General features: G+C 37.3%; 1 long non-coding RNA gene across 2 annotated transcripts; it reads right to left on the bottom strand.

Moving 5' to 3' along the window:
* Positions 1–36,021: 36,021 nt before the first annotated feature.
* On the bottom strand, positions 36,022–60,661 carry LOC121034401 (uncharacterized). Of its 2 annotated transcripts, none has more exons than XR_005792410.1 (4): positions 60,436–60,661; positions 57,158–57,248; positions 54,219–54,296; positions 36,022–36,244 (listed from the first exon to the last, which is right to left on the bottom strand). It is a non-coding gene; the product is annotated as an uncharacterized LOC121034401 (long non-coding RNA). The 2 variants fall into 2 exon arrangements; XR_005792411.1 differs by having other exon boundaries at positions 57,158–57,245.
* Positions 60,662–72,089: the final 11,428 nt, after the last annotated feature.

The following is a 72,089-nucleotide window of genomic DNA, read 5'->3' as shown; positions in this document are numbered from 1 at the left end:
TCCTATGACCAATTTGAAAAGCCTTTTAGCCCCATGTCTCAGCTTCCTCCAGCTAGCTGGCATTCTAATCTATCCTCTATAAGGATGCTAAGGTAATATCTCTAAAATATAAATCTGACCACGTTAGCTCCCTTTTTAAAAATCCTTTCATGGCTTCCAATGCGAATATGATTAAGTCTTAAATTCTTAATATATCATGCAGGGCTCTTTGTGACCCCACTCTGTACACCTCACACTTACTCCCATTATATACATGGCCCTATCCACAGTTTGCTGAGTGGGGACATACTTTCTCAAGACTTCCTACCTTTTTTTTTTTTAATTTTTTTTTCAACGTTTTTATTTATTTTTGGGACAGAGAGAGACAGAGCATGAACGGGGGAGGGGCAGAGAGAGAGACAGACACAGAATCGGAAACAGGCTCCAGGCTCTGAGCCATCAGCCCAGAGCCTGACGGCGGGGCTCGAACTCACCGACCATGAGATCGTGACCTGGCTGAAGTCGGATGCTTAATCGACTGCGCCACCCAGGCACCCCAAGACTTCCTACCTTCTTAAAGCTATTTCTAGCTTTAAGTGTTAGAGTGTTAGGACCTTCCTTATACATGTAGTGAAATATTTTAACTTCAAGATTTTCAAGTCTTATCTCTCCTAGTAAAGCTTCCTTGATAGCTCATGAAGGAGTTTTGTACTCTTCTTTGAATACTTTATATTTATTGTAGAGTATTATAATAGTTGTTTGTGGCTCATGTGATAACAGCAAACGTGATAACAATAGCAATGTGATAGTAACAGCTCATGTGATAATAACAGCAATGTCAGTGATACTCAGATTTTTTTGAGATGGATGCCTGGCACCACTTTAAATGACTTTAAATGCATTAATGCAATTATCACATAAATCTTGAGATAACATTTATCATTTTTCCCATCTCACAGTTGGTGTCCTATTATTATGTTGAGTTAAAGGCCAAGCCCATGAGAAGTTATATTAAATTCCAAATATATTTTTCTAGTGAAATTGACTTATGGATATCTCCAATGAAGTGAAGGAATATATGTTTTATATAAATAAATCTAAGCACCTATAGAAATATTTTAAATATAATTTACAGCTGCAGGAGACAAAAAATATATACACGTAGGTATTAGTTGTTGCACATCAACACAGTAAAAAATGTATCACAAGATATACGGCAAGTCCAAAAAGTCATAGAATTATTGATCAGATAGTCACTGAAACAGAAACTATGTTACTCCATCGGCCTTCAAGGACAGGAAATAGGAGTCTGTGCCATGAAGCATTTCTACAAATACGCTATGAAGTATGGTGTTCCTCTAAGTAGCAAGATGCTTCAATCCAGAATTATCATCTTAAATCACCACAGGGTCTTTCCTTCCCTCTTTTTTCCATCTTTTAAGGCATTAAAATTTCAGAAATGAGAAACTGCTTCAATAGACACAATAGGAAAGGGGTGTTCCTCCTTACAGCAAAGTGCAAATAATGTTAAGGAAAATAGTGTTGGTGTCATCAAAGACCAGCCAGTGAGAATTAAAGCCATTGCTAGCCCTGGAATTTTTTTTTTTTTTTTTTTTTTAGTAAGATGATATGAGTTTTGTTTCATTAGCAAAAACCGTATCAGAGAAGAAAACATCAGTTGTATAAATTGCAACTTGTAAAATTTCAAGTCACTGGAGGGTGGGGGTACATGTTTGGAGTGAAAGATCTGGCAACATTGCTATGCAAGCACTGCAAAAAGATGTGGAAGTCAGCCATGGTTTCAAAAAAATACATGTATACACATAAAGATTGATAAGCATGATCTCGCTCTTTCCCTTTCACACACGCATGCACGCGTGCACACACTTATAAACATACTTAATGTACAAAGGCAGCATATGAGAGTGGAGAGGGCATAGGCAATACAGACATATGGATACACATCTGGCTCCACCATTTGCTACATTATGTGCTAAGTTACTTTCCGTGTTTCGATTTTTTTTTTCATTTTTAACATGAAACTTTTCCTTATAGAATTATTGTGAAAATTAGAGATGCTTAGGAGTTTCTTCCTTATACTTAATGCATTTTAGACCACCATTGGTGTCATTATCTTTAATAAGGAATATTCAATATTAATGTGTATGGGCAGAAAGAGCCGAAAACAAGTTCCCTAAAAGAAAGGTAATGGAAAACCCCAAGCCCACACGACAGAGTAAAAGAACCAACGTGCAAAAAGGGGACAGGAGTGGAGTGAGAATGTTTAATGGTGGTCGATAGCACTTGGCAAAGGTGTGAAGTAGGAAAGCTGGCCTTATATCCCATCCAAGCACTTTTGAGACACGCCTGCTTCTTCCTTACCTGCTTAGAGCCCTTTGGCCTTTTTCTCTAGCCCTTATCACACTTGATTCACACAGAGATGTAAATAACCGATAAAGGGATCTTACTTCTCTGTGCTCTTTGCATTTTATTGTGGATCAGAGCCTTGGGTTCTTGTACTCACCGTCTCAAGATCCTCTGTGTTGGCAGTATAAAAACAGGGAAGTGTCAGGCAGCAAAGGGTGATTATTGTAACATTAAAAACACTGCTGTGCTCATTCTAACCTGCAAAACTGTCACATACAACTCCAGGAACACAAAACTTTACCAGGTATTCCTAAGCAGATAATGCCCTAAGTATCAAGACCCACTAGAGACATAACATACAGTGATTTTGAATTTTAGACACTGCCCTACGACATTTCTTGAAAAAATAATAAAATACCCCTTAAATAGCCTGGGCAAAGAACAGATAAAGTTACCTGCAAAGATTATGTAGAAAAAAGAAAAAACAAAAACAAGGTAATCAAGGTAAGTAAAAGATGAAAGGAATGATAAAGAATAAAAGAAAAGAAAAGAAGTACAGTGAGGTTAAATGTTATACTGCAAATAAGTTAATAATCATGTATAATAAAAAATGCCTTTCATAATGCCTTAGAAAGGTACATTTTAGAGAGAAACTTGCCAGGTCTCAGTAAGTCTAACAACATCAGTTTTGTTTTGTTTTGTTTTTTTCCTCCAGCATTGGGACAAATCAAAGCTTACTTGAGTTAGCTTGAACGTGGGGCAATATAGTATAAAAAACATAGGTCTTTAAAACAATAGAAGCAAATTCAGTGTGGGGAGATGGTCCCAAGAAGAATCAGGGTAGTAGTACTCCTTGAGTGGAAAGGCATGTGTAATCAGCCATGCTATCTAAACTCCTTAAACTCATATTCATTCTCTCTCTCTTCCCATTGTGTACTTGTAGTTCAATTTACCTAAGTTTAAAACTTCCATGATGGAAACTATTACATCTAAGATAAAAACTGAAAAAAGGACAATCAGAAGGTCTACAATTTACACATCCTCCAAGAAATCCCAGAACCCTGTACCTGCCTTAATAGGACTTATTTTAGCCTAACTTTCATTATTATTAAAATTTTTACTCATTTGCATATATAATAGATTGTAGAGCCTAGGAACTAAGGCATTGAGCATGAGCACTTATTTGGGGAGTCCTAAGTGTTGAATCTCTGCTAATTCATTTAACAACACTCTAGACAAGTATTTTCCATATAAGGAAGCTCTGAGGACGAGTGATTTCCTCCAGGTTAGAGCTTGCAAATATCAGAGCAAGAATCAGAATCCATAGCTATTTGACTCCCAGGTGTACACTCTTCCCATTCCCTGAGTCAGTAAGGCAACGAGCCCCCCAAGCTATGCTCATAGCAGATACACATAATTGAGCAGATCGTTCTTTCCCCTTATCACAGATGTGGCTCAAGAAATCTCCAAGCCTCCTTTAATGGTGCATCTATAAAGCCGGAAAAACATGAATCCTGTGGGTCATGCTTACCACCATGCTGGAATGGTGTTCATTTTGGTGCCTTGCCATGCCTAGGGATGCTACAAATATTTGTTGAAAGAATGCAGTACTAATACCGAAAGAGAGAAAAACAAGTTTGGGAATAAAAATGGAATAGAAAACTAACAATGCATACAAATAGAAAGGAAGTCTTTTGTTCATTTCATGCACATTGGGATTTGCATGAAATGAACAAGCTGAATAGACCGGCAAGCTGAATCTTAGCACTGGGTTGGCCTCCTCACAACAGAAACACGATGAATATTGCAAACTAAGGCTCACCACGTTTACTTGGAAGATGGCTCTTCTTAGATCACCTCACTTTCATGCTAAAAAATGGAAAGGTCGGAGTATTTCTGGAAACATTTTCCTCTAGGGACACAACATTTCTTAAAATGACAGCCCAGGAAGACTGCATAGCATCCCAAAGATTTGGCAGCACCTTAAGTCCCCTTTCAGCAATAGGTTATTATAATCTGCTTCCAAAGATCTCTGTAAATTTGCTTATTGAGTCAGGATAAATATCTCTGAAAAGTATGAAGTTCTTTGATTTTTTCTTTCCATTTGGACCTGATGCTAGATATGCTGGAGGCTTGGGGGGAAATGGAGATAAAGGATTGAAATAGGTTGGACAGTTTTTTGTACATAACTAAAATGAAATAGCAATAATCATCAGTGCAACCAGTAATTATCTACCTTGTAGCTGGTATCATATATATTACTATCACTGGTTTCAGGATCAATATAAAAATAAATGTGTCTTTCCGAAAATGGAGTCTATAGTAAAATTTCTTTTTCCTTTCATAAAAGGATCTCTGAAATAATTCCAGGAAAAAAAAAATGCATATTTCAGTCTTTTGCCTTAGATAGGTCTCAATAGATTATAGATAGCCATTAGCTGTTATAATGATCAGGAAAGCTTAATACATGATCTAAAGGACTTTCTTTACTCCAGGTCACAGGCAAGTATGGAAGAGACACAAAATGCATGCATGATATATGAAATTGTATCATTTTTGAAGCTCTAGTAAATATACTGCTGACTGCAATGAAATATTCTTCTCGGTGCTTACCATTCCAAGGTATGGAACAGAGAAACGGGAAACAGTAACTTGTGGTTTGCTGGCCCCTCCCCACTGTTGGTACCCCTCTTCTTCCCTACCCCACTCGCTCTGTGCAATTAGCCACAATAGCACCTGTATCATCATTGTGCTTACTCGCTAATATCTCTTTCTTTCTCTACTGTAAATACCACAAAGGCAAGACTTTGCCTTAGTCATCATTTTATTCCCAGTCACTGGTCCATAGTTTATTCTCAAAAAATGTCAGTGGAATGTTGTTTGTGCAATGGCTGCTATACTACTGAGGTCCCTAATGCCACCTGTCAATGGAAAGTAGTGAATAAAAAGTCTGAGATATTCTCTGTCCCTGGGTGTGAATATAGAACCAAGGTCCCTAAGTTCTACCCTATTCCAACCTACCATAATGTCCCCAAAACTCCTTCCTGCTTTAGATTCTCATGAGAGGAAGGTCATAACCACAGTAAAGAGTGGGTTCTTCTGGTGTCCTGGGTGGAGAAGAAAAGGGTGGATGCATGATCAATCTTAGGGCTGCCCTGGGAGTTGTTCCTTCTCCAAGACTCACTATCAGAAATCAATTCTGCTACATTCCAGTGTCATCTATGACACTCCAATGTCACCTATGTTCATGCATTGAACAGCGCTTTCTATTCTCTTTCCTTCTATATGCCCATCCCACATACAGAGAGCACAAGATCCAAAAATCTCATAGATTACTGACAATCCCAGCATGGTAGAGTATTTTAACAAAGGAAACAAAATCTGACTCTTAACCTATTTACTGAAAATAATACTCTTTCATTAAATTTCCTTAAAACCCAAAGCATACTATTTCCAGAAACCTTTTCCCACTCATGAATATTCTATATTCATTATATCACAAATATTATATTTATATTTCAGCAAACAGGGGAATATTTCTTTTTAGGGTGGAAGAGAAATAGTTTTATCTTTACGGCTTTATTGTTTTCCTACCAGATGATTAGAAAACCTAAGTATGAGCTTTATAGATGTCGGAGGCAATCCTGTTCTGTCATTTTTTTTATGCACATGCTGACTCAATGTCATAGAATAACTGTGTTGCTTTCTGCCTTCCCTGACAGTCCAAAGAAAGAGTAATGCATACAAATCATTTTACTGTTTAAAAGTTTTGAATAAAACATGCTAACCTTGTCATACTAAGTGACAGACAGAAATGTCACCATTGTTTGCCAGGGACAAATAATCCATATACTTCATGTATAATTCATCTGATCTTTAAGAATGTTTAACAATATTGAATTTAGATAAATTCCAATGTTATGATGCATCAAACTTCCTTTATCAATTTACACATGTGCCTCATCAATTTAAGTCTTCATTTGTATTACTCTGTTTTTGTATTAACTCTGACAGACTAGAGAATATACTTATTTCCAGGAAAAATTTATAGGTGCATTGTCCGTATTTCAGCTGCCTCTCCATGTCCCTCTTTCCATAAGGTCTTAACTTGGAAACCTCAAATAACTCAAGGGTTGTAAATCTGCCATAGAACTCCCCGTTGCAAGTACAGGTACCTACAGGTCTTTTGACATAGAGCCTTTGGTCTCCAAACGGAGATTGAAGAACTCAAAGAGATAAGATTTCAATCCTTTCTAAAATAAGATTGCAATGGCTTCTAAAGCCTTTCTGTCAGTCAAAGCTAACCAAGGGCAGGTCTGAAAATAAGATGGACAAGAGTATTCTTAACAGGCTTCAAAGTAAGCTGGAATTCCCCGTGCTGTGAATCAGGAGAAATGATGTGGCGCTCTACTACGAAGTAGGATCTCCTTGGCAGCTGTCTCTGCAGATGATCCTTTGGTTCCCCTAAGTCCGAAAGGGCTTTGCTTATCCTCACCATGTGAAACCAATGCCTTGAAACCCATTCGGTTGATAGAGTCCTCAATATGGTTAGAAAACAAAGTACTACAGCATCATTTAAGAAAAGATTCACAGAACTGAGGGACAAAGTGAGCAACCAAATGTAAACAAGATTAGTTTCTGGAAGCATCTACTGAAAACCTATTTCCTGTCTTAGGAAGAGTAATTTCTGTACAACTTAATTTTGCCCAGTATCCTACCACTGTCCCCTTTTCCCACTGTTTCACAATGTTTCCTCCCCTGTGAGGATTAAAAACTTCTTTCTGCCCTTGGATATCATTTTACTTCAATTAAGAATGTTTGCTAAAATAAAAAATTTCATGAATCAGAGGTTAAGAGGCTTTTTTTTTTTTTTTTTTTTGAGGTTAGGGGGACTGAGTGACTCAGTCAGTCGAGCTCCAACTTTGGCTCAGGTCATGATCTCATGGTTTGTGGGTTTGAGCCCCATGTCGGGCTCTGTGCTGACAGCTCAGAGCCTGGAGCCTGCTTCGAATCCTGTGTCTCCCTCTCTCTCTGCCCCTCCCCCACTCACACTCTGTCTCTCTTCAAAAATAAGTAAACATAAAAACTAAGAATAAACTGAGGGTTGATGGGGAGTGGAGGGGAGGGTGGGTGATGGGCATTGAGGAGGGCCCCTGTTCAGAGGAGCACTGGGTGTCGTATGGAAACCAATTTGACAACAAATTTCATATTAAGATAAATACATAAACTTAAAATAAATCAAAATAAAATAAGAAAATAAAATTTTTTTTAAAAAGAGGCTTTTTGTTCCCAGAACGAGATAGGGGAAGGGAGCTAGCATACCCACATGGATTACATTTCATAAATTAATAATGCACATGTTCTGTCAGGTTCCTACCTTCTCTGCATTACACATAAGTATGCACATGGGCACATACATAGAATTATTTTTTCCTTTCTTTGTACATTGGAAAAAGCAAACCATTTTTCACTAGTTAGGCTGTCTCCTTTGTGGCCCATTCATAGAGTAGTAGAAAATTATGAGAAATTCATTTAAATCTTCAAAGGGGAAAAAAGCCAATAATATAAATAGAGTTGGTAGATAAACTCAGGGGAGATTATTTAAATTTATATGTTGGACTCAAGAAAGATCTTCCTCCTCAGAAATGCTAAATGCATTAAGAGACTCTGTAGAACCCCTCTTTCAAAAAACTATTTGGAATATATTTTTTTTAAACCACCCAAGTTGCTTCTAATTTTTTTTACATAGCATCTCTTTCCTGGGATGAATGTGTATATTTTTCATTTGATGTTCCAAAGGGTCATGATACTCACCAAAAATACTGAAGAACCACTTTTGCCAACGTGGGAGCTCTTATTTCTTTTGAAACGTTAGAATTACTTCTACCTGGAGGTAGGAAATTACATCAGCTATAATATAGCAACTCAAGTTTTATTGGTCTAGAGGAGTTAACACTGGTCTTTAAGTCAGTAATTCACACCAGACACCATTGACACATCTCCCCATTTCAGCCACAGTATACATATGTCCATAGGTTTCCATTATTTTCCAATGGTTCTAATTTCATTGTGGAACATTTACCAGATGGAAAGGGGCCATTTAATGGGCTTTTGGCAGGTAAAGTTCTCTCTGCTGAATGAAAGTCCCATGTTTGAAAAGTCCATGAAATTGGCAATAATTGACTTTTGAACACAGAGAATTTTAAACTTGGTTTTATTTTCAACAAGACAAGAGAATCCTTTGAAGAGATATTTGTTAGCCCTTTAAACTTTTTGTTTTTATTGTTAAATCTTGACCTCAAACTGGCAACAATGTGGATAGAAGAGTTCATCAGTGAGTTCCAGCACAAATTCTCATTAACAGGAACATTGCAATCATTATTTTGCTTAGACTATTAAATGAATATTTAAAGGACAGAAACTGCAATTCATTACATGATACTTTAGAAAGTCCCCATTTTCCAGAGTACTTTAGAGAAGTGGCAGGATGAGTGAACTAATTTTACATTGTATATCATATACATGCAATGAGTACTTACAAAAGTTATTTAATCCTACTTAATAGAGATATTATTTCTTCTCATTTGCCATATTTTATTTTCCTTTCTGCGGGTTTATGGGTCTTTTAAAAAATCCTGTTATTTTAAAGCTACCTCTTCCTCTACTGTCATTTTATTTGGGGGATCCCATAAAATATGTAGCATTTCTTCAGGATAGTTGGATTTAGATTGGTATATTGGCCTTATGGGATCTTCCCCCATTATTTTCTACTTAACACACTTCCACTTAGCATTATTTTTTTCTGCTTGGAACTCGCCAGCTGGTGAAAAAAAAAAGGGAGTGAAAAAAATATATTAACCCTTAAGTTGGGGACAGGTGGGAGGGCAGATATACCAGACCAATGCCAACCATCCAGCAGAAGGTTGGATGGCTTTGACTCTGGGTTTTTAGCATGTACTGTATGCAGTCAACACGGCAATGGGGAGAAAAGTGTATTACAGTTATGATTCTGATAAGTATAAACAACATTAATACTTTTTAGGACATCAAAGAGCCAGGAGGATAAAAGGTGGTAATGAATGCTTCATAGCATTCTGTTTGTCATTTTAATGGTAAAATAAAGAAAAAGCGAAACTTCTCCTTGCATTTGAAGGAATACTTCCTATTGATCAAATTCTAAGATAAATATTTACAGGAGTGGTTACATCAAGAGTATGAGTTCATCTACTGTTATTAAAATAAATTTTTTTGAAACCTCATGCACCTCAAAATTTACAGTATTCATTAGTTAAAGCCCATCATTGTTCATGCTGTCTCAACAACGTCATGAGACCAATTCACTCAGTGAATTTCATGAAATGAAGAATATTGGTCAAGAACCACGGAGCATGAAGCAGGCAACCCTGCCTGTCTTGCTCAACTCCATCTTGGAAACCCAAATGTTGAAGCTACATTCCCTATGCTCACATTCCTTTTGGTTTGGTTTAGCAAATGGTCTTCAGAATACCCTAATGAGATGAGACTACTTGAACAGAGTAGGCAAGTACTAAAATAATCATCAAAATCAGAATCAGGAAGACAAGAGAGGAGGAGGCTTATAACCAATGTAACAGTTAAGTGGGCTACAGAAGACGGCAATGTTCAACGTAAGTTTGCAGTGCAGTGTTTCACGATCCTGCAGCACGGAGGGGCAAAACTATTATTTATAGAAAATAACTACACAATGAAAAGTTGACAACTTATTTTTGATGCACAAAACACATCGATGGGTAATTCGGAGGTGAGAAGATCAGCTCATGGAAAGGACTGGATGGTAAGGAAGAAATGAAAGAAATCTGAATGACTTTAGATACAGAAATGAGCTAGACTTGGAACTTGAGGCTTGGGGAGAGTCGTAGGAATTCTTAGCCAATTATCAGGGAAGATTTCTCCTTGACAATGCCCTCTAAAGTTAGTTGGCTCCTTTTCAAGGGATTGAGTAAGAGATTTAAAACTCTAAGGTACAAACACCAGTCAAAAATTTTTTTTTCAATAAAGTCTTTTAAATTTTCTACTCAGAGGAATATTAAAGAATAATCAGATACTACTTGGACAGCTGTTCTAGTAATATGCTGTTAAGATTTGTTCACTCTCTCCTCAGTTGCAATTTATGTAAACTTTTTTTTTTAAAGTAGAACCATCTCTGTTCTAGGAACATTAATGATAGCAGATCAAATCTGTCTGTATATGAAGGAAGACTTGTCAAGCCATAAATCCTCACAGCCTTCTTTTCCAAGAATCCACAAATAGACGATTAAAAAATAGGAGGAGAAATGAGAATTTGGGTAGCTGTGACACAATCTAAAAAGAACAGAAGCTGCTTGTTCAGGAAGAAGGTTGAAGCCCCTGAGAAAGATGATGATCATTGAGAAACACCTGTGGTGGTAATGCCTGGGGAGTTGAATAATAGTAATGTCTAAAATGTAAACATACTTCATTTGCAGTGCTGGGCAACGACCTAACAAACTTCTGATACCCTCAAACTCTCAGAATCTTGACGTGCAAAAATGCCTTTGCTAATGTTACTTCGGCAAAAGCGCCTGGATAGACTTGATACAGATAAGAAACGTTACAGACAATGAGGTGCATAAGAAAGATATAAAAATTTAGAGGGAAATAAGAAATCAGGGCAAGGATGTGTAAAAAGAAATTTACACTGTCCAGGAATTCTCAAGGGGGTAGAAGCAAAGGATGGGATTTCCGTCAAATGGGCATGTCGCCACTTGCTGATGGCCGTGGCAGGATTTTGTTGATTTGGTTTCCTTGTTTGTTTGTTTATAACATTAAAGGGCATAGGATAACTAGCAGCTGAAGCTGGGGTAAAGAATGTAAAACGGGTCTCTTAGTCTGGTGATCATAGCAAGCTCACAACAACATAAGACAGATGACCAAATTGGAGATATTAAATATGACTATATTATCTGCTAGAAAGAAATGCATAAAGATGGATACCTTCTGTCACATTGTTTTGGCTAGATGTCACACAGCGTGCTTGGTTGGTTTTTGTTTGAACTTTCTGTATTTTTGCCTGAGGTGCAAAGTAGAAAAATAGCACATGGAAAGAAGAAATTGAACAAGAAAGCCAGATGTCTAAAAGGAGATGTAAGCAGAGACTAAGAATGAGGGCTACAGGAGAATATATCAGGCCACTAATAAACTTAAAGCACTGACATCCCAAGTATTGTTTTTGCAATTCTATAACAACTGTTGCATTTGCCCATGCCTTTGCTTTAAGAAAGGAGCATCCTTGAGAGGCACATTAAGGAGTCATGTGATCAATGTCCAGCGATCCTTGTATTCCTCAGAAAGCAGTTCAGTCTTTCATCCATCTATACACAAATTCTGAAGGACGCTCTAAATGGACACCCAAGTCTATTATTTAAGAAAGTAGTTGAAAGCAGGGACGCAAGGAGAGTGCATTCTAAGAGGTATCTAAACTCAGCCATTATTTAGTTCTGTGATGCTAGACCAAGTCACATAACCTGTCTGGGTCTCAGTTGGTTCAGCTCTAAATGTGGAACTTCATAGTCTCGACCTTGCAAGGTTTTTACAAGGACTAAAATAGTTAATACATATAGGATACTTAGAAACAGTGCCTGGCATATTAGAAAACACCATAAAAGTGTTAGCTATTACTATGATTTTTTAATGTTTTATTTATTTTTGAGAGAGAGAGAGAGAGAAAATGAGTGGGGAAGGGATAGAAAGAGAGGGAGACACAGAATCCAAAGCAGGCTCCAGGCTTCGAGCTGTCAGCACAGAGCCCAATGTGGGGCTCGAATTCATGAGCTGTGAAATCATGACCTGAGCCAAAGTCAGATGTTTAACAAACTGAGCCCCCCAGGCATCGCTATTAATAGTATAGTAAAATAATTGTCACACAGTAGCGACTCTAAGTAAAAAGGATCATCCCGTCTTTCCCACCACCTCTCTCACCTAATTGCGAACAAATACGGGGATCCCATGGTCTTCTCTTCCATTTACACGGTGCTTGGCACATTCCCCATCTCTGACAACCACACTAATATAGTTATGCCAGAATTCAAATGTACATGCTAGTTTGATGGAGACAGGTGGTCAATGAAATGGTGCAGAGTTATTGATGTCAGTGCTACTTAGAGACTTGGAGTTTTAAAGATCACAGATTTCAAATCTATTGCCTTTCTCATCCGGTCTTCAGGTTGTCTCTATTTAGTTTAGTCCAATGATCCCTACTAGTCTATACTTTGCCCCCATCTAACTTCCCAACTGCTATCAAGTAGTTCTCATTCCAGGCTGAACAGTAGAATCGTGAAAGTTTAAAAATACCAAACTCATGCTTATAATAGTTTTCAAATGCAGCTGATCACTAAAAATCATCAGGTAAGCTCTTCAACATTACTTGTTCCAGCCTGACCAACAGCATTCATGTACTTGGTGTGGGGCCCTAGAGCTCTCTCCCTCCCCCTCCCTGCCCCTCCCTCCCCCTCTCTCTCCTGGAAGCACCTAAAATACTTCTTGGAAGCATCTAAAATACCGCTGTTCTGTTGAGACACACTATGGTGCCGCCCATCTAACATCAAGTCATACCTAACCCAGGAGTCTGGACTTAGGGAAATAAGCAAAAAAACATTATATTCAGGGGGGAAAAAGACATTTTTTCATGTAATTTTGGAGTCTTAGATAAGAAGACATATTTAAATATAGCTACTATCTGCTTGGAAAAGGTTACCATCCCTTCTGGGGTAGTGTTGGAGTGATTCTGACTTGTCTAAACTTCTCCTGGAATATCATCAAGTGATCAGACTGTTGCCAATTCACAGAAACCCATTAAACAAGTAGAGTTCCCCTCGCTCAGACAAGAACACCTATAGACAGAAAAAAATGGAAAACACTGAGCATGAAAATTTCAAATCAATATGCCTAGAGCTATGATACATATGCAAATGTGTGGTATGAAAAAGGAAAGCAGGTATGACAATCATCGAGGGATGTAGCTATACTAAACAAGACCCTTTTTCTTTAGACTCTCCCATCTCTTACCTCCTTCAACGTTTATTTGTGTACATATCACATTCTGAAAGGAAACCAACTATCTTGCCAAACAGGTACGTGGTAGCTGGCTGGTTGCCAGAAAAATAATACGTACACACATACTATGTAAGCTTTTACCTTCAATTAGACTGGATAAGTGCCATTAGAACAGATTTCTTCTTGTGGATATTCACTTATTATTTTAGGGCAGTTAGTAGGGAAAGAGTGGTGAAAAACATCTTAATATGAACCATGAAAGACGTTAACTTCTGTCATACAGAGTCTCATAGCTATATGGCTATTTCTCTCACTTTGTCTAAAGATATTCAACTCAGAATACAATGAGTCAGATTTGCCCACCTGCATTTGTCTCGGGCATACCGGACATTCCTCACCTGGGTCTGAATGGCAGAGTATCAAAGCTCTCCTCCCTAAGGTTTCATTTGATCTACAGATCATAGTCCATGAAGCAGCCCCTCTGATTTGAACAATTCAAAGAACCAAGTAACAGAAAAAAAGATATAAATATGAGACTTCGGAAATCATAGGCTATTTAGGGCCTAGTTCCTGAACCTGTAACAGGACTTCTTTTCAATTATTTAATTTCTATGGCATCAAAAAACATAAGAAATTCCCCCTTGCAAAGAACACTCTTAAAAGAAAACCTGCGTGTACAGGAAATAAGTTTGTTCTCCCACAGCAACTGTGACTGCTGGAACGCCAAGGCTTGTCATGCTGCTCGCCTGCTGCCTACCTCCCCCACGAGACTGAGACTCCCTCAGGGCAGAGACCACATCTTGCCTGGCGCACTGACATCACCTACAAGCATTTGCTGAACCCATGAATGTAATCATCCCCCTTTCAGTTTAGAAAAAAAAAATCCTCCACTTACACAGGGGGGAAATAAATGAAGAAGGCAGTGCTTAAACACATCTGCCTGGATTCAAGTCCCAGTTCCTCCACTTACCAGCCATGTGAACTTAGGCAAGAATAATACAGACTGAATACCTCCTGTGCCTCAGTTTGTCCATTCTAAAAATATTGTAATAATACTTATCCCACAGGGCAGTTCTAAGAATGAAGTGCAAAATATGTATGTAGCACTGAGAACTAGAGCCAACACATATCACATACCAGAGTACCAGCTATCAGTATATGCTGCTTGTATATATCTTCCCCACAGTCGTCTGAGATAGACACTATCAGCCCACTTTACAGATATGAGGTCTAATTCATCTCTTAATTGGCAGGTATCTTATTTAACTTGATTATACCTTTTCCCAAAGTTTTCGCTCTTTGCTCTCCTCCAGAGTGTCTCTCTTTGGACCGTCTATGTAACTAAAAATCATTTTGTCAAGATTCTACTAGATATAAGGTATTATAGGTCTATGTGGTGCTACTTAGAACATAAAAAGATGAGCAAGACATCATGTCTTTCTTTAAGGGGGACAGAGTTAACAATGGAAGAAAATGTGGACACAACTAATAGAGTGCCAGGAAAACATTACCAGTCATATAAGTTTTTGAGGTTTTAGTAATGAAAGAACATTCTAGCTAAAGGCAGGAAAGACTTCATGCTAGAGGTAGTTTTCCACTGGCCATTTAAGACTTGTGCATGAAAATGATGGACAACAGCGGGAGTACGAAAGGAAGACCTGGCAGATGGAAAGCATAATGTGAGCAATACTAGAGATGCAAAACATAGATATACACACACCTTGCTCAGGGAGTGAGACTAGTTAAGTTTGCTGCCCTGAAGTGTATCTAAGCTTGGAGAGGTAGTACATGGCCACTTTGGGGAGAGTCCTAAAAGTTATGCTAAGAACTAAAACTGCTTTGTAAGTCATGGAAGGTTAGTTTCAGTTCCTGGAAAAATTTACGAGAAAGAGTATGGAGGTGGTCATATGACCAAAGCTATATTATAGGATATGTAGGACATGCAGGTAAGGGAACGGACATGAAATGCTAAGAGGCAGAGCCAGGGAAAATGATTCAAAGAAAAATAATGTCCTAAATCAGGGCACTAAGAAATCTAAGAAGAAAGCTAAAAGAAATATAAAATGCAGGAATTAAAGAATGACTAGAAGTAAAGAGTGAAGAACAGGATGGCCAAATAGGATGCCAAAATAGAGCATTTATATAGTGGCTGGAAATATACTGCATTATCTCATTAAATTGTTACAACACCTTGCAAGAGAATTTAATACCATTTCTCACAAAGGAAAGAAAGAGGTCTCACTTTGGATATTGACTCTTGGCACTCTATGAAATTGGAATTACTTAGCCTCTCCAAGACTCAATTTATTTTTATTTAATACATATATGACAATATCTATCTCACCATGGTATTATGAAAATTAAGCTAGATAATGTTTATAACTTGCCTTAAATGATCATATACTGTCTGCTCATTAAATTAAAGCAATATTGTGAGTAAAATTTAACTGTACAAGAAGGTTATGTAGTCGACAACCACATTTCTAGTAAGAATCAAATATAAAACTCAACCTCATATCCTTTTAATCCCAGTCTCTTGATTTCTAACATTCCATGTTTTACCTTATAGGAAAATGAGATCACCTGAGTCCTCAAATTAGTCCCGAATTAACATTCAATTAGAAGATAGTGTGTTTCGTTCTAAATCTGGGCCTGACCCTTATTTATCAAATAGAGTCTTTATAAATTACATACCATTCCCTATGTAAAAATTATAATTCACATACTGTATTAGAAAATTGGGATTCACTGCGTTATTTATCTCGCCAATGATAGTTTCATGAAGCACGGAACATTTTGGGGAACTCTTTTATGGGAAATACCCACTCATCAGAGGTTGCCTTGTTTTTCAACCCCATTAGCTATATAATATTTAGAAATATTTGGCACGTCTTTAACTTTATATCCCAAGAGGTCATCAAAATATTAAAGCTGGTATTCACTATGGATGTCAGGTTTTGGAAAGGGAACACCTGTCTTTTAATGACATCTGGAATTTTCTTTTTTGTAGACGTGCAATATTCAATTAGATTAATTTTTAATTTTCTAATTTCTTAAAGGGCAAGCCTTAAAACTGGATTTTCTCTTCACAATACTGAAAATGTAAAAATGTCAAGACCATTGATCAAATAGCCGTAATTACAGAAGGGTAAGACTTTCGCTTTAAATCTAAATCATTTCGGGTGAGTAATTGATGTTTGTAGAATAGAACACCAGCTAACCACTCGAACACCAGAAGGTAAGGGCAACCATAGTTTTAGGCAATTCTGATTAAAAAACGTAATTTTTCTGCTTCAGCTTATTTGGTCTCATTCCCATTCCAATGTTCAAATAAAAAAAAGCGGGGGGGATAGCCTGTTGGAGCCACAAAATGGATATACTCAACAACAAAAGGAACTCAAGAGTACACTGATGGTTATCAGACATCAGAATAGCCAAATAGTTCGCCCTATATTGAACACTGCCATGTTGTGCTTTCTTTCTCCATGTGAGCACTGGAAACGAGGAAGATGCACATACAAATCCAAGAGGAAAATCATTATCACCAGATAAAGCCAAACACCAAGTAAGAATAGAAGAAAGCCACTCCCCCACAAACAGGTCATCCAATTGATAAATCTGCCACCTGTGGATGACAAACAACCAAAAATAAAGGAGAAATGAACCAGGAAAATGGATTCATTAGGAATAATTACAATGCCTTTCAGAGAGGTGATATGACGGAGCTTCCATAAGAAGCACTATTCACGGGTGAATTCCATACAAATCCAGTCCCGCTTTCTAACCTGGTTCCCACTGTAATACACTAAGCACAAAGTGACTGGCCAGGGTCAAGATGGGAGTCTCCAATTCCAGAAAAGAAAGCAAACTGCCATAATCAACATCAGTCAATGGCTAACCGGGTGTTGAGGATGAAAAGCGGCAACTTCTCTTAGAAGGGAGAGAAAGCCAGGCTGAGGTGCTGCAATCACGAGTAGCAATACAGAGAGAAAAACTTACTGAAGGAGCATTCTTAGAATTCAAGCTAATATAGAAAATAGTTTTGAAAATAAAGTTCCATATTTAAATTGAAAACTTTTCCTCCAATAACCATATTTTGGTAGTTAAATACCACACCTTCCCCTCCATAAAGAAAAAAGAAAAAAAAAAAAAAGAAAGTAAAAGAATTCATTTTCATTCTGACTCCATTTGCCTGAAACCAAAGATTTCTATACAGAACATAAAGTAAAAAGCTGAGGTGACAATTGTCTGAAACAACAACAAAAAAACCCACTAGGTTTCAATGTGGGTTAAAGTAACATAAAATAAAACATTTTGTTTTACTTAAATATTATATACTCACTGCTTTCTGCTTCTCACGTATTTCAACTGCATGGTGTTCTCTTTTGCTTCAGGACCAGGGATTTTGTCAGTACCACAAATGGCCAATCTGGAGGAGACCGGGCACAGACGTTAGACCGTCCCACTGGAGCCAGAATGGACAGATGGAGAGGCTGTTAGAAAAAGCCTCGAAGCGAACTAAAGGAAGACTGGACTGATACTGAAGGAAGTTCAGGCAGGCAGGCAGGCAGGTGTTAAGCATTAAATAGGTCTAAAAGTAGAAACAGGTGGATAGCCCTACAGGTGAACAGAATTTCTCATCCTGTGACTGTTGGCCGGCAACAAGCAGAGGTTCAATCAATCAGATAGATAACATCTGGGGATCCAGGCACTCCTGGTGGAAATACAACCACAACAACCAAAGATCAGTAGCAAAACCCAGCTCAAACATCCCGGTCCAAACCCAGAAGCAAAACTGACTCAAGGCTGATTTCATGAGCTCTGGTTCCAGAAAGCCTAAAGTTTCCACCCCTAGGGCAAATATTTCCCAGAACTAAAGCTAAGGCTAACATGCAACAGCACTAAGAGTCTCCATGAGAGTACATGAAGCATCTGAACAGTATCTAAAAGATAATCCCTAAGCAGAAAATAATTTCAGGAAATTTATATGTGTGCACATATTTGACCAAATAAGAGTTAAGAAAAAAAAGAGAGAGAGAAAAGAAAAAAAAAAAAAAATACTAGTCTAGAACAGGACTTAACTAGAGGAAGAAAAGCCCATACTTTTTTAAGGCTCACCAATTGTTGACCCCCAATACCCAACAGTAAGAAAGACTAACAAGTGTCTATTGATTACACCTACCGTTCTGGAATCTGGCCTTCAACAGCCAGAGGAATCAGTATGGGACTAATGAGCTGTCTTTTATTTGAATCAAATAGCAATGGCCTGCAGTGTTATGACTTCAGCAACCCTAGGAACTCTTAACATTGAAGACTCCCCCCGCATAATTTTAAACATAATAAAGTATAGCCACATATCACCATAAATAAAATTTATAACATTTTAAGAGTTCAGTGAAATTTCATTTGACTACATAGCATTGTTACATTTTCTAGATCTATTTATTAAACATTTATCAATTTCGATTCTATAGGTTTTAAATTTTTTTCAGCTGTTCTCCTTTTCTCTAATTGCAATTACTTATGTAGGCTCTAGGCCTAATGATGTTTTGTTTGCTTTATTTTTTTTCCAAGTGGCAGAATTATGTCATCCTCCAATGAGGTATTTTAATGTTATAGGATTCTTATTATAGGAGAGGGATTTAATAGATAAAAAAGGACTCTGAGTAACTTACAAGTAAGCTTAGTCAAGGCTCAGTGAATAGTTCTGATGCTATAGGTAGCAAATTGCTATGAAAGAATTGGTTAGCATTTGGAGATGGGCATCCAACACGCAGTGAATGTCCTCTGTGAATACTATCACACAAGGTTAGAAATAAAGGCATGAATTTTTGGTCATGAAGTTTTCAATCTAGCCGTGCAGAAACCCAGAAATATATGATCCATTACTTAATTGTATCCAGTATTTCTCCTTAAGTGATTACTGTTTCTGCCGAGTTCTTATTCACCTGATGAAATAGCATGTATTCACTTCAATAAACAATGAGAGTGGTATTTAAAATGTGCACAGCATGAAGTTTTGGTTCTTCTGAGGAACACGGTGAAAAACTGTCCATAATTTCAGAGAGTCCATACAATTAAGCTGTAAAGTGCATCATAAGAGTAGGGCTTAACATCCAGTTCTATCATTTTCCTAGTGTGACCTTAGGCAAGTTACCCAACCATCTTAAACCTTCCTTTCTTCATCTGCAAAGTAGGTGCAATGGTAATGTCTACTTTGTGGGATTGTTATAAGAATCAACTAACATAATATAAATGAAGGGCTTGGCATATTAACATAGATACTAAGTACAGAGTTGTGGCTACTGGTAGTGATGTTTTTACAGATGAAGTTGACTTACCTAGTTCCAAAAAAGGGAAAATAAGAAACACAACTGAAAGGGTATTTGAAACTATTCAATGGATACAGCTCTTATAGAACTATCATGTGAGCTCACAGTTTCTCCTTCTGAGACTCCATGGCAATTCAAGAAGAAGAATGTTATTAATATCAACCCTTCAAAAGTCAAGCAATGATAATACCACTTTGTGAATTTCTTTTAAGAAAATAAATCAAAATATCTATGCACAAAACTATTCATTACAATGTTATTTAAAATATTGAGGAGTTACAGGAAGCCCAAATGTCTAAGAATAGGACATGTTTAGGCAAATTATGCCATATCTATTAGCTAGATAATATCATATTGATACTTTAAGACCTCTATCTTATAATGTAGGAATATTTCTGAAATGGTATCAAAGAAAAATCAGTATACAAAATTGTGAATACAGCTACTTAAAAATACATGTACAAATAATTTAGAAGAGTCCACATCAAAATGATACCAGATGTGTTAGAGTAGCAGTACAATAGTAATTTTCTTTTTCTTATTTTTCTCCCATTCCATAAGGTCTCCCTGGTACTGCTACACTTAAGACAACAAAAATGATATTTAAAAAGTAGCACCTGTACATCATGGCCCTTACATTAAAGTTTGGCAACCTATTACAGGGTTAAGGAATCTTTTGAATATTTGAGAGGCTAAGGAGGGTCGTAATTACCTCCAACATCACCTCATCCAGTTACTGCATATTCCTTCTTAGCACTGATGGGGGTGTAAGACCAACATATTACCCAGACTTAGCTCTGTGGGTTATACTGATTCCAGAGAGTAGAGTGAGCTGGAAACAATCAGATTAACTACACGATGGAAAGATGTATTCCGTCTCCAATAACATTCTCATGCACACTGAATCCTAATTAGCAGAAGTGTAACTGATTTGCCAGTACTCTGAAGATTAATTTTATTCCGGTCCGTGTTTCATGAAGTATTAACTGACTGATAGCACTCATGCCAAATTTGTCAAAGGAAATTATCCCCCCAAAAGAGAAAAGGAGAGATCTCTGAGCAGCCTCTTTACTAGTCTACTGAGGACTTATTCATCCTCTGAGTTAACTGGGGTAGCAAGGAGAGAATGAGGGAAGCAAGCTCTGAACGCTTTGGAGCTGAAGGTGCAGAGCTGAGCAGATTTGGAAAACAAATGCACTTGTTAATTCCCAAAGTGATTTTAAGAGCAGAATCCTGGAAGAACTGCCAAAGAAAATTAATCCTTTAAAATGATAATGCAAATTTTTAAATCACAATGGAGAGCTGGAAGTTTAAAGAGAATATTTCAATATTGCATGTGTCTTAACTTTGAGCTAACCAGGCCACCAATGGATAGATGCTTCCATCGTTTCCTACAGTTGTGAGTTCAGATCAGGAAGCGTATATATGGGGGGGGGGGGGGGGAGAAAGGGAGGAGGAGAGAGGGAGAGGAAGGAAGCAGGATAGAGAAGGAAAAAAGGAGAAAAAAGATTTGGAAAGCCCATAGTTAATATCATTCTAAAAAAACAGAAAGGAAGTATTTACCTCTGTGTATATGTGCCCTTGTGAATTGATATACAACCTTAAAATGTTTTATAAAAAGATTAATTCTAAATATCAGTAGTTTGCAATAAACGGTGCAGACAACAGAAAGCAGTAATGACTAATTCCTATGCTTGGTCAATGAAGGCAACAGGAAAATCCAAACATGAAAATTGTTCTTCAGCTATAATGTAATTAAGAATAGATTATTGCATGTTTGCTGTCCTTTGCAGATCAGATTTAAAAAACTTAAAAGTAAAAACTAAATGTTAAAAGATAGTAGGGTACTACAGACCATATAAATTCTCAGTGTTTATGAAAAAACTTACTTATTCAGTCAGTCAACACCTTACAGATATAGTTTCTATCCACCTGGAGCCCTCAGTCTGATGTGAGGGAGTTACCACATGCACATTAGAAAGATCATTATAAACTATGATAGATCAGGAGTGGAGGCACACACAGAAATATAAAATATGTTGTCAACAGGGGGAATTGTCCTCACTTGGTGCATCAGAGAAAGCTTCTCTGAGAAAGTTTAATCTGAGATACGAAGAACCAGTAGAAATTCACCAGGCAAAGAAAGACAGGAAGTGCGTTGGAATACCATAAACATAGGCTCTGTGCCTGGGTGGATCTTGGCCATAAAGGATATGAAATCAAGGTAGGTGATGTAATAAGAGTTGACTTTAGGATAATGAGAAGTTATTAAGGACAAAAAAATAAATAAATAAAACTGTGCTTCTCCTGTCCCATCTGACATAAGGAAAGAGAGGCCAGGATTATTTATCCAAAGGGCTGAGTAGCCATTTTATCTCTACCTCCCTGCCCTTTCCCCACTCCCTGACTCCATCATCAGGTCCATTATGTGGTATTGACTGACAGAAGGGATGAAGTTAGAGGTAGAGGTGTGGGGGGTTGCATTAGAGCAGAATCCCAGGTCTCAATTTTGCAATATAGGATGCCTACCAAAGGTGGACAATATAAATCATGACCAGGAAGACCACAGCAAGAGTTCCTGTGGATTTGGCCAAGCACTGATGCTATGGAGTTTGGGGACAGGCAGCGAGAACTGCCCACGGCAGCCTTGAGGATGATCTGCACGACCTCACATCCAACATATCTTTACTGGGATTGTCTCATTGGATACTGACAACCACCTGTGAGTTAAAGACTACTGCTGTCCCTATTTTACACATGAGGAAAGAGCAAGAGGCTTTAAGAGATAAGTGATCTGCTCAATATCACGTGGCTTACAAATTCAGCACTTGAGCTAGAAGAGTCTGAATCTGGCCTCCCTCATCTAAATCTACTGTACTATCTGAGACTCAATTTTCCAGGACCCAAGGTCTGTGAGCAGATTCAATTTGTTTCTAGAAATAAAAATGCCTTTACCCTCTAGTGTTGTGGAGAAGGATGTATAGCAGCTTCATTTAAAAAGCTCATCTGGATAATGAATAGGAGAGGGGCAAGAGTAGGAAAATCAGTGTAGGAAAATCAGTTATGACATCATTAAAAGTCCAGGGAGAGATTGCTAGCTTGGTTTAAGGTTAAGCCTAACGTTTCTAACAATGGACCCAGAGTGATATGGTAAGATTTTAGAGATGATTTAGGGAGTAAATTATCTCTACTGGGATAGGTTGTTATAGCAGAGTCAAAAATTAGCAAATATCAATAATGACACCCACCTTTCTTCCTTATTCCACTCCAAATCTCCTTTTGTGTCAATAAATATGCTCCAGAACTCTAAGGAGGTGCCTGGCGGAAGATACAGACTTGGAAGCCAATCACACAGTGATGAATTCCAATTCATATTTTAAAATGGTCCCTCCCAACTATAAAAGTGTATTAGAGCAATTTTATAAAAATTTCATTGCAAAAACCTCTGGTAAAAGAAACAAAATAGCAGGTCATAGAGTTCCAAATCTAATTTTAAGGTAAGAATATGGAAATTTCTTTTTTCACACTAGAGTTATCTATGTCTGTTTCAATGCCAAGATTCAAAGTGGAACTGAATGACTCATCACCAAAGTGGGCCAATTGTCTGCAAACTGATGGGAAAATATCAGTACAGTTATGCACCTAGGGATAGTCAGCTTCAAAAATAATTTTAACTGCATGAGTCTTATATCATTTTCTTAAAAGCCAAAAGACATGTCTTCTGATGTGTCTTTTAAGATAGGATACTTCCTGTGGTTGATAGGCCTAAATTATTTACCATAATGTTAATGCTCTCCTAAAATAACTTACTTCAGCAATCAATGCTCTCCTTACAATACTGAGGACAGACTGTCACCTACCTGATATAATGTCAGGAAACTAAGATTCCCTGCCATATTACTTCTATTTCAGATCATCTCCCCTTATTTCTCCTTCATTTTACCAACCAATATTTAGAAGAAGTTTGTTACCCAGTGCCTCTACCTTCTCATTTTCATGCATCAGTTTTTCTAAATAGATTTCACCTAACCCAAACTCTGCAAGAGTTTCTAAAGGATAAGTAGGGGGATTGGTGATAATAAATAAACACACAGACTGAGAGAAAGTTCAAGGAAATATATACCTGTATCATAATCATCTGCCACATTTCAAAATCAGAAATCTAGGTAAAAGAGTAGTTCAATTAAATTCGTGCTGATCAAGCGGCTGTTTGTATACGGTGGCTGATAACACCCCCAGTCCACACCCCTGGTACAAATTGTTTAGCAATACCAATTGTAAATGAGAACTAGAGGGACAAAAGACACTTAAAAACAATGTACTGTCATGGTCAATTCAGGCTGCTATAACAAATTACCATAGATAGGTGACTTATAAACAACATCAGTTTATTTCACACAGTTCTGGGGCTGAGTGTCCAAGAGCAGGGTGCTAGTATGGTCAGGTCCTGGTGCATGACCACGTCCCCTTTATAAAGAGCCGTCTTCTTGTGTTTTCCTCACAAGGTGGAAAGAGCAAGCTGGTGCTCTGGCCTCCTCTTCTAAAAGCACTAATCCCACTCATGAGGGTTCCACTCTCATGACCTAATTTCCTCCCCAAGGCCCCACCTTCAAATACCATGGCATGAAGAATTTGATTTCAACAGACAAACAGGGGAGGGAGGCACACACAAACTTTCAGTCCATAACACCCACATTATAGTACATTCTGGGTTGGCAGATACCCATCACTCGTGACTCAGTGCTCTGCCCACATACAGAACAGACATCACTAGTCAATTACTGCCCTCTTTCCCTCAGATACTCGCCACTGAGCACAGCACTGTAGACAGCCACTACTTATTTATCAGAGATGGAATGTCTGCTGAAACTCACTTGCCATCCCAGAAAATGTGGAAAAGCACCAAAGACGTTTGTTCTAAATTACACACTGCCACTTAACAGCGGGGTAGTTTTTGACAAGTTACATAACCTTCCCAAGCACACAGGTTCTTCCCACCTCACAGGGCTGTTGTGAGGAGCAAATTAAAGAATGCCCGTGAAAATGTTTTGTAAACACTTTAAAGTGTTGTATAAAATTATTTCTTGTTATCACTTTTATCTAGAGCCGCACAGGACATGGAAACAGAATGAAGTCGAATTTAAATTAACTCCAAAAAATATTTTATTCAATGTTTTGGGGACACAGTGGCTTTACTTGAAAATACATATTCTAAAATTTTGTTTCACCTGAGATGGCAAAGGTTCTGAGAGCCATCTGGGGGCTGGATGTGATGTGAACATCGCTTTCATGCTGTTCCTTTTTCCTATCTGCGTTTACGTGATTGACCATGTGTGCACTAAATAAACAAATCTTTTTGCCAAGTGTGTTCCTTGATTGGTGGATGCATGCTCAAAAGGAAATGGTACTGAGTAAATAGGAATCTTAGCTTCCACAACGAAGATATAGGAAGGAATCAAGGAGAAAAATCTCTGCTTTGAAGAGATAAAGAAAGCCTATAATCAGAGTTACCCAGGCAAAGGCATTACCTGTGGGAGGCTGCTCTACTTTGTCCTCACGTAGCACCTTTCATCCAGAAAGCTCAAATCACATACTCTTTATTAAGCCCCTTCATGTACACGGACCTCATTGATCCTCTCAGCAGGGTTATAAACGCATATTATGGACCCCACTATGTGAATATGAAAACTAAGGCACCAGGAAGTGAAGTGCCTCATCAAAATTCACACATGTAAACAAGTGGAAAAATTAAGAATATAAGGATAATTATGGGTGTGATTCACTTTCTTTAGTGTGAGCTCTGTTTTTGAGCTATTTATTTCCATTAAAAGGCAAATATTTCCAGCAGCAGCCATGCATACAACAGAGAATCTCTGTGGGTGAGGGACACTTTTTATTAAAACAATCTGTTACCTAAAACACTGCTTCCTCTTCATTTTCATCCGACTGAGAGACGCCTACCATTCTCAACCAGGGGGAAAAAGTCGACCAGACCCTTCACAAAAATCTCAAAATTACGTTTGTTTGTTTGTTTGTTTGTTTGTTTAAACGTGGAGGTAAAATAAGGACAAACATCCACAAAACCCACTCTAGCCATCTTGGCAAATAAGCAATTCACTCTTCTAGCATAATATGCTTAAAAACCCAGTGGGTGTATTAAATCAAAACACAAACAAAGCAGACGCTGCCGTTGCTATATGTCAAACCTTTCCCACCTTAGAACTCTGCTTCTGCTGTTTCCCAAAACATTTCTGACACCTTCAATCAAACTGATATAGTTATTCTTCTTTCGCAGCCAACAAGATCTATAACGTTATGCCAGCCTTTTTCTTAAGCAAGAAAAGAGACAAAAACATGTCTTCCTTCCTTAAGGAAACTGATAAAAGGGGATAAAGGGACCCCCCTTCAGAAATTCTTCTTTCTCTCTCGGTCAAAGGCTAAAGATCTCAGCGCTGCAAACTGAGTGATAATAAACTTTTGAGAAGGAAAGGGAATTCAAAATTAGGGTTACTTCATCTGTACCGTGACTGTTGGCTTGAGGAGAAATTCACATTTTCCCTCCATTTAGACCCCCGTTGTGATCAATAACCTGAATGACAAATCCCTGAGCTAATTGTCTGTTCCTTGCACTTTAAAAACAGGGTGTACTAGAGTGTCTCATAAACATTTAATAAATCACTCTTTTTCTTCCTTCTACATACATGATTTATAAAGTAAACAACAAAAAGGCACATTTATAAAACAGGCCACAAAGCCTGTGGATCCACACCAGGCAATTTTTCTTGTGATGCCATTTCCAATTCAGCAGCAATGTGTTTTGGCAGGATTTATAAAGTTTTCATAAATAATATATATGCAAAATAAAATTAAGTATCAACAACAACAACAACAACAACAACAACAATAACAAGTAACTCTGAGGTGCTACTGTCCCAGACTTCCTGGGTGGTAATTATATGTCTCTTTTTTATATAAATGAATCATGAAAACAGACACAATGTTGTGTAAAAAAGAGCTCATATTCCAGAGAAGGCTCCACCAAGCAAAAATAACACACTACAATTGCTAATCAAACACACACACACACACACACACACACACCTGAAAAAATAAAACAACACAAGTTGAAAAAAAATCAATGAATACATCATTGGAACAAAATCTACTTATGGGAAAGTACTTTTCAAATTAAGCTAATGTCTTTTGACAATAAGACAGCATGCTTGGCTTTAAGAATGATGGTGTTGTGGGAGGCAGGATGGGCTAAATGGGTAAGGGGCATTAAGGAATCTACTCCTGAAATCATTGTTGCACTATATGCTAACTAACTTGGATGTAAATTAAAAAAATAATAATTAAATAAAAATTAAAAAAAAGAAATTAATAAAAGCCAGAAAGTTTATTTTGGATTAGAAGATTTCCCTGAATGAGCAAAACACACAGTAAAACTGTAGCAAAGAGCTCTTTGTGCTCACATTTCCAATCTTAATCTTATAGACAAAGCTGGAAAAAAAAAAAGCAGAAGTGGAAGGAAGGAAAAGGTTCCCCAAACTATTTCTGGTAATCCCCATGGGAGGTTTGATTTCTCCACCTAGATTTGTCCATTCCTACTTATTTTTACTTGGTTACAACTTAGCACCTGCTTCTCCCCATACCTTAGCAGTATGGAAGTTAAAATTTTAGTTTGTCATAAATGTTAAAACACAAGGTTCTGTGTTTTAATATTAACACTTATTATATGCTGGTCTACACTTTTGTCGGGGAGACAGGCACCTGGGTCAAAGTTGGAGATCAATAAAAATATAAGTTATTACCCATCTGGAAAGGGCAGGGCCTCTTAGAAATTTTGGGATACACAAGGTAAAGCCGCCCATGGGCAGAGGAAAGTGATGTGGTGGGTAAACCAAGGTCTCCATAACCCTCTGGGATTACAAGAGTAATGTTTGCACATGGATAAATGTTAAAACATTCCCTCACTTTAGAGAAAAATTGAAAGCACAGGCAAAATGCTTGAGCTTCTTAAAAAAAAAACAAAAACCAGAATATATATCAAGTCTCATAGTCCAATTTCAGAGTACAAAGTCAATCTCTGTCTAAAATGAAAGTACTCAGGAGAGAGGGATCTCTTTGTGGATTACTCAAGGTCTTTGTTATTTTTCACTTGTCTCCACTAACCTTTTCGATACTTAATGCTTGTTATCCATACTACACATAGGATAAAGTGCAATTTTCTCAGTTACTATGAGATTTTTAATATCAATGCGGAGGTTGAAATGAAGACACAAAAATCAGACTTTAGAGTTGTACAGAAATTCATTTTATGTAAGAAATTATTTGTTAGTATATTCTTTCCTTTAAAATTGTTTACTTATCGAATTTTCAACACCTATACCCCTTCTTACACTCAGCTATGGAACTTGCTTCTTGTTCTATTGAGAAAATGGAGGAAATTAAAAAGAACCTCCACAAGCATGCACCACCACATCCACAAACATATACATACCTGTTCCTGAACCTGTTTTTCCTTACATCCCATTTTTTTATGAACTATCTGTATATAATCTCTCCATTTGTTCACTCGAGACCACTCCCTCTCTGTTAAACAAGAATATTATACCAGCAATTGTCCCTTTCCAGAATCATCACTTTCCCCTCTTCACTGGAAAATTCCAATTTGTTTTTATAAATAGATTTATTGTAAGGGATCGGCTCACATGATTATGGAGACTGGGAAGTCCCAAGACCTGTACTTGAGAGCCAATGATAGAAGTTCCCATCTAATTTTGGGTTCAAACGCAGAAGAAGAATGATGTCCAGGCTTAAACATACCAAGGTAGGAAAGAGAATGAATTCTCCCTCACACAGCCTTTTCTTTTTCTAGTCAGGTCTTCAGTGGATTGAATGAGGCCCTCCCACATTGGGGAGAAGAATCTGCTTTACTCAGTCTGCAGATTCAAATGTTAATCTCCTCTCAGAAACATCTTCACAGACATACCCAAAATAATGTTTAATCAAATATCTGGGCACCCCATGGCCCAATCAAGTTGATACATGAATTAACCATCACAATCTCCCACCTGAAAAAAATAACACAAGCTCTCCCTTGACTTCTACATTCTTTCCGACTACAAATCCCTTTCACTCTCATTTATAGCAAAATTTCTTTAAAGATTTGCCGATACCCACCATGTCTAATCTTTCTCCTCCCATTGTCCTCTGAAGCTTGTTCATTCAGCAGTCCAATATAAGATCATAATCTCTCCATCAACCCCCTTATTCTGCTTAATTTATCTCCGTAGAAATTATCACCATCTGACATAATTACCTGGGGTTTTCCGCCCCCCCAAGTTATAGAGGTGCTCATAAATATATTACAACACACCATTATTTTAAAGCACATGGTAGGTGCTCAATGTTTCAAATGAATAAACGAATGAAAATTACAATCCTCAAACAAGCACTCATTACCTGTAGTTTTACTCTTAAAATAAGCCAAATAAGAATACAATGATGCTATATAAATTCAAAAACGACAGGTATCTGATCTCCTTAATAGTGCCTGGGGCAGACAGACATTTTTGTTTTAAGTTTATTTATTTTGAGAGAGATAATGTGAGCAGGGAAAAGTCAGAGAGAGAGGGAGAGAGAGAGAGAAAGAGAATTCCAAGTAGGCTCCACACTGTCAGTGTGGAGTCCAACATGGGGCTCAAACCCACAAACCGTGAGACCATGATCTGAGCCGGAACCAAGAGACAGACACTTAACTAATTGAGCCACCCAGGCACTCTTGGAGCAGGTAGACCTTTGAAACAATTCCAACTCATCCAGAAATTCCAGGGATCATTAAGATCCATAAAAAGAAGCAAATTTTCACCTCTCTGAAGTCGAAGGATGGGAGAAAACATACCAGACCTGAGACAGAAGACCTGTGTAAGAAGCCGAGACTTGTTACTACCTAGCTATGGGGCTTCATCGAATTTATTTCATCTTTCTGAGCATTGTTTCTCTTCTACAGGAGAGTGTTAGTATCTTGACAATTGTTTTACCCATTTTCCAATTCTTTGGGAATTTTTTTACACCTCCTCTTCTTCCTCAATTCTCCAACAATCTGTCTCCATGCAGTGTCCCCATACAATGACTTGACTTCAAACATCATAGAAAGCATAGATGCAGAGGAACCTTCTCACCCTCTTGCCACCTCATTCACAACTTGCAGAGGTATCCACCTACCTGCCTCCCATCTGTCTGTTCCTGAGTCCAACTGGCACATGTGAGCTTTTAATCTCATTTCCTCTTGCTTTCTTATGGGCTTTATTTCTAGTCTTATTTTCCCTCTCTATATCACCAGTTCAGCACTTTCTTTTCAATTATCTGCATCAGCATGCTAGTCTTTTCTTACCCTTCTCATCTTAAACAACAAAGCAAAACAAAACAATAACAATGCAACAACAATAGCCACAACAGTGACAATGAGAAACCTTCCATTGTATAAATATATCGCAATTCATTTCATTATCCCATATCAATGAATATTTTAGCTATTTCCAGATTTTATTTCTTCGTTTGAATATTTTTTTTTTATTTTTAAATCCACTGTAGATGTTTTAGCCATGTCTTCTGATACACAGGCATAAGAGTTTCTCTAGATCACATATTTACTAGTGATATAAACTGGGACGTACATGGTACACATCTTCAGTTCTACTAGATAACACCAAATTGTCTTCCTATGTAATTGCACCAGTTTGCATTCCATGAACAGCATAAATTGTTCCATGTCCCAACCAAAGCTTGTTATTGCCAGATGTGTTTATGTTTGCCCATCTTCTGGGTATCAAATGGTTACCTAAGTAACCAAACGATTGTAATCGGTATTTCCATAATTATCGAGGAGATTGAGTAACTTCTAGGTGATAGATGGTTTACATTTTCTCTCTGTGAAATATGCCTGTTCAAGTCTTTGGCCCTTTTTTCCTGTGAAATTCTTTGTCTTTTACTTATTGATCGTCTTAAGAGCTCTCTAAATATTCAGGAGACTTATCATCTGTTGGTTACATGTGTTACAGATGTACACTCCCAGACTGTGGTTTGTCTCTTTCTTTTCTCTACGATAACTTTTGATGAAAAATGTTTAATGAAACGTACTGAAGTCCATTAATATTTTGCTTTATGGAATGTGTACTTGTATCCTATCCTAGACTTAATAAGGAATGGTGTTTAAAGTGTATGGTTATCAGAGTTGTCGTGCTAGCCTGGGTCCTGGCTCCACGTCTCATCAGCTGTACAACCCTGGGTACTTAGCCTTATATGCTTCAGTGGCTCCATCTGTAAAGTAGGGATAATCTTACAGGATTGTTGTGAGGATTCAATGTATTAATATCTTTAACTTATTGTAACTGCATTTAACATTTTAAGTACTTAATAAGCATTGGCTATTTTCATAAAAGAAATTCTTTCTTACTCCCAGCTCATAATATATTCTCTTATATTTTCTTCTAAAAGATTTAAAGTTTAAATTTCAGAATTAAATCTTTAACCCACATAAATTTTATATTTTTTTGTATAGCATGAGATGTGGGCCCACAAAAATACATGAACCACTTCACAGATTTGCATAACACCTTTGCTCAAGGATAAGAGCTCATTTTCTTTGCTTTGTTCCAATTTTAACACATCTAGTGGTGATCTTGTAACATTTGGTGCATCAGCCTCTTACTTACTCATTAACTTACTTATCTGGGTATCCACAACCCACCAGCAATTAGACTTCCTCCCTCTTCATTGACCACCTCTCCTCAGTTGTCTCACAGACCACAGCTCCTCTAAGTTGATCTCAAAAGGTTAAATTGCTTTAGGGGGTTTCTGGGTAGCTCAGCTGGTTAAGCATCTGATTTCTGCTCAGGTCATGATGTCGCAGTTCACAAGTTCAAATCCCATGTCAGGCTCTGTGCTGACAGCTCAGAGCTGGAGCCTGCTTCAGATTCAGATTCTGTCTCCCTCTCTCTCTCTGTCCCTCCCCCACTTGTGCTCTGTCTCTGTCTCTCAAAAAAATAAATTAGCATTAAAAAAATTTTTTAATGTTAAATTGCTTTAGAATTGAATCCTATTCCCTCTTTTCTCTCTATACTCTGGTGCCTGGAAACTGAGGCCAGATTACTTACAATCAAATTCTGACTTTTTCATCTGACTATGTATATAACTGAGCAAATATTTAACTTCTCTTTGTCTCTGTTCCCCATAAGTAAAATTGATATAAGAACATCTCTTACCTTGTCAGATTGTTGTGAGTATTAAATAAAGATGTTAATGCATACATCACTTACAACAGTATTTGGTATTTAGTAGGTGCCGAATAAATAGTAGCTATTATTTTCTACAGGATTTCAGTTGATCCTATGATTTTAAAAGTCACCTAATTGCTGATAATTTCAAAATGCTTGCATTTAGCCCTGGAATCTCCCTAAACTCAAGACTTACATAGCCAACTGCTTATTTGGCTGTTTCATTTTTTAGATGTGCAAGAGGAATTTTAACTTCACTTTAACTTAGCATGACCCAAGCATAACTATCAACTCAATCCAAGTCTTCCTGCTCAAAGAAAATGACACCACCACTCATCCATTTGTGCTAGTCAAAACCCACCACCCCTTCCCACATCCAACCCCATAAGTCCAGTTTTAATACCCTCAAAAAGGTATCCCACATTTGATCATCACTCCCTAACTCCAATCCAGTTAGCAACTTCTTCTCTCACCTGGACCACCATCACAAAGGCTCCCTCTTACCACATTCTTGACCCTATTATGGTTTTTTTTTCCACTCTGAAGTGAAATTAAGTCAACCCAATTCAATATTACTCCAATCACTACCACTTAGTTTCCTTAAAAGCATCCTGTGGCTCCCCACAGCAAACACAATAAAATTCTAAATCCTTCCCACAGAGTGGAGGGTCCTAGATGATCTGGCCCCTGGTTACTTCTTCAAGTTCCTCTTCCGCCATTCGCTCATGGTTACTGTGCTCCAACCACATGCCTTCTTTCTGGATCTTAAATATGTAAACTCATTCTCATCTCAGGGCATTTGCACTTTAAGCTTGGAATGACTTAATCCCAACCTGGCAGCCTCCTCATCATTCAGGTCCCAACTCAAAAGGTCACCTCATCAGAGATGCCTTCCTTGATGACCCCAGTGAAAATTTTCCTATCTCCAATGGATTATCATTTTATTTGGTTCATTGTACTTATTGGTAATTAAATTTTTATAATTTCTGCACTGTGTCTGTCTCCTTCTACCTGAAGCAAGTTCTTTGAGGACAGCAGCATTATGTCATTTTCATACTCCCTAGAACAGTGCCTGACACACACACAATCAGTTCTCAATACCTAATTATTAGCTGACTCCCAGATATTGTTCTAAGACCTTAATATGCAGCATTTCATTTCATTCCCCATAGGAAACATATAACTCTCATTTTATAGGTAACAAAACCCAGGCTCAAAGTGGCAAAAATGAAATTCACGGGCCACCTAGGTGGCTCTGTCAGTTAAGCATCCAACTTCGGCTCAGGTCATGATCTTGCAGTTTGTGAGTGTGAGCCCCACCTCGGGCTCTGCACTGGTGGTGCAGAGCCTGCTTGGGATTCTCTCTCTCCTTCTCTCTCTGCCCCTCCCCCACTTGCTCTCTCTCTCTCTCTCTCTCTCTCTCTCAAAATAAATAAATAAACTTCAAAATTTTTTAAATGAAATTCAAAATTATCTCTTGTTTGCCATGTTATGCCCTATTGCTTAGTACATTGCTGAATGTTAAATAAATATTTGTTTAAAGGAGAGGTGTATAAAAACATCAAAGGAAACAATTCAAAGGAAAGTTAAATTTAAAAAGAGAAGAAAGAAAGAAAAAAGCTAAAGAGTGCCTTTTTTAGTCTCCCACTCCACCAAATGAGCTTTAGAAGGCCAGAACTGGGTTTCAGAATTCACACCCCAATAAGACCTATAGGAAAAGTCTGTGTTGCTACTTCCTGTGAAGTGCCTCGGGATACAATGGTTGTGAAAAACGCTATAAAAATGTAAAGTTGTTCTTCACACTTTTACTTAGTGCTATTGTCTCTGTTCGTCAAGTTGCAGCATACACAAGACCACAAAGCCTTAATAATTCAAGTTTAGAGAAGTATAAATAAGATTTGTCAGAGAAAAAGAAAGGAGACTTTCAGAAAAGCAAAATTCAAAGATCCCATCTGTTGTGTCCTACGTATTCATACATCAGAAATCCACATGGTATCTGGTCCCTACGGCAGCAGGTGACTTATTTTTGTCCAGGACCTGCTCTCACCAGGAACACAAACAACCCAGGTAGGAGCTGCCTCTTGTGAGGTCCAGGAAAAGGAGGTCCCCCAAAGTACACAGACAGGACATTGCTGCCCTGAAGGACAGAGGTCTGGCTAGCTTACAGGAGGCTTCATTTTATTTTTATAAGTTTTAAACGCTTTTTTAATAAAGTTACAAAAATGTTTTAAAATTTCATAAATTGTAACATGGGAAATCAATTTCCTAAACCACTAGTTCTGGAGTTCTAAGCCTAGAAGGCTACTAAACCCTTTAGGAAATGGAATTGAGTTTGTTGATTCTCTCAACTGCCTTCAGTGTGATTGGTTTCCAAGATACAGGGTAATTCAGTCCTTGGGTCTGTAGCTGTTAATTGAGCCAGGAATAAGGAAAGACAGGCTCGGGTAGGGGAATCAAGAAGAGGCAAAACGGGGTATTCCCTCAGATCCCTTTACTGTTTCTGTGCACTCTCCCCAAATTTGATGGTGGTTTTATCTCCAACTTGACCACACATGTGACTTTTCTTCCCTGGGCTGCCCTCAGGCTACTGGAGCTTCATAAATGCCTGGGAGTTTATATGCCCCCCTTTCCCAAATACCAGAACAACACTCACCAAGGGTAGAAAATGAGCGGCTGAGGAAAGCACTGTTCCACGCCTCAGGCTGGGATAAACCCTGAGGCATGCCTTCCTTTCCAGTGGCCCTTATGGGATCAGGCTGAAGTCACTTTCTGTGAGTGAATTCTTGCCTTAATTTGTATCCTTGCTTTCCTTCTTCCCTGCTCTGCCTGCTTTCCTCAATCCTTTATTGGTTTTTCCATAGTATATCATTTGCATTTGAATCTTTATATTAGAGTCTGCTCCTGGGAAACCCAGCCTATGAAAATAAACTACCTCAATGGTTTCTGTTGGGAACTAAATGAAAGATTATTATACCCAGGAATGGTACTGACCACATAACAGGCCTTTGATAAATGGCAACTACTATCTGTTCTTGAAGAAGGGAGCTGAAAGTCTTTTTACCTTTGCAGCCTTTTATAGATCTAATTTGGAGCCCACCTGATGAAATACACCTGATAAATACAGTTCTTGGCCAGGCAAAGTAATGGTTTCTGTTCCTTTCTGAGCAGGCCCCCTGTTGTAGATAATATTCTCCTTCCCTCTCCTGCCTACAAAATATATATATATATATATATATATATATATATATATATATATATATAAATTTAGAAGATAAATTTAGAAGATAAATACCACTGGCTTTGGAGCCGTGTTTATCTGAATTTTTCATTTATTTCTGCCACTTACTAGCTTAGCTATTTGATCACAGGTACATTGCTTAACCTCTCTAAATCTTGTGTTCCTCATCTGTAAAAGAGAGGGAAAAAAATCCCACCAATTGTGCTTAGTTGTGAAGATTACACAATGTTTATTGAATCAGAGACAACTCAGTGTGTTAGTTAAGAGCAAGGATGCTGAAGTAAGACTGCCTGGGCTCCAAGCTCTGTTTCTTGCTTATTGTATTAGTCAAGGTTCTCCAGAGAAACCAAACCCACAGGAGCTAGCCAGATAGGTGATAGATGGATAGATAGATAGATAGATAGATAGATAGATAGATAGATAGATAACTATGAGCAGTTGGCTCACACAACTATGGAGGCTGAGAAGGTCTGGTCTGGACTGGTCTTATACACAATAGTATAAGCTCTGATCTGATTCTGAGTCTGAAAGCAGAAGACTATCGTCACAGCTTGAAGACAGGCAGAGAAAGAATTCTTTCTTACTCAGCTTTCTATTCAGGCTTTCAACAAATTAGTAAGGTCCACTCTTGGCATATAGTAAGTACTCAGTAAATGTTAGTAAAATGCCTCTCTGGCAGAGAGTAAAAATCCAGAAAATATTCCATCCTTACTCCTTGGAAGTAGAGAATGAACACGGCAACTATAAATTTGAAAACTACTCCCTTACAGACATCTTGAAGAGAATGATAACCAGAATTTTTAGTTTTTTGACTACGGAACAAGAATAGCAGGTTTCTTCTTAAAGCAGCACATGATACTTGGTTTAGAGACATAGAATTCCAGGCTGTAAGTATCAGTAGATGTTGAAATGGACTGAGAAGGTGGTGGAGTCTCCTGTTTTTGGAGGTCTTGAAGAAATAACATCATGTGTCTGGAATAGCTTGGGTCTGGTTTTTCCTAAAGGTAAGAAAAAGAGGGAAATTACAACCTCCCCCCATGTTTCCCTCTGTTAATTTCATCTCTTCAGTTTTCAGAGATTATAAGCAAAAATAATAGAATTCCCTTTCCCTAACCATGATTTTCTTTCTCTGTGGGATTAATATTTTTTGAAATAAGTCAGGAAATGTCTTTTTTTTTTTTTAACCAGAGGGTTACCCTGCCTACCACCATGAATAGAGCAAACAACACTTCAGGTTATTGTCCCAGTGCTTGCCATCACAGACACCTCCTACAGGTGCTGCATTCTCTGTAACACGGTGGTTCTTCAGGGACTTTGTATTTGTTTTGTGTTGTTGCAAACCACTGTCCGGATCTCTATTCTGAGATGTCTGCAAATGCCCTTATGTCATGTGTATTTTGATGTGCTATATTGATGCAATTTAAAGATTTTTTTTAATCATAAAATAGGATTGTTGCAAGGATGTTAAAACAGGCTTTCAAATTAGAAGGGGCTCCCACTAGCAAATATGGAATAATTTGAACGTCAAAGTAAATAATGACTCTAACAAATTATAAACCGCTGAATAAAATAGGAAATCATAAATCTATAATTAACTTACAATCCTAATCCTTAAAACAACTTTTTAAGCTATTAGTATGCCCAGGGGCACCTGGGTGGCTCAGTTGGTTAAGCTTCCAACTTTGGCTCAAGTTATGATCTTGTGGTTCATGAGATCTAGTCCCACATCGGGCTCCTCACTAAAAGTGTGGAGCCTCCTTGGATTCTCTCTCTTGCCCTCTCTGTCTGCCCCTACCCCACTTGCCCATGTGTGCTCTCTAACTCTCAAAAAAAGTAAATAAAAACTTTTTAAAAAGATATTAGTGTGTGGTAACTGAGCTCAGAACATTGAAGTTATTTTTCCAAGCTCAAACAGTTGCCAAGTGATAGTCTTTTTTTTCCTTCTGTTTTTTAGAAACATTTCAAACTTACAGGAAAATTATAAGTATGGCGCATAATTATAAGTACAAAAAAACTCTTTTCTTCCTGAACTATTGAGAACTGTTGACCTATGTCCCATCACAGTCAAATGCTTTAAAACAGGGACATTTTCACACAAAACCACAATACAACCATCAGTATCAGTGGCCCCATTAGGCAAGTAGAAAGAAGCACCTGCACATAATAGACATTCCGTTAATATTTACAAATTTCATCTGAACAAAAGATAGGTAAAATGTAAAAATATCCATTCCCAAGCTTAGGTATAATGAGTGAATATCTTAAGAACAATGATTTTTACAAAACATCTTGCAAAGACTTGTTCACTCATTTATGGGAATATATATAAATAGGAAACATATGCAGTAAATCTGCATATAGATATTTCTTTTTTCTTTTTCTTTTTTTTTTTATGTTGAGACAGCACAGGCACACACACAAGCAGAGGAGGGACAGCGAAAGAGGGAGAGAGAGAATCCCAAGCAGGTTCCATGTGCAGCACAGAGCCCGACTTGGGGCTTGATCTCATGACTGTGAGATCATGACCTGAGCTGAAATCAAGAATCCTACACTTAACTGACTGAGCCACCCAGGAACTCCTGCATATAAATATTTCATTCATTAAACCTCCAAATTAATGTCTAATTTCACAAATATAAAGATGCAGAAGTAAAGATATGACAATAATGAAAGATACTGCCATTTATCTTATGGACAATTATACACATATAGATACACATATAATATCATCTAAATATAAGCAATTATAAATTGTGACTATATTTTTGTCTAAAATAAATAGAGGGTAAAATACCTTAACATTCCTGGACATTTAACAGATCTATCCACACTTATAAATTGACCAACATCTTACATTTCTTAAGGTACCAACATTTTCATTTTGTCTCTCTGGGTTTTATTGTTGTCAAATGTATGAAGACATTTTGTAATAATAAGTGAAGACTTCAATCTATAGAAAACAGTAAACCATTAAAAAATTTCCACCCAATTGTACAACTGCCAATTAAACTTTGGTAATATTTCAGAGAGGCAGAAACAGTTACATAATTCCATGCTCATGAAAATTCCTACTGGGCATGAGCAAAAGCAATTTTTCAGGCACTTATAACCTCATTATTCTTTAATATTTAAATTTATATTCAGTGAATTTTCTGCATCCAAGTGTCAGCTTCATTCATGTCAATATGCTGGATGCTACTTCATTTCAAACAGAACGGGGTTCCTGACCGATATTCAACAAAATCCTCTACAGCATTTGTCTGATTACTTGTTTCTTACACAAGCTTAAAAAAAAAAAAAAAAAAAAAAAACCTACCTTAGTTTCCATTCTTAGACATCACACATTCTGAATTCCCACAAAACCCAAAGTACACATGCACGTACCACACAGAGTGAAGGGAAGGAGGGAGAGGAGGTGGGAGTGAGAAAGTTAGAATTGTGATGCCCAAAGGGTGGCTGAGAATGGAAAGCCATAAACAACTTTACAGTGAGAAACATAGATCCCACCCTAGATCGTTTCTCAGAGGATCCTCAAAATACACCATGTGGAAAGTCACATATGGAGTCAACTTCAAACCCTTGGAACAGGTCGGAGGATAGATGACAAACATGAAAGGAAGGAGAAATGTACCGGAAAACAAAGAAAAATCCTGCAAGCGCAATTAATTTACTAGGAGAGATGAACAAAAAAGTCAGCACAATCCGTAAAACAAATCTTCAGAAATAAATTCTAAGTCAAAATCAGAAGAAACCTATATAAATTCCTCTGATCTAAGAAGTGTGGATTGCACCTTAAAAGTCGCAAACCTCTCTTAAATACCTATTTATGTATGTGTGTTTTAATTCCTCCATTATTTCCAACAATTTTCATTATTTGGGGGCAGACTGGTCTAGAGCAGTATTGTCCTTAAATATAATTTAAGCTGCACTTATAATTTTTTAAAGTTTTTTTTAATGTTTATTTCGGGAGAGAAAGCACAAATAGGGGAGGGGCTGAGAGAGGGGGACTCAGGATCCAAGGCGTGCTCTGTGCCAACAGCAGCAAGCCCAATGAGGGATTCAAACCCATGAACCGCAAGACCATGTCCCGAGCTAAAAGTTGGTTGCTCCACTGACTGAGCTACCCAGGTGCCCCTGCATGTATAATTTTAAATTTCTATTAGATACGTTTGAAAGAAAGCAAAAGAAACTAGTGACATCAATTTTAATAATGTATTTTATTTAACCCAATATATCCAAAATAATACCATTTCAGCATATAACATAAAATTGAGATATCTTATATTTTTTATCATTATTACTATCACTTCAAAATCCAGTATGTGTTATAAACTTAAAGTCAGCACATCTCAATTTCACAGTAGTCCTATTGGCCAAAAAGATCATATGGATTTTTGATGTCAAGGGCCTGCTTTTTTTAAAGACTATTTTTTCAAGCAGTTTTAGGTTTACAACAAAACTGAGAGGAAGGTACAGCGATTTCTCATTAACTCTGCCCCCACACATGCATAGCCTCCTCATTATCAACATTACTCAACAAAATAGTTGAGTATAATTTTTCACCAAAGATAGCCCTATATCGATACATCATAGTCACTCAAAGTCCATGGCTAAACTTAGGGTTCATTCTTGGCATTGTACATTCCACGAGTATAAACAAAAGTATAATGACACATATCCACCATTATAATATCATACAGAGTATTTTCACTACCCTAAAAATCCTCTGTGCTCTGCAAATTCATCTCCCTCCACCCCCAAACTCCTGCCAACACTAATGTTTTTACTGTCTTCATAGCTTTGCCTTTCCTAAAATGTCCTAGTTGGAATTATTGTGTGTAGTCTCTTCAGGTTGACTTCTTTCACTTAATAATTTGTATTTAAGTTTCCTCCACGTCTTTTCATGGCTTAATAACTCATTTCTTTTCAGCACTGAATACTATCCCGTTGTCTGGATATATCAGTTTATTTCTGCATTCAATTACTGGAGGACATCTTGGCTGCTTCTAAGATTTGTCAATTATGAATAAAGCTGCCATAAACCCTTGCACGCAGATTTTTGTGTAGATGCAAGTTTTCAACTCCTTTGGGCAAACACCAAGGAAAACAATTGCGGGATCATATAGTAAGAATATGTCTTCTTTTTCTAAGAAACGGTCCAACTGTCTTCCCAAGAGGCTGTTCCCTTTTGTATTTCTACCAGCAATAAATGAGAGTTCCTGTTGCTGTACATCCTCATCAGCATTTCGTGTCAGTGTTCTTAATTTTGGCCATCTTAATAGGTATCTAGTGGTATCTCATTGTTGTCTTAATTTCCATTTCTCTTAAGTTTATGATGTTGAGCACCTTTTCATGTACTTATTTGCCATCTCTGTCTCTTTTTTGATGAGGTGTCTGTTAAGGTGTCTTGGGCCAATTTTTAAATCAGGTTGTTTATTTTCTTACCACTGAGTTTTAAAACCTCTTTGTATATTTTGGGTAACAGTCTTTTATCAGATGTGTCTTTTGCAAATATTTTTCCCAAAAACTATTTTGCAAATAATTTGTCTTCTGCGTCTCTTAATATTGTCTTTTGCAGAGCAGAAGTTTGTGATGTTAGTAAAGCCCAGCTTGTTAACTTTCTTTCATGGATCACATCTTCAGTGTTACATCTAAAAAGGCATCACCATACCCACATCACCTAGATTTTCTTCTACGTTATCTACTGGGAGTTTTATAGTTTTGCAGGTTTAATCCTTTATAAAGTGGTAGGATTAATTATGATTACCAATCAAGTATGCACATGTCTCTACAAAGAAAGACATATAACCAAATAGGAGTTTATTTCATTACCGTTTTTCAGAATTTAGACATCAATTTTTTTCTTCACTGTTCTCATCTAAACATGATGCAAGGATTGATGTATAAATGATTAAGTGAGTGAATGAAGGAATATCAGAAACATTAATTTTTTTCACAACAGGCCAAGATTTTCTGTTTCATAGCTCTTCATGCAGTAGCCTGGAGTTTGGTGCATTATTTGCAATTATCTCGTTTCCAGTCATTGAGACATCGTCCTTTTTTTTTTCGTTTTTCTATGATTATAGTTGCTAACCTACATGGTCATACTCTAAGGTTTTATTTTCTTGCTGTAATCTATTGTAAATCTCTTTCTCTCTCTTCTCCTCTCATTTTTTCTCTGACCCTACTGTAATCACCCCACCAGCATAAACACTTAAGTAAATTGGATTCCCAGTATGGCAAACAATCTATTTTTTAATAAAGTGGTATAATAAAATTTTACTATTATAATTTATTATTTTTAATATATCCTAGAAGTTAAATTAAGCCATTTTGATAAATAGATCCATGGGAAAGTTTCAAGACCAATCCATTTTATAGCAAATGCCGATTTTTAATAAAGTGGAGTAATAAGCCCATGAAGAAGAACCAATCAAGTAGCAGAAATGCAGTATATAATGCAAATTTAGGCACTTGTACTAATAGTAATGTACATTATAATAATTTAATTTTGTATTTTGAAAGAAACAATGATTATTATAGGTAAAAGAATCTATATTTTCTAGGTATCTACCTATGATGTAGGTACCATAATACTATAGCATTAACTTATACAGAACTTAAAATCTATAAGATAGGGCCCCTAGTATTTTGTAGGTATGTTCAAGCCACATTAAACATGTGATCTTTAAAATTCATTTAGCAAGGTCCTTAGACCACAACTCAACCCTAAATGTTTTGGAAACCTCAGAAAATTACTATTTAAAAGTTAGTTGTGGTGGAGGGGGGGGCACGTGGGTGGCTCAGTCAGTTAAGCATCTGACTCTTGATTTTGACCCAGGTGATCTCATGGGCTCATGAGTTTGAGCCCCACATTGAGCTCTGCACTGAAAGCTCAGAGCATACTTGGGATTCATTCTCTCTCTCTCTCTCTCTCTCTCTCTCTCTCTCAATAAATAAATAAATAAACAAACAAACAAAAAAAGTCACTGGGGTTATCTATACATTAACATAGAAGAGACCTCAACTCTTCTTTGTGGAAGGAAACAGAAACCCTTTGTTGTAGTTATGGCATGGGGGAGAACCTCTTGAATGAGCCATAATTTTGCAAATGTAAAACCATCACACACATATTTTCTTTAGGGAAAAATATAAAATATTCACTGCCATGAATTCTATTTGGCAATGTAAATTGCCCTGCATAAACTGTGTTTCTGCAAGCTGTATTCCTGGATGGTGTGTAGATTAAAAAAATACTATTGCTCATTGGAATTGTATATGTTCTTAAGTAGCTCAAATAGGAAGTATGAAGCTGAAATAGAGAGAACTACGGAAAAAGCATACAGATATGGCTTTGCCCTCAAGCTACTATTCATTGACTTAAAAAAAGTATTTGATCAGACTCAACCTGATGTTGATGATGATGATGTTGATAGAACTGATGTTCTATACATGATGTCATTTAGAGGGAATAATCCAAATGCACTAATATTGTTATTTTATTCAGGCCATTAAGACTACATCCATTTTGGTTAAGACAGACTTTCTTCAATGTGATTTGATATTGGGGTGCCTGGGTGGTTCAGTCGGTTAAGCAACTGACTCTGATTTCAGCTCAGGTCATGATCTCACGGTTCATGGGGATCAAGCCCCATGTCACGTTCTGCACAGTGCAGAGCCTCCTTGGGATTCTCTCTCATTCTCTCTCTCTCTCTGCCCCTACCCTGCTCATGTGTGCGCTCTCTCTCTCTCTCTCTCTCCTTCTCAAAATAAATAAATAAGCTTTAAAAATGTGATTTTATATTACTATTGTCAGTCAACCTGGAAAGAGGAAAATTCTAGGGACAAAAAATGGAGATTGGGAAACACCTCAGGCTGGGATGAAAATGAAGTATTTTCATCTCTCTGGGCCTTGGCGTACCTGGTTCTTGGACACAGAACAGCCACTCTCAAGGGCATTCTCTTTGGAGAGGGTAAACTGACCCTTACTACCTACCTGGGAGCCAGTCGACTTATAAGCATCAAAATGCTCATCAGACCTTCCTTGAAAATTCTCCTGTGAACTGCAAGAGTAGCTATGTTCAAGAATACTTTTAAATTCATACCATCATGGCTTCCTTCCACCAGATCCAAAACTTTGTTAAAAATTGTAGCCTTGCTCTGTGGATGTTCATTTTATGCTTGGAACGTGGTCCCAAAGGGACTAGTCCCTCACAGAGCACCTCTCAGAGCAGCCGCCAGCAGTGTTTTGTGTGTTGAATAGCACTTTCGAGAGCGTGTGCAGGAGCAGAGGCACTCCACCACGCTAATAGGTCTTACTTTAAATTTGTTTCCTTCTCTGAGGGTACTCAAGCCTGCCCAGCAAGACCAGAACATGTCCTTAAAGACTGGCACTGCCTCTCCCTTCAGAGACTATTTCACATCTTTCCTCTCCGCAAACCCTCCAAAACCCCTCTTCCTCCCTGCTCACTCTTAAATAATAACCTTCCCTTGTACTCCACTGAGATAATAGAATAATCAGATGGAATTGTCTTCAGTTTCCCCCAAAACGAACATGCAGTCACTGCCTTCTCTTCCCCTACCATGAAAGACCAGTCCTTATCTATCAAATGCCAGCAGAGCACCTGTGTTCTATAGACATCCTCTCTTGGCTTCTCAAAGATTTCACTGTGGCAAAGATTCCCCCTCTCTCCAAGACCATCAATTATTCTTCTCCAAGGATTATTAACATTGAAAAGTATACAGATTCTGGATCTGCCATTTGGAAAAAATAAACAAACAAACAAAAAAAGTTTTTTTTCTGGACCTTTCATATTCTGCCAAAGAGTGTCTCCTTTCTTTACTTCATTCAAGAGCCAAATGTCTGGAAATATTTATATATATCCATTTTTTCAGGTCCTATCTTATCTTCACCTCACTTCAACTGGGTTTTCACTCTTTACGTCAATGACTCAATGAACTAGCTCCTCAGGATCTTGTCAGTGATCTCCATGCTGCCAAATTTTGTAATCCCTTCTCTGTCTCCTCTCACTGCACTTCTTAGCCATACATTCAAACACTCTTACCTTTTTAAAAGCCTTTTTTTGTCTTGAGTCCAGAACATCATACATTATTCCATTTTCCTCCAGCTTTGTTAATTCTCTTTCTCAATATTCTTTACTTTCTTCTCTTCTTTAGCTGACTTCTAAATGTTAGCGTACTCTAGGGATTGATCCTATAACCTCTTCTTTTATCTCCCATTCATATTCCCCAATAATTCATCCACATCCATTGCTTTAAATACTATATATATTTTCATACCTCTCAAATTTAAATCTCCCATCCTCTCTAAACCCTAGATTTCAGGCTGTATATCTAACTACTTGACATCTTCAATAGTAAGACTAGTACCAGCTTATGAAAAACAGAACTCATGCTCTGTATCATACCCGCAAGCCACTGCCAGAAAAAATATTTTTAATGTTTATTTTTGAGAGAGAGAGAGAGAGAGAAAATCTGAAGCAGGCTCCAGGCTGTCCACACAGAGCCCAACGTGGGGCTCAGGCCCACAAACTATGAGATCATCATCTGAGCCAAAGTCAGACGCTTAACCCACTGAGCCACCCAGGCGACCCCTCCTATCTGAACTACAATCATAGCCAAAATATTTTCCCTATTTCCACACTTGTACTCATATTCTTACACATCCAGCAGCCAGAAGTTTTTTGGGGTTTTTTTTTTTAACGTAATTTTTTTTTAAGTAAATTAGATCATGTGGTTTATCTGCTTAAAACATATCAATCAGTATCTTCCAGTCATTCTAATTGCCCTTTGATGTCCTGCAGGGACATACATAATCAGGCCCCTGCGCAATTATCAGACTCACCTTGTACTACCTTACCCTTTCTCACTGTTTCAGTTATACTCCCTGTGATTTATAATAAGAAACATATATTTAGTCTTCATCCCTCATTTCTGGCACAAAGCTCCTAGAACCCTTATAAACAATGAGAATGACAAAGAGTGTTTTTTGTTATTTAATGAGGTGTCCTTTGGAAAGCCCCTAGGTCATCTAAGGATTGGGGCTGGCCCTAGAGGAACCAACCACATGATTAGAGGGTTGGACCCTTTAGTCCCACCCACCTGACTTCCCTGGAAAGGGGGTAGGGGCTGGAGACTGAATAAATCACCAACGACCAATGATTTAATCAACACTGCCTATATAACAAAGTCTCCATAAAAAAAAACAAAAGGACAGAGTTCAGAGAACTTCCTCACTGGTGAACACATGGAGATCCGGGAAGAGTTGTGTGCAAGGAGAGGGTGTGGAAGCTCCGTGCCCTTTCCCTATACCTTGCCCTATATATCTCTTCACATGTAGGTTGACTCATGTCCTTTGATATCCTTCATTATAAACTAGTAATCTAGTGAGTAAACGGGTTTCCTGAGTTCTGTAACCTGTTCTAGCAATTAATGAAACCAAAGGAGGGGGTCATGGGAAGCTCTGATTTATAGCCAGTCAGTCAGAAGCACAGGTAGCAACCTGACATCTGAAGTGCAAGTTCAGGATGGGACAGTATCGAGTGTTATGGGACTAAACCCTTACCCTGTGGAATCTGATGCTCTCTCCTGGGTAGATAGTGTCAGAATTGAGTTGAATTGCAAGACACCCACCTGGTGTTGATGAAGCACTTGGTGGTGTGGGAAGAAACCCACATGTCAGAATTGATGACCAGAAACATAGTCCTCTTCCCTCAGTTGCTCTAACTCCGTGGCTCTTTCTCAAAACTGTCTTTGTAGCTCCTTCAATCTGGAATGTCCTTCCTCTACTTCTGATCTTCACTTAGTAGGCTCCATCTCACCATCTAGGCTTTAGCTCAAATGTCAACTACCTATCATCTCTAATGTTGTTCCTCTATAACAGCTTGCTAGTCAATTTCTACAGGATTTCTCTGCTTTATTTCTTTCAGAGTATCCTTATCTATAATTATGTATCTATTTGGTCTGACTCCCTCACCCCTCACCTGCGACAATCTGTAAGTTTCTTTTTTTTTTTTTAAGTTTATTTACTTTGAGAGAGAGAGAGAGGAGAGAGAGAGCATGTGTGCATGGGGAAGGCACAGAGGAGAGAGAATCCCAAGAGACAGCTTGGGCTCTGTGCTGACAGCCGAGTCCAAAGCAGGTCTCAAACTCTCAAACCTGGGGAGATCATGACCTGAGCCAAAATCAAGAGTCAGACACTTAACCAACTGAGCCACCCAGATGCTCCACATAATCTATAAGTTTCACGAAAACAAGGACCTTGTCTGTCCTATTCAGCAATAACCCATGTGCTAGAAAAGCTCCTAGCACAAAATAGGTATCAATAAAAATAGTTGTTATATAAATGAATATCTTGGGAGCTTGTCAAAAAAGGACAGAATGAAAAACGTGAATAAATCTGTTCTTAGCCCATGTAAAAGAGAACCTGGTGTCATTTCCAGAAATAATTAGAGCATGCTTTAAGGGGATCTATCATGTCAGCGTTAACTCCACCATCATAACATGGATATGAAAGGAAATGGACCTCATTTTATATTCACAGACAGCGAAAGCCTGGCTATACCAGTTATATTTGCAACAATTCAGGCAGGTAGATGTTATTATCTCTACTTTAAAATAGCAATATGAGGCCCAGAGAGATATAATAATTTGCCCAAATCCACATAGCAATTAAATGGTAAAGCTGGGATTCCGACCTCTGTGTGTTTGATTTGAAGGTCTATGTCCTTCCTTGTATTCTAGAAATAATAGACTGCTGAGCATAATGGTGAAGCATTTTCTTTTCTGAAAACACTTATTGCTATTCATGAGCCCAAAGGGAGTTAAAAATGTGAATATAGGAGTTGGTCCAGAGGGTTAAGAGAAGGAGGAAAAGAAGAAACTGTGTATATAAAAAATGCAGCTGATGGGTGTCTTTTCAAATACTGTGGTGTCTCAATAGGGCCTGTTGAATCACATATACACATAATCAGTGTAATTCCAGGAGCAAGCCCGCTTGGCTCAGCAGTTTTAATATACAGATCAATTTTGCATTACCTCCTTCTGGCTGTGAGTGCTCATAGAGGGAGGTCATAAAACATTTATTGGGCCAAGGATGCAAATTGAGCAAAGAGTGAATCTTCAATCTGTGGACAGGCTCTTGAAAGAGACTTGTCAGATAAGTCTGTGATGAGCATTTGCTCTGCCCTACACCCTATGAAATTTTTATTTTCATTTCCTCTACAGAATTCACCTCTTAGGGGGTAGGAAATTATATACATATATATACATATATATATACACATATATACATATATATATACATATATATGACTATAGCATAATAAATCTTGTGCCACTTGTATCTTAAAAATAACAATGCATGTGACAAATACTGTTTGAAAACTAAATTTGGAATATTATGGCAGAATTATGACAGTCTCCAACTATATCCTATGGGTAAAACAGCAATTGGAGACATCAAGAAAAAGCATAGAATAAGTATTTACTTCTACCATGAACTAGGACTCTGGGCCAAAAGTCTATACTGTGGCACAATATACAGATAACCAGTTACTTAATCACTGGTATAGGGGATTTCAAGGTCTGCACTGGAACCCAGAGAAGTGAAGAGACCAGGATAATTTCCACACTTGCTGTGTTAACTCCCAGGGTGGCATGGCTTGTTGTTGCCAACCTTAATCTATATTAACCATTTCTTCTAACGCAGCTAATGAGAAATGAATGATGTTCACCATAATTGGTCATCGTGGCACAAAAAGGCGAGAAAATGAGCAATACCAAAGAAAACAGGGGGGTGTTTAATAAATTGGGCTGGTCTAGTTCAACCCTCGAAAACCCTGTGAATATATAAGGTTTTACTTCTGGTGCATAATCTGAGGCTTTCTTCCATGAGGTTTCACCTCTGGTTCCAGTTGGAAGCGATTGCATCCTTTTCTAATCTCCCTGAGAATTTAAATCTGTAACATTCTTCAGAACAAACTGGGGCTAACTTGTACCATTGTTTTTCTTTTTAGGATAATACACTGGGTAAAAAAGGGATAGAGTATGTCTTACATTGGTTTTATTTGCCTAATGGCTGGTAAAAGTGCTACAGAGAGCAAAAACTTAATCAACATTTGTTAATGAAGGTGATAATTTGTGTTTATATTTGTCATAAGGACAAACTTATGACAATGGTCATATTGCCATAGCTAGACATCTCCTGCCATGCCAGATAAAATGCAGTATAAATTGGAGGAAGAGAAATAGTTGAAAAGAAAAACTGTTAGGTTATACATATGTAAGGTCACCATCAGCCAGGTCATAAGCTTCTTGAGGGCAAGAACAGTCTTCTTTATTCAGTATCCTCAGTAATTACTACAGTGTCTAGTCCACAGCTAGCTAGCTGTTCAATATTTATTTGCCTAATAAATGTCACCCTGCCAGCTCAAATATACACATACACACACACACACACACACACACACACACACACACACACACATACAGTATCTTCAGAACATTTACAAGATAGATTTTACATTTAAAGAAGGTACAGTAATCATACAAGATTTTCTATGACCACTAACCCAAATCCCCTTGGGCACTTTAATAGTTTTCTATGTTTTTAAGTTCATCCTGGTTTCACTTCATTCTGCTTTCTCCAAAAATCCAAATGATTTTTATTTTTATCCTATTTGTAAACCTTACTTAGCCCCTACTGCTCTCCCAGGCACTGTAGTTTTGCCTGAAGTCAGCATTATTCCCATGAAGCCCCAGGGCAGGGGGAGCCACATGAGCAGAGGCCTTTGGTGCTCCCTCCAGCAGCACATATACTAAAATTGGAGCAGAGGCCTTTGCCTGCTCTTTCTCAGCAAAAGGTTTCACTAAAAGAAGACTCAGGTTACCCTAATCTGTCCTCTTACTTTGGAGTTCTAAAAACACAAAGAACTGCTGTGTGAAAAACAATGTTTGTCCCTAATGGCACCCCTTTCAAGTCATTTAATCAGGACACACCTAGAAAATAATGTAATTAATTGTCAACCAAGCAACTCACCACCCCAAATTAACTAGAAAGGATCAGAGCTTAATCCAAAATATAACAGGCAACACTCTCCTATATATCCCCTGTGCTTTTGGCAAAAAAAAATACCTCCTTAAGAATCACAGAACTAGTGAAATCCAAATAAAGACTGAGTTTAGTTAATAGGAATATACCAATGGTGGTTCCTCAGTTGTGACAGATGTACTATTGTAAGATGTTAACAACAGGGAAAACTGGGCAAAAAGTATGAGAAGTCTATACTGTCTTTTGCAGTTTTTAGGAAATCAAAGTATTAAAAAAAAAAAAAACCTTTAAACATTTTTTTTAACGAAGTCATAGAATACAGAGAGGAACTTTATCAGACAACTAGATCCCTCCCAAAGTTTTCCTAAGAAACAAAGTTCCTATGGGAAAGGTCCAAGCCCTGTTCACAGTTTTAGACCAAACAAAGCTATAACTGAAGGCTTGGCTGAGAAAGGATAGCCATGGTGGTGGACAGATTCGGGAAGACAACACAGCACTCTAAGGGACAGACACTGAGACATGAGGAATGAGATTCATCAGGCCTTGTAGGATCTTGAGTGGAAGCCACGTAAAATTGTACTTGAACTTAAACCAACCCATCTTCCTTTCCTCTCTGCAGACTGTTTATCCCTTTAACAGGACAGAGACATAACACAGAGACAATCCTATTCAAGAGAGCTGAGTAATAAAATTAAATCAACTGCATTGTATCCTGTAAAAGAAACATCTCCAAGAAGAAAAGCTTTTTTAAACAGGTTAAAAGATGAATAATGGTAATCCTAGGGACAGTGGAGAGCAATGGTGAAAATGGATGACCCACACCTCAGAAAGATAGAGTGTGAGGGTGAATCAAAATTACAGAGGTGAGAGGGACGCCTGGATGGCTCAATTTGTTTAGCGTCCAACTCTTGATTTCAGCTCAAATCATAATCCTAGGGTTATGGGATCCAGCCCCACACTGGGCTCCAGGCTGAGGGTGGAGCCTGCTTAAGAGTATCCCTATCTCTCTATCTATCTATCTATCTATCTATCTATCTATCTATCTATTATCTCCCCCCACTGCCCTCTCCCCTGCTCATGCTCCCTCTCTCTCTCTCTCTCTCTCTCTCTCTCTCTCAAAAATAAACATTAATATTTTTTAATTAAAAAAAAAAAGAATTATAGGTGTGAGAGAAATCCGAGGCAGGCAAACTGGTCCTGGAAGAGTGGGAGTTACAGGGAATGATACGCAGGGCCTGTGCACTGTGCAAAGAACAAAAGAGCATGGCAGCTCCAGAGGACGAGAGTAACCATCAGTCTTGGTAAGAAGCTGCTCAAGTGACCTTACCTGGGATCTTACAGTTTTGTGGGGTCTTGAGGATGTTTGGGTATATTGAAAGTGTTGGAATTTCACCAAAGCATCATTAGTTAGAAGTCATAGCACTTAGGAATGAAACTAACGGGCATGTTTCCTCAACTTCAGATGAAATTTACATTTCAATTTACATTATATAAATATAATGCTCTTTCAATTTACATTATATATCTGGACGAAGCCAGACCATGGCAAACAGCATTGCCTAACAGTCTAAGAGAATCTGAAATCTTTATAGACCTGATGGAGTCCCAGTTGGGCTATAATGGAAGGAGAATGTCGCTAATTATGTCTTTTATTTCTCATTAATTACAGAAATACTTTCAGTCATAGTAACAGTCTATAATAACAGAAGTGTTGGGTCCACTGAGGTTAGGCTGAGCTTTCCATGAATTTGACTTCAGGGATAAAAGAAAGTCCAGACAGACACATAAGTGGTGGAATTTTCCCCCAAGTGAGATGCAGGGAGGATGGCATCCTATTTGAGGATGCCCCATCCAACCATATAAAGGCTAAAACTTGAAATGAAATATTGAATCTAATTTTCCTTTCAGAAGCCAGGACATTACAAATTGTTAAACAATAAAGTACATTTTAAAAGACACTTACATGTTTGTTCTCCTAAATAATCTGAGCTCTGCTATCCTAGGCTAAGACTTAAGCCTTTTCCAAAATGCTGTTCAAATCCACAAATTAGAATCTGCTATCAGGAGAATCTTTTATTCTTCTTTAAGGAAAAAGGAAGGATCAACACTCACCCTATCCCTATGATAAGCCAAAAGTTTTTAAATTATTTTTATTCTGTAATTAACAAAGAAGTACCTTTGCAAAATTTAATACAGAACCATATAAAATAGAGTAAACTTTTTTTTTTATTCTCACTCTCCGGCATTTGCCACTGTTAACACAACTCAGTGGCTATGTTCCCAGGCATTTTTCATGTGAATAAAATCATAAAAATAAACATGTTTTTACAAAGATGAGATTATACTCTACATTCTACTTTGCAATCTGCTTTGACACTTAAAACTTTCTTCACATACAGAATCTTTCTGACTACGCTATGACACAGATAACATTATACCTATTTCAAGAATGGGTAAGCATGCCTCAAGAACATTGTGTATTCTACCCAAGTTCACACAAGCAGTAAATAGGATTCAAGCACAAATCTATTGTTTCTCTAAGGCAAGCTGCATGGAATAGAATTGGTATATGTTTAGATATCTTAACCATCATTGTATAGGTCAGGCATAGACAAACTCTTCCTCCAAATGGGCAGATAGTAAATATTTTGGACTTTGTGGAGCACATAAGGTCTCTTTCATATTCTTTGCATTTTTTAATTTGTTTGTTTGGTTTTTGGTTTACAACCCTCTAAAAATGTAAAAAACCGTCTTAACTTAGGAAGCCATGCAAAAACAAGTTCAGATGATGGAGATTGGTCCGAGTGGCTGTAGTTTATTAATCCCTGATACAGTCTCAATTGCACAATTTAACAATATGGGCTTTTAAAATGCCAAAATTTGCTTCTTTGCCACTGAATGTATCTTTCCTTTTGGCCAGACATACACGTTCTTAAAATACAAATCAAGCTTTGGAAAGTTTGAGATCACTGACTCCATCCTTGTACATGCCACTCATCACGACATCATCCATCAAGCAGTAAGTGACAAGGCTTCACACAACCCGTTCAGGTCAAACTGAAATGGAGATTTGGTTTTCCTGAAACGGACACTTTGGGAAAACAAAGAGACAAAAGTATAAATCTCTCCGACAGAAGTATCAGTAGAAGCCTACTTCAAAATGTTTGTATTTTGCTTCCTTTTGTTAGTTGCCAAGAATTTGCCATCATCAGAACTGAATTCTTTATTTTGAGACACTAATGAGCAAGCCACTGAAAGACTGGCTGCCATTTTTTATTACAACAAGGTCTCATTGCTTCATATCGTCAAGACACAACTCCTCCATGCCTCATCCTCCTCCTCTGAGTAGAAGAAGAAAATAATTTGGTGTGACATTTATCTCTGTGAAAAAGCAGCAGGGTATATCAGAAAAAAATAGGATCTTTGGAGGCAGACTTAAATTTGAATATCAGTGTCTTTATTTACCATTATGTGATATTTGGCACGTTACTCAAACTCTCTGGGCCTCAGCAACCTTATCTCTAAACTACAAGGTTGTTAAAAGAATGAAGATTGTAGCTACATATTTAATTTTAATAGAACAATATTATTTTAATGGTTATAAGACAATAATACTGCCAAAAAAATACTGCAGATAAAAATGGCAAAATCATCCTAGAGAAGCAATCCATAGCTGGCCCATGAAACACAAAATCCAGTGTATTCTTTTTTTATCATAAAAACTCATCAGCATAATAGTTTTTATAATTCTATTAAAACTCCCAGGGAGCAAGAGGCAGATTTTAGAGAATTTGTGAGATCATTCTCTACAATCTAGTGTTAAGATATACACTTTTCTCACCTAAAAACAACTAAAAATACAGGATGTCTTTTTAGAAATCTTGTTCTGTTTGTAAATGCACATAATTAGAAAAGTAATACAACTTCTTTTAACTACCTCCAACATATTTTTTTCTCCATCAACCTGAGCAAGAACAAACAATGCTACTAACACAATGTCTGTTCTCTGTTTAATAATGGATTCAGCAAAGGAAGAATACATCCTAAAAGATTAATAAGAAGCAAATATCCAGGACAGTGAAAAGACAAACAGCAGAGTGGCTGTTTTGCTTAACCGCCTGTCAGTAAATATTCATGCCTGGCTTTGGTCTTTCTCTGGGCCCATGCTGCTAAACTTGGCCTCCTTCTCAAATTTCTGTCAATAGCCTAAAAGCTATATTCAAACAAACCTTCAAATATACATTACTCTAGTTCCTTCAGACAAACTGACACAATGGGTTTCCATTTTAATTAGGGAGGCTTCTAAAATGATTTACATCAGAACTGTCCAAGGCTCAGGAGCAAATGATAAAGACGAGAACTTCCTTACATATATACATTAATGTATTCTTCATTTGTGAGCAGCATAGTTTGAGGGAATCAAAAGCAAAAAGTCAGAACATAGAATGCTTAAGGTAATAGGAAAATCAGATAAGGGACCCCAAATTATGAAATGAAGATCGATTGTTGTTAATTAGTAATCTCGCAATGCTATCAGATTCATTAAAATTCTCCAGTTGTTAAGCTTTTCCTAAAAGTAAAAAAGAAAAAGAAAGAAAAGAAAGAAACAACAACAACAACAGAGATTATCTTTAATCATAGGTGACATATCTGAGACTCTCGAATACCATCCCTTCCCAGATATTTGTTCACTGTGGCTCAGTCCATAACTCTCCTCGTTTCAATCCATTTTCTCAGGTTTCTCAAAGCAATCTTACCAAATAATAGATATCCTCCCTGCCACAACATACCCATTTCAGTGGCTCCCCTATTACCTACAAATTCTTAGCAGGACACCCCTCAACCTGTAATCTGGGTCCACTCTATTTTTTCCACTCCATTCTACCTCTCTTTGTACTTACTGCTATGCTCGCCCTTCCCTGAGAATATGACACACATTCATGCCTGCATGTTTTGTTCATAGCGTTCCTTCGGCAAAGCTGCAAGAACAGAATTAGTAGCATTTCAAGTGACAATAGTGTTTGGCAGGTATTCTCTTCCAAGATATTCAATTTTCATCATTTTTGTATATATGTTGAAGTTTATGCTCAAAGACCAGAAGTAAATATGATCTGCCCTGAAAAATATCAGCACATCCTTCTTTCCACCTAGCAACGCCAACTGGAAGCATAAATAAAAATTTAAAACAATACACTGAATATCTAAATTTACTTAGTACTATACAACAAAGAACTGTCTTTTTCTCTATCCCTGCACCATCCACCTATGCCATTAAATAGAGCAATGTTTAAAATAAAGGACATCCTAGCCATACAATATGTAGGCTTGTGGGATATGTCTTATATACTGGAATTTTATTAGTGTGATGGTCTCATGATGATTAGAAATGTTATGATACATAGTTGTAGCACACAGTTGTAACAAAATCATTCACCTTGCTGATTATTCAGAGTAATGATAGAAATTGCATGTAACCTTAGGTGAAATATCCACATAACGAGGCTTTGTTTAGCAACTCCCAGCCAATATGTGATCTCTCTGTGCTATCACAGAGGCCGCACATTTTCTTGTCAACAATTTTCCGTTTGTAGATTGAGGTAGCATTTTATGTCATTTTATTAATATCTGCTCCTCTCCACAGAACAGTAGGCTCCATAGGGACAGAGATCATGTGTGTTTCGCTCACCATTGTATGCCTAGCACGTAGCACAGAGCATGGCACTGAGTTAGCACTCAATAAATATGTGTTGAATGAGTGAACAGCATATATACATTGAGAGTCTGCGCAAATGATAATTTATCTAAGTGAATCCAGAGGATGAGCCTAAAGGAAACTTAGGCTTAACAGAGCAATATTCCTAGCATCAGTGCTTCATTTAGAAGTCAATTTTTTAAAAATTAGGTAAGGAAGGGACACCTGGGTGGCTCAGTTTGTTGAGCATCTGACTTTGGCTCAGGTCATGATCTCAAGGTTGGTGAGTTCACGCCCAGCATCAGGCTCTCTGCTGTCAGCACAGAGCCCACTTCAGATCTTCTGTCCCCCCGCCTCTCTCCGCACCTCTCCTACTCACACTTTATCTCTCAAAAATAAGTAAACATTAAAGAAATAAGTAAATAAATAAGTCTCCTTTAATTTCAAGAAGTTTCAAGTCAGGTTTGAAGTTTTAAATATTTTCTAAGATTTTAGAACATAGTAGAATATATATATAGGGAATATTACTCAAAAAAATAAGAGCAAGATAAAAACAAAAAATATACTTCAGACATAAGGACTTTGACTTCCTTCTGTCAAGCCACTTCAATTTCTCTTTGGAATTAGGTATCATTTATATAAAAACTGATACATACCTTTGTAGAAATGTGTAAGGGGACAATTTTCTAACAACTGCATTAGAGTTCCTCTTAAAGTGGGAACTATCCTCACATGAGAGTTAAAAGCTTGGAATGGACAATGGGTCCTGCCAGTTAAGGTGACTACAGAGTTCAAGGATTAAAAGAGAGAAAGAGACAGAGAGAGAGAGAGAGAGAGAGAGAGAGAGAGAGAGAGAACAGCAGTACTCTGCATAAGGTAAACAGAGGAATTTTTTATTGCAGAAGAGGAACAGAAATAAAATTACAGAAAAGAAAGATAAGGGATAGGAGGGGCCATAAAGATGGAGAAAAGCTGGAACTAGATACCAACTAGGACCAATGAAACTCCCCAGGTGTAGCATGCTTAAAGGATTATTTTAAGAACTATGACTTCATTCCACCTCTGGCATGATAGCATATGTCATGCATCAGAGTAATTCTCTCTCTCTCAGATCAACAATAAAAGCAGATTATTTTGAATAAATACAAAAATGAATGAATGAATGAAGAATGAATATTTGAAAGCATAATAAATGATCCAAAGAGGACAGGACTTGAAAGATCAACATCACAGAAAATAAGCTAACTGAGGTGAGACTCAAATTTGCCTCTGTGGGTTTTTTTTTCCTGAGGAATTTACCAATTTGCAGCTCAGGAAAGAGAAGCAGAAAGCAATCTGGAGCTGGAGGCAGTTCCATCAGGCTGGGGAGACAGAAATTAGAATTTGGAGATGCCCAGATTTGCAGGGCCAAGATCACAGAGGAAGGAATGGCACAAAAGTGAGTTAGAAAATTCTATATGCAATCTCCCCACGAGATGTTAGCTGACACCAAAGCTATATATGCAAGTCACCAAGAATACAAGTGGAAAGTAAGTCTGAGAGGCTAAAACAATGAGCAAAAATATCCAAAGTTTTTTGGTACTGAAAGACAGGGTTAGAGCTCAGGATCTGCCAAGGTGAGGTTCCTTCTGGTAAAGAACCCAGAATTTCAGATGAAACACTAAAGAGTGTGGTCCATAAAAAATAGGAAAAACTGCCCTATGAAAGGCTGAAACCAAGCCTTTCTCAAGGACAAAAATGTACTAACAATAAAGGAAAATGTTGATAAGCTGGATTATATTAAAATTAAAATGTTCTGTCACTCAAAGGCACCATTAAGAGAATAAAAACCTAAATGTTACATAGGATAAAGATATGTGCAATACAAATACCAATAAAAGACTAGTATTAAAGGTATATATCAAGAACTCCTACATTCAATAAGAAAAAGATTTCTACCAAGCAATAAGAAAAAAAGATGTTTTTCTATCAAATAGAGTCAATAGAAAAATTGAAAATCATCAAGGATACCAACATATCCAATAAGCATATGAAAAGGTATCTATATCATTATTCATCAGAAAAATCTGATTAAAACCATTATGAAGTCCCACTGAATCCACCAGAAGAGCTTATTTTTTTTGTTTTAAATAACAATAATGACCTCACCAAATGCTGACAAGGGTGCGGAGATCTGATAATTGTCAGGTTTCTGAGAGTGTGACTTGATAGAAATCCTCTGGAAACTTGTCAGCACCTGCTAATGTGAACATGCATGTTATGTTCAGTTATAAATAATTAGTTATAGTCAATTCCACTCTGAGTATAGGGCCAACAGAAATCAGTTCATATGTGCACCAAAAATATTCATAATAGCTTTCTTGTAATGGTTAAAACTAGAAACAACCCAATAGTATTGTCCTTAGACATGCAGCATTCTACCTACCAATGCCTCAAGGAACCCCATGCTTTGAGTGATTTCCTTGCAATTATCTCTCTTTCGAGTGGGTAGTATCAGCTGGAGCTGGTATTGCCATCCATGTAGGGTGTCTGAGCCCAGACTAGGACTCATGGGTACTGCTCCCTGTTTCCCCTCTTCTAGGTGCTTTCCAACACTCTACCCCACTCAAGGGGTTGACTGGATGTCCCAAGGAGGTCCAGGACTCCTTGTTTGGCATTTTTTTCTATAAAATCACATGGGATTGAGTCACCAGAATGATGCTAATACAGTAATTTGGGGTGACACAAGATAGACACAGGCTCTGGGCTACTAACAGTCCACTGACAACTTCACCACCTATGTACATCCATGTATCAGCTCTTACTTCAGTGCCACATCTAGTCTATTGCACCTGGCAGTGGTGAGGGTGGCAGCACTCATCCCATATGAACAGCCAGTACAATCCGCACCCTCTCCATAGAATGTGTATCTCATATCCGCCAGTCCTCCAGCGCTGCTCATAGCTATCTCCTCCATGGGCTAACCAGACTGATGCTCTGTAATGCCAGTGGATCCTCTTGATGCTTCCCTTGATTGTTCTTAAGCCATACCGAACATGGCAGGGATATACCTTGTATGGATGGGAACCACCCTGCTTGTACAAACTGATCGACTCCTAGCTGATCATTCCCAATGGTGGGAAGAAGTACAAGGCAGGGGTTATAACCAACACCAAAAGATATCACATTCTAGGACTATACTGATTCTAGTCAAAAGACTTCAAGAGAAGACATAGCTAACAAGATGTGTTGTTCTATGTTTATCCTATAAAATTCTGAATGGTAAATTTATCATGGCTAGAAATGAATTCTTGTTGACACTGCACACTATGGATAAGACTTGCATGTGTGGTCACAATCAATGAAGTAAAGTAACAATCTTTGGGAGAGGCATTGGAAGCCAATATTCACAGATGTCACATGGGTGATGCAACATCATGGGTAATAAGGTAACCAGCATTTAACAAAAAGGTATTAGGGATATGCAAAGGCAAGAAAATCAATGGTGTTTCAATACCAACAGGTGCTGAAGAGCCATGGCATTGCAGATAGTAAAGTCTTGCTCACTTTTCCTTATAGTAAGAAAAACATTAGCCAGGAATAAGACATGTGACAATTAAGAACATTAAGACATAATTCCTGGGTCTTATTTAGAAGATATTTGGATATTACAAAGAATCTTTATGATTACCAATTGGACAATAAACAAATTTGTAAGTACCTCTTCTCTACCTATTATTCTAAATGTTTATTGATAAATCAGTATCACATAGGCCCATAAATTTTGTAATTCATTTTTACTCAAATCATTTATGTAGGCAGAGACCTTGGGGGAAAAAAGGTTTTCCAGGATTCCACATACCTGGTTTGCAGTCCTACAAAGCAAATATCTTTCAACAGTCATAAATCAGTATCACATAGGCCCATAAATTTTGTAATTCATTTTTACTCAAATCACTTATATAGGCAGAGACCTTGGGGTAAAAAAGGTTTTCCAGGATTCCACTTACCTGGTTTGCAGTCCTACAAACCAAATATCTTTCAACAGTCAAATTAATAAATAATGTGTAGTACAGTCACACAATGAGAACAAACATACTAAAACCAAATGCAATGACATGGGTGAATCTCATGAATGAAAGAAGAAAGACATAAAAGAGAACATACTGTATGATTCCATGTGTATAATTTTCCAAAGTAGACAAAACTAATCTATAATGGTGGAACCGTCAGGATAGTAGTGACCTTTGGCTAAGGTGTGTGGCAAAATGGTTATTAACCAGAAGAGGTTTTGAAACTGAACCAATCATTGCAAGCAAATTTAATTTAAATGTACTGACATTTTTTTTTTGTTCCAATCCTTTCCTCCACCCTTAAGAGTCCATTTCATTGTCACATAAAAATTATTCTTCCCTTATTTTATCTTTGTCCTACAGAGGACATGTAAAGGTAACTCACAAAAATATTTTTCAATGGTTTCAAGTTGCGTGAAACAAGACTTTACACACTGGTCAATGCTTCCAGAGACAGCACATTTACTGTGCGTTTGTTAAAGGACACATTCTAAAAAACATAGAGATCAACTCTCAGTAATCGCTCATGTTACATTACGGGGAGGTCACATATTTGAATTTCCAAGCGAACTGATTCTCCACTGATGTCCTATGATTTGTGTTTCCAGTGTTAGAAAGTACCAATCTTTCTGCCTTTTTCTATCGTTTCTTCCCCTATATTTCTCTCTCTTCAAGACTAAGAAGTAACAAAATTAGGAGGGTGAGCAAAAAAATAGGGAAGGGAAGGATGAAGCATTCTGACACTGGAAGTATTCTAATGGTTCAGGAACCTCCTTGGGCTCTTTTTCTCACCTCAGACTAATTACAATATATAAACATGCCTACCAGTATAACAATATTTAGAATTTAATTATGCATTTGTTTTTGTAGTTAATTATTTTTAAAACAACCATTTCAAATCGATCGCAGCATTCACAGCTGCTCAAGTTAAGCCTGTAAGTTTTCTGTAACAACAAACCCATTTTCTGTTACTTACCAGTCAAGATGAATTTGTCCTTCTGGGGCCTAAATGACTTCCTTCCTGGCCTCAGACTCAGGGCAAATCTTTGCCAAAGTTAAAGCAAAACGAAGTCCTAAGTGCAAACATCTTGCTAGGAAAGCAACCGAGGACATTACGAAGGCACAGACACCTAAACATCAATTGGATTTTAAGAGACAAAAAACTTTCCAGTTGTTGAGTGCAGGCTAAGGAACAGTCTCTTAGGAATTTATGGGGAAGAAATCTTTTATAAAGAGTATACATAAAACACAACTTAAAAAATGCAATTAGAAGTTCCCAGAGCCTATCTGAAGTTTATCTGAAGCTTCCAAACTTGTCCTCCACCTCTTTGATATCCATGAACATAATAAATACATAACAGAGTCTTAAGATACCTCCAAGATGCGCGTTGCCTCGGAAGTACTGCAAAGGATTCCTGCAGCAGGTGCGGGCTGACTACAGTGCTCTCGACGAGGCTTGCCTATTTCAGTTGGAAAAGGCAATTTCAGCCAGCTACTGTTGAATTGTCAGTATGCCTCAGTCCAAATCAATCAGATCTGTCCTACTGTTTCTTAGAAGTAAACATTTCTGCCTCTGCCATTTGATGTTTTTTTTTCCAGGATACAACTGAAACAAAAAGTCAGAGATGGTATTGTTACCGTATTTACAACATGAACAAAACCTGTTGGGGCAGCACAACCCTGTTGTCTAAAGAAGTACATGAAGTGGCCCCAGCTGGTCCTTCTGCTGCTTTCACTCTAAAGGGGATCCAAATCCCAAAACCGTTGCCTGCAAGCTTGAGATCACAAATAAATTGGTTAAACTTTCTGGAACTCAGTCTACCCATCTGTTAAATGAGAAGAATTGTAATTAACTCAACAGAGATTGGAACTTGATTGGGAGAGTGCGTATAAAAATTGTAGCATATTATCAGCCACACAGTAGGTGCTAGAAAGTATCAAAATATGATTTAAATGATGATAAGCCTAATATTTGTTTGTGTGTACATTAATTAAATCTCTTAATAATATTTTTAATCACTTTAAAGTTCCAGTTTTCCATTTATCTCCATCAATGGCAGTTTTATTGGCCTTTTCCAGTAATTTACACCACTTCTTTCTTATTTTCCTACCAATTAACTTCAGTTTGAGCACTGAACATTTCATTAATATCACCATCGTTAGATAGATCTATAATAATAAAGAAACTCAACTCGATCAAGTTTGCCACTAAAATTTAATTAGATGGTATATATGAAGATGCTTCACACTGTGAATTATATATGTTTAAATTTTCTTGTGGGAAGGATGATTGGTTTCTGAAAATGATGGGCATGTTTAGCAGAATCTGGTAAACTTTTTCCATAAAGGGCTAGATTGTAAGTATTAAGGCTTTGTGGAGTCCTACTGTCTCTAGCTAAACTATCCAACTCTGCCATTGCATCATGAATACAGCTATTAACAATATATTAATTAATAGGTATGGTTTTTTTTTCCAAACAGAACTTAATTTACAAAAACAAGTATTGGGCTGGATTTGTCCCATGGGTCATGGTTTGCCAACCCGTGCTCAACCTTTCTACTGAAGACAAAGAAAATAGTTAGATCCTCCCCATCTTCCTTCAAAATTTCTTGTAAAAATATTACAGAAAGTGGGTAATCAGGTAGAGATCAAACAACATTATAGCTAAGTCGTGCTTATGCCCTGGAGGCTTTACAGATTGACTGAAGACAGCTGAAAGGTGGAGCTTTACTTTTAGGGACTCAGTAAGCAGAGGATGGCATAGAGAGCCCATCAAGATAGGAGACTCCAGTTGAGTCACCATCCCTCTGAGTTTAGGCCTAGAGGCTCTCCACCCTGACAGTGAAAGATTGGACTTTATTCCGATAAGTTACTTACATGTCCCAGAAAAACTCAAGTCATGGCCCCAGCAAAGAGCAGGAGAAGCAAAAATACACCCACTGTATCTGTTATTCCACATTGGCTCTCCAGATTTACTTTCTACCCTTCTCTTCCCTGCTCTTTGTTTCAGTATCACTAACACCTAATTGACTACATCATTCAGGCTCCCATGTCCTCTGGCTTCTAATCGGTTTTGGACAAAGAGAAGCATGGTCAGGACAGCAGAGGCTGGGAGGATAGAGAAATCGGGGCATTGCCTCCCCCACCTCCATTTCTGCTATAGTTCATGCAGTGGCTGTGCTCATCTCCAAGTAAAGCTTCACAGGTGATTCTCCACTGCTACCTCCCCTTGTCCTTTTAAACTAGACCAAGTAACTCAGTGTCCCTTGTTGGTTTCCTGCCCCAGAACACTCTATAAATAGTTTCTGAATCCTTTCAACTGGATTTCTTTGCTGCCCTGGCCCTGACTATGCTATCCTCTCCGGGAAAAACAAATAAACAAACAAACACCATTGTCAGCCTCAGATTATTTCTAAAAGCAATTTTTGAATACAATGTCCAACACAGAAAGATAATCAGACTCATAAGACAAAATAAGCCAAACCAGAAGGAACAACAGAAAACAAAAAGAGACCCATTGGGAATCTGGATATTGGAATTATTAGGTGCGGACAATAAAACAACCAGTCTTACTACATTCATGCAGATTTTAAGCTCAGAAATTCAGGAAGACATGATAAGTAAAGAAAACAGTACATATGTGGCAAATTTAAATAAACATTGATAATAGAAAATAAAATGTAAAGTGTCTTATGGGGGTTAATGTATAGAAAGAGAATCAAAACACATAAGAGTATATAAATTGAGATGAGGTAATTGAGTAAAAAGTATTCTAAGATCCTTACATTTTCTGAAAGGATAATTCAGGTAAAGATAGTTATTAACCTATGATAAAGCATAGGTACAGTATTATCTCCAGGGTATGGCCATGAATACCTGTATTAAAACATTTGGAAGGGAAAAATTTATAACTTCCAAACTCTTAAATATATGTGTGTATATTTATATATTGTGACTATGTATGTATTTATGTGTATGTGTGTATATATAGCAAAAAAATGAAAAAAAGAATATAAAATAAGAAAACAATTTTTTTTAAATACTTATTTATTTTGAGAGAGAGAGAGACTGGGGGAGGAGTAGAGCAAGAGGGAGAGAGAAAATCCCAAGCAGGCTCTGGTGTCAGCACAGGGCCTGACTCAGGGCTCAATCTCACGAATGGTACAATCATGACCTGAACCGACATCAAGATTTGGATGCTTAACTCACTGAGCCACCCACGCACCCCAAGAAAAAAATTATTAATGACATAAGAATATAATCAACTGAAAGCCAAATATTTTAGGAATTGTATTGAATGTAAGTTAGCTACATGCTTAAGTTAAAAAAAATCGTTATACTGATTTTTAAAAATAATATTAACTATAAGCCCTTTTACATACACAATTTGAAATTGGAGTGTATAAAAAGCTTTGAAGTAAAAATATTTTTTATTTTATTCTTTTTACTTTTTTTAATGTTTATTTTTGAGAGAGAGAGAGAGAGAGACAGAGAGTGAGCCGGGGAGGAGCAGAGAGAGAGAGATACACACACAGAATCTGAAGCAGGCTTCAGGTTCTGAGCTATCAGCACAGAGCCTGACATGGGGATTGAACCCACGAACCGTGGGTGGACACTTAACCAACTAAGCCACCCAGGTGCCCAAAGACTCTCTTTAAAAGATAAATCCAACACCCCCAAAAAGCTAATGTAATTATGGCAATATCAAACAAAGCAAATTTTAAGGCAATGAGAATTATTAGAGAAATGGTCTACATGATGAAAGAATGTTAAATTCTCTAGAAATATGTATTAATAAATACCAATACTCTTGAGCCAGCAATTGCACACCTAAGAATGCATTCTACATCAGTGGCTTCTCAAGTGTGGACACCAGCATCACCTAAGACCTTAGGATGCAAATTCCCATCAAGACCTTCTGAAACAAACTCTAGTGTTGGCTCCCAGAATTTGGGACATTCTAACAAGTTCATCAAATGATTCCTAAGTGTGCTGAAGCTTCAGAATCACAATTCCACACAAAAAAAGGAGACTAAATGCATCAGGACATATACACAATTATTCTCATAATTGCATAGTTTGCAATAGCAAAAAAAGTAGACACCGTCAAAACCAACAATATTCCAACTAAAGAGTAGAATGAAAAAATAACTCATTAGTTTGCATTAAATAAAATATTACAGAAAAATACAAATGAATGCAACCACAGGCAAAGCAAAACATGGATCTTAAAAACATAATAAATGATTTGAGAAAACTGGAAATGCATAGAAAACAAAAATGGGAGGGTAAAAATAAAACAGACACAGCAAACATGCAATGTGTGATCCCAATTACATAAAATCCAAAAACAGCCAAAACTAGTCTAAATTGCCTTGTGATTGTCGTTTAACCAACAGGATACAAAAAAAGTGATGGGATATACATGATCATGTTGCATAAGGATGTAGCACCTGTCCTGCTAGAATCTCTCTTTCTTTTCCTTGCTGGTTTTGATTAACCAGGGGACCATGTTGGCAAGGAATTCCAGTTGAGTTCCTACAAAGGTTTCTAGCTGACTGACAGCTAGCAAGAAAATGAAACCTCAATTCATAGTAAAAGGAAATGAATTCTGCCCACAATCTGAGTTAGCTTGGTAGCAGATCCTTCCAGAGTCAAGTTTTAGTTGAACTCCCCCACCTAGCCAACACCTTGATTACCACCTTGCAGAAGACCCTGCTAAGCCATACCTGGACTCTCTTGACCCCCAGAAACTGTAATATCATAAGTGAGTGTGGTTTTAAGTCACAAAGTCTGTTCTAATTTGTTAAATGACAATAGAAAACGAATACAGAAAGTGTCTTAGTTCTGACTCCCTAAAATCAGAGCCTGAGATGGCGATTCTTGTTCAAGAGATTCATTTGTTGGAGCTAAGCTGTCAGGACAAGGGAGTAAAGGAAACGAAACAGGCAGGGGAAAGACTACTGCAAGAATAAAATCTTAGCTAGAGACTAGCTTTAGTCTGATCGCAAGGTGAAGCCCTGGAACATCAAACAGTTAGATCCACCCTGAGTTCAGGGATGGCCTCTTGTGCCACAGGGCCAGTCAGTACTGAGGATGCAGAGATTCCCATTTGGCCAATGGCAATTCTCCAAATAGGTGGACATCTGTGAATTTTTGCCATGCAGCAACTGCCCAAGGAAATGTGAGAGGCAGGGTAGAGGACTAACAGCATCAAGATTATACAGACTGCATAATCAAGGCAAAATTTTAAGGAAAGCTAGGAAATGGTTAGCATAAAAATCAGCAGCATTGAAATGGGTAATGCAGAGATTTTCTAGAATTCTGGCAATGTTCTCTTTCTTAACCAAGGTGGCATGACACAGCTGTGCTTTTTGCACTAATATTATTTATTTTATGTACTTTGCTATATACTCATTATATTCACAATAAAAGAGAATGTTAAAAGTTCTGCCTGGACAGAAATGGCATCTCTATGCTAAAGAAATTTGAGGAGCATTAAGAACTGCTTTTACCTCTCTGATATTGTGTCCTCTTATATGGCACTGCACTGTGGCACTTCTAATCCATTTTTTAACTTTACTTTCTCCATTTCATATGCTCCGAATCTTACCAGACCAAGAACTCAGAAAATTTTGTCACAATAACTATTAGGGAAACAAAGGAGAGGCCACATAGCCCAGATGGAGAGCTGAACTAGGGGTGGGGAAGAGGGAAAAGATGCACAAAGTATAAATACGTTAACTAGAAAATAAATGATAATATATGATCATGCAAGCTAGTGAACAAGGACGAAAGAATGGGAATTGTTGGCTTTCTGGAGGAGGTGATCCTTTGCGTTCTAATTATTCTAACTCTCTAATAATAAAAAAAGAAGAAGAAAGCATAGAAATAAAGAATAGACAAAATAAAGCTCAAGTTTTTAGCAGGAAGATTTTTGCCAAATAAAATTTAAATCACAAATCCCAGTATTCATATTAAAAATGAAAAATATCAGACAGGATCCAGAGTAAGCCACTTGGGTCACGTTAGCCTGAAATTCTTAGTAGTTTCCTACTATTTCTCACACTGTTTCCAAACAGCATGATGGAAACCCATGAGACAGATTCTAATGTGATGACCAGCCATAACCCTCATACTCTCTGGAAAATTCCAAGTAGTTGCCATCAATTACAGGCAGATAATTATCTCTCAGTGACTTTCATAAACCATTATTTTTCTCTAAACACAGAAAAGGAATTAAAAAGGTGAAAGATAATGAATATCCAAGGAAATGAATATATGAGAAAGTTTCAACATGCTTAGCAAACAATTAAGGAGGCTTGATTTCCTTATAATTTTTTCCACTGGATCATCAAGTCAAAATGGGTAAGTAAAATACACAGGGACAGAAAAATATTTTAGATGAAAGAAATAATACAGAATATCAGAAACAGTGAGTCCTTAGAAAGCTTGGAGTCAGATAGCACATCCTAGAACACTTAAATGCTGAGCCGATGTAGAAAAGTCACTTCTTGGGTCTCTTTCATAGGAGCACTGCCTATAAAATAAGACTGTATACCCAAAGGTATTTTATAAAGTTTATTCTATAGAAGTCAAAGGCATTTTTGGAGACTACTAGAATTCACTTCTAGTTTATAACTTGGAAAGGGGACAGATTTTTCTAGACATACCAATCTTTTTTCAGAATATTTTATTTTATTGTTATTTTTTTTAATTTTAGAGAGAGAGAGCAAGCAGGGAAAAGGAGTAGAGGGAGAGAGAGAGAATCTTAAGCAAGCTGTACACTCAGTGTGGAGGGGCTCAATCCCACAATCCTGGGATAATGACCTGAGCCAAAATCAAGAGTCAGACACAACCGACTAAGCCACCCAGGCGCCCCCAGAATATTTTAAATAAGAGTGCTAAACAACAACAACAACAACAAAATTAAGCTGTGAAGATAATCCAAAAAGAAACAACAACAACAACAACAGTTCATCTGTGTTACTAGATTTTCACCCAAAGGCATCAACCACTATACTGTAAGCATGGGAAAAAATGTTTCCATTTTGGAATGTTTTGTGAAATTATTCTGAGCCACAATCCAGGACACAATGTTAAAGGAAAAGATAACTCCCCCAGGCAAAAACTTCCTTCTCCACTAAGTGGATCATGAATCAGTTTTAGGCTGTGGTGTTCTACTCCATTGAGCCCAGAACATCCAGCAGCTTCCAGAATCTGCCAAACCATCAAGCACGACAGACAATTCCCTTTAAGCCGATTCAAGTGCCGAAAAGCAGTGAGCTAGAACTTCTCCCCCAAATCTGGAGCTCAATGATGTGTAGGCTTCATTCTTCTTAAGAAAAATAACTCAAACTCTATAGTACTTTTGCAAGGTTCAGTTAAGTTATACTTCTAATTGTAGTACTTTTTATTCTTTGCTTTTGTTTTATTTTTCAGTGAATACAAAACATACTGTTGGGATTCTGATGGTGATTTTTGCTTCTTAGCTTTCTAAGTACCCTTCAACTATATATTTGTAAAATAGTTTTATTTTAAGATAGCAGGAAATAGAATAGAATTAAGAAAGTGACAGTGGAAAGAGTTCAAATTAAGAAAATGTGTCAAATTAGATGCAGTGCTGGGCAGTAGTGATACATATTTATAGAGAAAGAGTGTGTTAATGCATGTGTATAAGTATATGAGCATATATGTATGTATATGTATATTCTATACATATATTAATATGCATATACATACATATAAATATACACACAGAGAGAAAGACAGTTCAATATATATTCACTGAAGGAATGGATTTAATGGGATTCAAGTAATAAATATAAATGTATCATGATTCTAATAGAATATTATATCATAGAGAGGGATGGTCATTAGCAAACTAAATGGGAAGTACAACTCTAAGAAAGATTAGAATTTATTCTCTAACCAGCTAAGAAAAAAATATGTTAGGGAGGACACACATGGAGTAATCAACTATTTCTTTTTTGTTGGTTTGTTTTGGCTGATATACAATGATTATTATTAACTACTATGATCATTATTTCCTTTTATAATGGTATTTAAACATAAAAAATGAGATAACTGGGGCACCTGAGTAGCTCAATCTGTTAGGCATCTGACTCTTGATTTCGGCTCAAGGTCATGATCTCACTGTTAGTGGGATCAAGTCCTGCCCTGGGCTCTGCACTGGAGCCTTCTTTGGTTTCTCTCTCTTTCTCTGCCCCTCCTCTCCTCATTCTCTCTCTCTCTTAAAATAAATAAATAAAAACTTTTTTAAAAATACAATGACATCTCAAATTATTTTTAACAATTGACAGAATTTGGGGTGCCTGGGTGGCTCATTCAGTTAAGTGCCCAACTTTGGCTCAGGTCATGATCTCGCACTCCATGAGTTGGAGCCCCACTTTGGGCTCTGTGCTAACAGTGCAGAGCCTGGATCTTGCTTCCAGGATTCTGTGTATCCCTCTCTTTATGCCCCCTCCCCCAAAAATAAATAAAAAACTTAAATTTTTTTAAAATAAAACTTGACTAATTTTAACTTTATGGAGAACATACTATATTATTTTTTGTTTTGTTGTTTCTAATTTCTTGACTGACCAGAAAAGTCTGTCAGACTCTCATCTTTGGGCTATCATTTTGGTTTTGGAACCACCATCATAGACTATATGAGATACAAGTTCTTGAAAGATAGGTAATTGTGCCAGCTGAAATTCAAGCTGACCTATGAAATAGTCCTGTCGTTTCAAGTACGTGGTTGGGTCAAAGACCATCCACAGATTGGAATTTTGGAAGCATAAAGAATTTGGACTTTCTATGAAAAGATTTATTTTATATTTGCCATATACCATTTTTAATTATTAATAAGTATATAATCATAGTTATCTGGCTTAGTATGCTCAAATTTTATTTTTATATATTCCCAGTTTTCTAGAGAAGTGAGCTAGGTTTAAGTCATGAAAGCTAGTCAAAGTCCATGAAAGTAAATATTGGAAATTTAAGAATGCACTGACATGAGGGAACTCATCAAGATAAAAAGCTTCTGCACAGCGAAGGAAACAATCAGCAAAACTAAAAGGCAATCAATGGAATGGGAGAATAAATTTGCAAATGACATATCAGATAAAGGGCTGGTATCCAAAATCTGTAAAGAACTTATCAAATTCTACACCCAAAAAACAAAAAACCCAGTGAAGACATGGGCAAAAGACATTTCTCCAAAGAAGACATCCAGATAGCCAACCGACACATGAAAAAATGCTCAACATCACTCACCATCAGGGAAATACAAATCAAAACCACCACTGAGATACCACCTAATACCAGTCAGAATGGCTAAAATTAGTAACTCAGGCAACAACAGATGTTGGCAAGGATTCAGAGAAAGAGGATCTCTTTTGCACTGCTGGTGGGAATGTAAACTGGTGCAGCCACTTTGGAAAACAGTGTGGAGGTTCCTCAAAAAAATTCAAAATATAACTACCCTATGACGCAGCAGTTGCACTACTAGGTATTTATCCCAGGGATACAGGTGTGCTGTTTTGAAGGGGCACATGCACCATAATGTTTATAGCAACACTATCAACAATAGCCAAAGTATGGAAAGAGACCAAATGTCCAATGACAGATGAATGGATAAAGATGTGGTGTATATATGTGTATACACTTATATACACAATGGAGTCTTACTGGGCAATCAAAAATAATGAAATCTTGCCATTTGCAACTATGTGGATGGAACTAGAGGGTATTATGCTAAGCGAAAGTAGTCAGAGAAAGACAAATATCATATGACTTCACTCATATGTGGAATTTAAGATACAAAACAGATGAACATAAGGGAAAGGAAGAAAAAATAATATAAAAACAAGGAGGAACACAAAACATAAAAGACTCTTACATACAGAGAACAAACTGAGGGTTGCTGGAGGGATTGTGGGTGGGGAGATGGGCTAAATGGGTAAGGGGCATTAAGGAAGACACTTGCTGGGATGAGCACTGGGTGTTATACATAGGGGATGAATCACTGGAATCTACTCCTGAAATCATTATTGCACCAGATGCTAACTAACTTGGATGTAAATTTTTAAATAAGTAAATAAATAAAATTCAAAAACAAAAGAATGCACTGACATGAGTGACATATACACAAGCTTCAAGTCAGTTTTGAGTGAAATCCACCCAATAATGCGGCTTATTAAGGCATTAATGATATGGGTCTAGATAAAGTGGTAGCTAGTGACTAAATAATTTAATATTCAAGATGTCAGTTTGGCAACCAATAATAGCTAAGACGCTGAAGGAATCTGGCTAAACAAATGCAAATTTTCTGGTCCTCTTTGAAGAAAATCTTTGTTACACAGCCCTGACTTATTCAGTGAAACTTTATTTCCCTTTTATACTATAAATGAAAGTACTAATGAAAGTTTTGAAATTCTCTCCCTCACTATAAAGAAAAGCATCATCATGAAAGTTAATGTTTATTGAACTTTACTATGTGCTTGGCAAGTTACAATGTATTTTGCCTGCATTATAGAATGTAAATTAACAATTCTTATATAGTAAATACTATTATTATCTCCATTTTATACATGAGGCAACTGAAGACCAGACCAGTTACTTTGCCTAAAGCACTCCATATACCTTTATTTGTTCTTTTATTTAATTCTTTGACTTATTAAACAGATATTTACTGATGACCTACTATGTTTAAGGTGCTACAGTAGGGTGGATATTTCTAAAAGTGTTAAAGGAAGAATCTGCCTAAACTTGAGAATTTGTTCCTCTGCAGACTACCTTCACCTATTCCTGTTAATAGTAACTGAAGGATTAAAAAAAATTAAACTAAGCATAAGGTTATTTTTAAATTTTCATAGAAATGGCATTCCCTCTATGCCTGAAATTTTGCTTCCAAATCAAACTGCTCACTAGTACAGCTATATCTTAGAAGTAAAACCTGAGGGCTTCTGGGAACCTCTACCTAAAGAAACAAATCCTTGTGACCTGACATTGAAAACCCATGAATATCACAAAGCCATGAAATAACTTTGGTGCAGCATTTATGCTGAATGTCGTTTATTAACTCTGGCCCCACCATCTTTCATATGGTCTTCCATTGAAAAAAAACAGCTCAAAATGTTTTTAGATACTTGATTTAGAAGGAAGCACATCTGTCACCTAAATCTATCAAATATTTGTTTAAACCAATATGGATCATCAACTTGTGCTCATTATTATTTTTTAGTCAGAAATGTATCTTTCTTCTCCATATATGTATGTGTGTGTGTATATATATATATACACGTGTGTGTGTGTGTGTGTGTGTGTGTATGAAATGACATATTAAAATGTTCCTAGTGAAATGATAAAGACTAAGAATGATTTGGCATTTGTGAATATGCCCAGCAAACAATAGGAAAAAAAAAAACTTGTATCTGAGAGCAACAACTGTATAAATTTATCTCTTTGTTGATTACCAGAAACTGTTGCAGTGACCTTTTTATAACTGCAAATAATTAGCTTCCATTTCAAGAGAGCAGTTTTGGCACTTCAAATTTCCCTGATATGTTGCCATTCATTTGAAACTGTCCTTAAGGTCGTTTTACTATAAAAATACCAATAAAATATAGGTAGCATAAAAAATAAATAAAATAATTAGCTTAATCTGACAGTTGGTATAGAAAACTGAGGTTAAAAAATTTATTCTTGATGATGGGGCACCTGGGTGGCTCAATCGATTAAGCAAGCATCCAACTCTTGACTTCGGCACAGGTCATGATCTCACAGTTGTGGGACTGAGCCCCACGTTGGGCTCTGCACTGACAACACAGAGCCTGCTTGGGATTCTCTCTCTTCTTCTCTCTCTGTCCCCCCTCCCCTCTCAAAATAAATAAATAAACATTAACAAAAATATTCTTAATGATATTATAGAGAAAGTGGCAGCTTCGCACACTGATGTTAGAATTGTGAGTTGGAGTAATATCCAGGGAATAATAATACCTACCTATCAACAATTTTTAAATAC

The sequence above is a fragment of the Herpailurus yagouaroundi genome, unplaced genomic scaffold (assembly GCF_014898765.1).
Source record: "Herpailurus yagouaroundi ecotype Mexico unplaced genomic scaffold, PumYag 160, whole genome shotgun sequence".
NCBI classification, from domain to species: domain Eukaryota; kingdom Metazoa; phylum Chordata; class Mammalia; order Carnivora; family Felidae; genus Herpailurus; species Herpailurus yagouaroundi.
The sequence above is the reverse complement of the archived record's forward strand: the minus strand, read 5'-3'. Positions and strand labels throughout refer to the sequence as shown.